The following is a 71859-nucleotide window of genomic DNA, read 5'->3' as shown; positions in this document are numbered from 1 at the left end:
TTGTGTTATTTGTTTTGTATGTTTGGGGTTTTTAGGTAGGTTTTGACCCCTTTGAGCATATACTTGGGTATATGCAAGTTGAGGGAGTGAAGTGTTTGAGGTTGAGAGGGTTTTGGTGCTTTTGGCGAGAGGCAGAGCAAGTTTCTACCTTGCGGATGAACTCAGGTTCGGCTGCCGAAGGTACATTCGGCCGCCGAACCCATGAGGAGGTGGCTTCGGCTGCCCAAGCTTGCCCCCGAGCTTTTGGACTTTCGGCTCTGGAGGGGAGTTCGGCCGCCGAAGGTGCCGCCGAAGGTTAGAGACTTTCATCTCTGGAGTGCCTTTCAGCCTCCGAAACTTGCCCCCGAAAGGGTTCGGCTGCCGAAAGTAGAGCTTCGGCCGCCGAAGGTGCATGAGTTTCGTCTCTGGAGAGGACTTTCGGCCGCCGAACCTGCCGCCGAAAGTGTCCTGTCCAGCTTTCCTTTGCATGCTTTGCATGGATGTTAGAGTGAGTTTAAGGGGATTCTTGGGGAGTTTAATAGAGTTGTTCTTGCGTGAATTTGGTCCCTCATTTGAGTTTATCTGTGCTTACACAGACCAGAGGAACCAAAGAGAGCAGCAGTGAGTACTGCTCCAGAGTTTTCAGAGCCTGCAGAGTCAGTCCAGATAGCCAGAGGTGAGTGGAACTAAACTTAACTCTTGTAATTGAAAAATGGAATGTTTTTAGCATATATCATGCATCATGGTTATCCAGTAGGTTGATTACATTAGAATCCACGAATATGTTGCATTGCATAGTTATTTGTTGATGTGGGTGAATGCTGAATGATCCAATAGTCTCTGAGAGAAGTCCAGGAGCCTTTGACTACGCCCTGGCAGGTATATAGTAAAGTCTAGGAGCCTTTGACTACGCCTTGGCAATGGTAAGTACAGAGGTGTTATATACACATATACATATATGACAGGAAGACCAGGTGCTCGATTCTACGCCCTGGCACGACAGAGTTACCGGGACTATGTGGTGACAGGTTTACCCTTGATGTGGATTGTCTGTGATATGGTGCATTCCATGAGATCATATTTTAATGAGATGTTTTACTGTTCTACTCACTGGGCTATAGAGCTCATCCCACTCCTTTAACCCCAGTTTTGCAGGTTCAATATACAGTATACAGAGGAGATCCACAGAGTACAGAAAGAGTAAAGAGCTTTGTAATAGCTTAGAGTGGACATGTAATATTAAAGAGATGTAATAGTTGTGTATAAAGGTAGCAATGTGCTTGACTTAGTGATGTTTGTTATGTACATGATCTGTATATGTATATATGTTTTCCTGTATGTGAAAAACCAGGCTTAACAAGTATGAGTTAACCCATCTAGAGCAAGCTCTAGTCAGGGGTATAGTGTAACGACCCGAAAATCGGACCGCTACCGGCGCTAGGATCCAGGTCGGCTTAAGGCCGCCGGGACCCGTAGCAAGCCTGTAACACCCGGCTAGACTCCGATACCGGAATTCCTACCGTCCGGTGGGATCTCTGATGTCGGAGACCTCTAGAAGGGGTAAAATCATGTTTTTGTAAAATGTTTTCATGTTTTTAATGGTTTTAAGTATGAAATTAAATGAGTTTTTGCACGAAAATAGCATTTGAGGAAAACTCAGGTTCGGCCGCCAAAACTCAAGTTCGGCCGCCGAACATGCATGCGTTTCGGGTGTGCTTTAGGCCCCCGAAAGCATAAGTGAGGGAAGTCCAGGTTCGGCCGCCGAACCTCAAGTTTGGCCGCCGAACATGGCATGCATGCGGAGGCACATTCGGCCCCCGAACGTGGTCTGGCCAGCCACTATAAAAGGGTCCCTTAGCCGAAAACGGGCGAGCTTTTCCCCATTTTCGGCCAAGGTGAGCTCTCCGCCGTCCCTCACCCATTTTTGATGTTCTTCCTCTAAATCTTTCAAGATTTTCACTTGTTTTAACTTGGTTTTGAAGATTTAAGCTTTTGAGCAAAGTTTTGGAGCTTTGGGAACTCGGGAGCTCATTTTCGTGGATTTCCAAGTTTAGGTCGTCTCCCTCTCGATCTTCAAGAGGTAAGAGCCGATCTTAAGCTCCTTATGTGTTTTAAATAAGTTTTATGCAAGATCTATGGGTTAGAATGCATGCTTAGGTTATGGTCATGTTTATGGGTATAAATGTGTGTTATTGAATAATGTGAGTTTCTTGATGTGTTGTAGATGGGGTTTATGATGGTTTGAGACCCCTAGGAACATGTATGCTTGTGTTTGTGTGTTATAGAATAGGTTTGATGCATGTTTGATAAGTTTGGAGGCGAAATGTGCATTGGGAGCCAAGTTTCTGCCCTTTGGCAGAAACCAGGTTCGGCAGCCGAAGGACTTTCGGCCGCCGAACATGGCTGGGAAGGCAGCCTTTTGGCTGCCGAAGCTTGCCCCCGAAAGGGAGACTTTCGTCTCTGTCGGGCAGTTTCGGCCGCCGAAAGTGCCGCCGAACATGCATGAGTTTCGTCTCTGTCTGGGAGTTTCGGCCGCCGAACCTGCCTGACTTTCGGCTCTGGAGGGACTTTTGGCCGCCGAACCTGCCGCCGAAAGTGCCCTGTTCAGCCATTTCTTGCATGTTTTTATGTGATGTTTCATGATGTTTTAGGGGGTTTTTGGGGAATAGTTTAGAGTTATGTTCTAGCATGTTTGGTCCCTCATTTGAGTCCACCTGTGTAGGTTCGGACCCGAGGAACCGAGGACCCCAGCAGTGAGTTCAGCTGCTTCGGTGTTGTCAGAGTCAGCCAGAGGTGAGTGGAACTAAACTTAATCTTTTAAATTAAATGTTTTATCATGTTTCATGCATCATGATTATGCAATAGGGTGATTGCATTAGTTTCACGAATATGCCGCATTGCATCATGTGTTGTTGATGTGGGTGAATGTTGGATGATCCAATTAGTCCATGACAGGAAGACCAGGACCCCATTCTACGGCCTGGCACGGAAATGAAAGACCAGGACCCCATTCTACGGCCTGGCACGATTGTGGACTCGAAGACCAGGAGCCCAGAGGAGGCCCTGGAGTAATGGTAAGAAATGTATGTATGACAGGAAGACCAGGACCCCATGCTACGGCCTGGCACCATGTTAGCTTGGACTAATTGGTGACAAGTTCACCCAACCCTTATGTGAATTGTCTGTGTTATGATGCATTTCATAGAGCATAGTGTTAATGTGTTTTAATAGCTCTACTCACTGGGCTTTTAGCTCACCCCTCTCCCTTTACCCCCAGGCTTGCAGGTACAGTATAGTGCGGGAGTCCGGATAGAGTAAAGAAGTCATGTTTATGTAATAGCTAGCACTGGACATGATCAAATTGTAATGTAATGTCTTAATCAGTACAGTTATGTAATGAGATGATGTATATGGATGTTAGAGGTGTGCTTGACCGTAGATTGTTGTTATCCCTTGTTAATTACATGATCCTAGAGATTTTTATGATGTTTATGTAAACCAACTCAACGTATGTTATGTCACCCTTTTTGGGGGCACTGATGAGATTCCACAGAGGGATCAATGTTATGCTAATGTCTATGCACATGTTGAGTTTGGTTGATGAGTATGGAAGGAAAAGTGTTAATTTTTATGTATGTTGTTGATCATGTATGGGATTATACAGGTTTACAGATTTTATGTCAGGCTTGCTACGGGTCCCGGCGGCCTTAAGCCGACCTGGATCCTAGCGCCGGTAGCGGTCTGATTTTCGGGTCTTTACAGAATGGTATCAGAGCCCTAGGTTCATATGGTCGGACCTAGAGTGTCGGGCTCATAGATGTATAGAAGGTCAAGCACAATAGGAAAGATCATGTCCACTAGGATAGGATGTGGAGTCCTGTCTTGTATGATGATGTGAAATACCATGATAATAAGCATGTGCATTAATGATATGCTATGATATGTGATGTATGTGATGCGGGTTCATGTGTGCCCACATGAACCATATGATGCTAATGTTTATGTGTTGTGCACTGTTTTTCAGAAAACAGGATGAGAGGAACTCGTCGATCAGCAAGATTGACTGGAGTACCACCTGAGGATGAGGGCATGAGCGCCCGTCCTCCAGCATTGCCTAGGGCAATGTCTAGTAGGTCTAACAGAGAAAGAGCAGCAAGAGACCCTAGAAGGTCTTTGGATCTGGGTAGAAGCAGATCAGTCAGAGGAACAGTTCAGGGAGGAATGTCTGAGAGCATGGGGGATGATATGGATGTAGAGCAGAGGAGGGATGGCAGTCTGGGAGTTAGCATATCAGAGGAAGGTATGGGAGAGTCCCAAGGAGGCATTCAGGCCTCGGGATTTGTACAGCCACCTCACTACCCACATTTCTCACAACATCCCGGGTATTCGATGGGAGGTACATCGGATTACCCTAGTTTCACCCCTTATCCCACACAGATGCCATATCCACCTTACTACCCACCATACTCTCAGTACCCAATGTATCCACCTCCACCCTACTATCCAAATCCAGCAAACCCTACCTCAGAAAATGTTGCACCACCTTCACCACCTGCAGAACCAGCAGCCCCAGTTGTTCAGCCACCTAGACCTAGCTCAGCCAGTGGGAGCAAGGTTAAGATGACCGACTACATGAAATTGGGTGCTCCTCAGTATGAAAAAGGGGATGACCCATTTGTGTATCTTGAAAGGGTTAAAGTAATCACTAATGAGATTGGGGCTGATGACAGTAGAGCCATTCAGATGGCCGGGTTCACGCTTAAGTGCAAGAAGGCACGGGAGTGGTTCAAGAATTATGTGAACCCGAGAGTGGACAGCATGACTTGGGAAGAGTTTGCAAACGAGTTTGCAGGATGGGCTTTTCCCGATAGTTCAAGGGAGCTGAAGATGATAGAGTTTGAACAGTTGAGGCAGACGGATGAAATGGGTGTGGAGGAGTTCACCGACAGATTTTTGGAGCTGTTGCCTTTTTCTGGGCAGAGTCTAGATACAGATTCGAAGAGGTCAAGGAGGTATGTTATGAAACTCCATTCCAGGTATTCCTCCTTGATTCAGTCAGTGGACAGGGAGAGCTTCCATGCCATAGTAGATATGGCCAGGAAAATGGAGGCCAGTGCCATCGTTCAGGGGACAGTTAAGCAGTCAGTGGCACAGTCTTCCGGTCCTAAAACTCCGGGTGGGGGAAGATTAGATCCCTCTACCCTGAGTGCAGCAGCTTCAGGCAGTAAAAGATGGGGTAAGCCCAAGGGTAAGAAGAACAAGTTCTGGAATAAAGTCAAGTCCAGTCTGGGATTTGGGAGTGGCTCAAGCTCTGGTGCGGATAATGCAGTTTGTGCGAGGTGTGGTAAGCCACACAGGGGAGTATGTCGGTTTGGGACGAACGCCTGTTTCAGATGTGGTCAGGAGGGGCATATGGCTCGAGATTGTCCAAGAGCAGTCCCGATGGCTCAGTCCCAGCAGACAGCTTCAGGCAGTGTAGCGCAGCCAGTAGCTCCAGCCATGACTCAGGCCAGTGGCAGAGGCAAAGGGAGAGGGACAACCTCTAGGGGTGAGCAGTATTCGATTTAAACCGAAATAACCGACCGAACCGATTAATTTTGGAAATTTGGTTCGGTTTTATTTTTTATTCGGTTCGGTTCGGGTTGAAAATTTTGAAAAATCGGTGATTTCGGTTCGGTTCGGTTTTAGATTCAAAAATTTCGATTAAACCGAACCGAACCGAAATCATCAATACTACGTCGTTTTTAATAGTTCACTTAGTTGCCCTAAATCTAAAAGTCATCTCGTCTCCCACAATTCTCATTCACGCTCTGTCGCTCTCCATTTCAGATTCCACGCCGCCTGCCCTCACCTCACACTCACAGTGCATGTGCCTCCATCCACTCCATCTACCACTTCCAGCGGCGCTTCCACCGTCCAACCTCCACTTTCCTCCCGGCGACATCGACTGATTGACCATCGTCGGGTACCTCGGCTTGTACGTTGCGGCTGTGTGACCCGTCGCCGCAATCGTCGGTGCCGCGTCACCCATCGCCACTGTCATGTGCTGTTGTGTCGTACATATGCATCGCTGTCGTGCACTGCCGCGTGTTGTTGTGTCGTACATCTCTCTCTCACGCCTCCAGCCCTCAGTTCAGTGGGTTGTGTCGTCTGCCGCGTGCTGTTGTGTCGTACATCTCTCTCACGCCTCCAACCCTCAGTTCAGTCGGTTGTGTCGTCTGTAAAAGGTAAATAAATATTTTGAAAACAAATTCCATTAGATCTGCTTTTCTGTGATGTTGTATCCTGATTTATATATATTAAAAATTAGATGTTGTGTTGAGGCAACTATTTTTTCAAATTCTTTGAATAGCATAATAAAATTAATGAAAACCCAGAACTTTTGAGGCTTCATGTGTCAAAGGTAAAAGATGGAATTGCCATTTAAAACGCTATTGCTGGCAGATCGTTTAGCATTAAGTTTAAACGAATTGCTCCAAAAATCGGTTTAACCGATCAAACCGACCGAATTGAACCGAACTGAATTGGTTCGGTTCGATTCGGTTATCCTTCTTATTCGGTTCGGTTCGGTTTTTGTAAAGTTCTTCAATTCGGTTTTCGGTTATTTCGGTTCGGTTCGGTTTTGAACCGAACCGACCGAATGCTCACCCCTAACAGCCTCTTCTTCAGCGGGTTTCAGAGGTGAAGGTCCATCAGCTCCAGCACGGATCTTCACAATGACACAGCAGGAGGCAGATGCATCTAACACCGTAGTGGCAGGTAACTTAATTATTGGTTGTTTAGATGTATATGCCTTGATGGACCCTGGTGCATCTCATTCTTTTATCGCCCCGAGAGCCGTGGGGAGGTTAGGTCTGATGACTTCTGGGTTAGAGTGTCCTCTCTGGGTCAGTGGACCCAAGTGTGATCCATCTGTGGCAGAGTCAGTCTGCCAGTGTAGTCCTGTGTTTGTTGAGGGAAGATGCTTGTCCGCCGACCTAGTGGTTCTAGATTTGACAGATTTTGACGTCATTCTAGGGATGGACTGGTTATCTACCCATGGTGCTACCTTGGACTGCAGGGACAAGGTAGTCAGATTCAGAGGTCAGGATGGGTCTGAGGTTGTCTTCAGAGGAGACAGGAGGGGTACACCTAGAGGTCTGATATCAGCTCTTCAGGCTCGTAGGTTGCTCAGGAGGGGATGTCAGGGGTATTTGGCTCATGTGAGAGAGCTTAGCAGTCAGGTTAGAGAGCCCGCCTCGGTGCCAGTGGTTAGAGAGTTCTTAGATGTGTTCCCAGACGAGCTGCCAGGTTTACCACCTGCTAGGGAGATAGAGTTCGAGATAGAACTGATGCCTGAAACCCGACCGATCTCTATCCCTCCCTACAGGATGGCGCCAGCAGAATTGAAAGAGTTGAAGGAGCAGTTGCAGGAGCTGGTAGACAAGGGCTTCATCCGACCGAGTACCTCACCCTGGGGTGCTCCAGTTTTGTTTGTGAGAAAGAAGGATGGATCCCTTAGACTTTGTATCGACTACAGGCAGTTGAACAAAGTCACTACCAAGAACAAGTACCCATTGCCAAGGATCGACGATCTATTCGACCAGCTAGCAGGAGCGGGTTGTTTCTCCAAAATAGATCTGAGGTCCGGGTATCATCAGTTGAGGATCAGGGAAGAGGACGTGCCAAAGACAGCTTTCAGGACCAGATATGGGCACTTTGAGTTCCTTGTGATGCCCCCTGCAGCATTCATGGATCTCATGAACAGAGTGTTTAGCCAGTACCTGGATCACTTCGTTATTGTCTTCATAGATGATATCTTGGTGTATTCCAGGAATGCAGAGGAGCATGCCCATCATCTGCGGTTGGTTTTGCAGACCTTGAGGGAGCATGGCTTGTATGCCAAGTTCTCCAAGTGTGAGTTCTGGCTGAGGAGCATTTCCTTCTTAGGGCATGTGGTATCAAAAAATGGAATAGAGGTAGACCCCAAGAAGGTAGAAGCTGTGGCTAACTGGCCTAGACCCACTTCAGTGACAGAGATTAGAAGTTTCTTGGGTTTGGCAGGTTACTACAGGAGGTTCGTTCAGGACTTCTCGAAAATAGCAGCTCCTCTGACCAGACTGACCAGGAAGAATCAGAAATTTCTGTGGACCGACCAGTGCGAAGAGAGTTTTGAAGAGCTTAAGAAGAGGTTGACTTCAGCACCAGTGTTAGCTCTGCCATCTAGTGATGCAGACTTTACAGTCTTTTGTGATGCGTCCCGTGTGGGACTGGGTTGTGTGCTTATGCAGAATGAGAGGGTGATTGCTTATGCTTCTAGGCAGCTAAAGAAGCATGAGTTGAATTACCCCACACATGACCTTGAGATGGCAGCAGTAATCTTTGCACTCAAGATGTGGAGGCACTACCTCTATGGGGTAAAATGTGAGATCTTCACCGATCATAAAAGCCTGCAGTACATCCTGAGTCAAAGAGATTTGAACTTGAGACAGAGGAGATGGGTAGAGCTGCTGAGTGACTATGATTGCAAGATTCAGTATCATCCGGGTAAGGCGAATGTCGTGGCAGACGCCCTAAGCCGGAAGTCACTAGGCAGTCTATCCCACATCACGGCAGAGAGGAGACCAGTGGTGAAGGAGTTTTACAAGCTCATTGAGGAAGGTCTACAGTTGGAGTTGTCTGGTACAGGTGCCTTGGTCGCTCAGATGAAAGTGACACCCGTGTTTCTAGAGCAGGTGGCTCAGAAACAGCATGAGGACCCAGAGTTAGTGAAGATTGCCAGGACTGTTCAGTCAGGCAATGGTAGTGAGTTCAGATTCGACAATAAGGGGATCCTCCGCTATGGGAGTCGTTTATGTGTACCAGATGACATAGGGCTAAAGGGAGACATTATGAGAGAGGCTCATAATGCAAGATACAGCATTCACCCCGGGGCCACCAAGATGTATCAAGATCTGAAGAAAGTTTATTGGTGGCCAGCTATGAAGAAAGAAGTGGCACAGTTTGTGTCAGCCTGCGAAGTGTGTCAGAGGGTGAAGCTGGAACATCAGAAGCCGGCTGGAATGCTTAACCCGCTACCTATTCCAGAGTGGAAATGGGAGAATATAGCTATGGACTTCGTAGTGGGGTTACCGGCAACGTCCAACAGATTGGACTCCATATGGGTGATTGTGGACAGACTCACCAAATCTGCTCACTTCATCCCTGTTAGGAGTGGCTATTCTGTGGATAAGTTGGCGCAGGTGTATGTTGATGAGATAGTCAGACTGCATGGGGTTCCTGTTTCTATAGTGTCAGATAGAGGGCCCCAGTTCACCTCCAGGTTTTGGCGGAGTCTGCAGGATGCCATGGGTACCAGGTTAGATTTTAGCACTGCCTTCCATCCACAGACAGACGGACAGTCAGAGAGGACCATCCAGACCATAGAAGATATGCTAAGAATGTGTGTGCTGGACTTTGGCGGTTCTTGGAGGCAGCATCTACCTTTGGTGGAGTTTGCCTACAATAACAGCCATCATGCTAGCATCGGGATGGCTCCATATGAAGCTTTATATGGGAGGAAGTGCAGGTCACCTGTTTGCTGGAAGGAAGTTGGAGAAAAGGCCTTGGCAGGGCCTGAGCTAGTAAAGATCACCAGCAGGGTGGTACCCTTAATCAGAGAAAGAATCAAGACTGCTGCAAGCAGACAGAAGAGTTATGCAGACATCCGCAGAAGGCAAGTAGAGTTTCAGGAGGGGGATCTGGTATTGCTTAAGGTGTCTCCAATGAAAGGAGTGGTTCGGTTCGGGAAGAAAGGTAAGCTGGCTCCGCGGTACATCGGACCCTTTGAAGTCTTGCAAAAGATTGGTAATGTATCGTACAAGCTGGATTTACCTGCTTCAATGGAGAGAATCCATCCGGTTTTCCATGTTTCTATGTTGAGAAAATTCGTGTCAGATCCGGGCAAGGTTCTTAGTGAGCCTGATGTGGAGATCCAAGAGGATCTCACCTATATTGAGCAGCCAGTACGGATCCTAGACACCCAGATCAGGAAGCTGAGAAATAAGAAAATCCCGATGGTGAAAGTCCTGTGGAACCACCACAATATGGAAGAATGCACCTAGGAGACACGGGAGCCCATGCTCCAGCAGTACCCTTATCTTTTCTAAGGTTAGTTTATTGTGAGTTTATGTGTTTTTGTAAGTATGTTATGTTGTATGCCTTGCATGTGCTGGTTGAGGAACATTCGGGGACGAATGTTCTTAAGGGGGAGAGAATGTAACACCCGGCTAGACTCCGATACCGGAATTCCTACCGTCCGGTGGGATCTCTGATGTCGGAGACCTCTAGAAGGGGTAAAATCATGTTTTTGTAAAATGTTTTCATGTTTTTAATGGTTTTAAGTATGAAATTAAATGAGTTTTTGCACGAAAATAGCATTTGAGGAAAACTCAGGTTCGGCCGCCAAAACTCAAGTTCGGCCGCCGAACATGCATGCGTTTCGGGTGTGCTTTAGGCCCTCGAAAGCATAAGTGAGGGAAGTCCAGGTTCGGCCGCCGAACCTCAAGTTCGGCCGCCGAACATGGCATGCATGCGGAGGCACATTCGGCCCCCGAACGTGGTCTGGCCAGCCACTATAAAAGGGTCCCTTAGCCGAAAACGGGCGAGCTTTTCCCCATTTTCGGCCAAGGTGAGCTCTCCGCCGTCCCTCACCCATACATCATTACTTACCATTATTCCAGGGCCTCCTCTGGGCTCCTGGTCTTTGAGTCCACAATCGTGCCTGTAATACCCGGCTCGAGTCCGGCATCGGAATTCCTGTAGTCCGGTGGAATCTCGGGTGTCGGAACCCTCGAGAAGGGTAATACATATGTTTTTAAGGTATTTTTCACTTGTTTTCATGGTTTGAAGGGTTAAAAGACTTGAGTTTTGAAAGAAAAGCAACAAGGGAGAAATGCAAAGGTTCGGCCGCCGAAGGTCACTTTCGGCCGCCGAACATTGCATGGTTGCGGCTTCACGTTCGGCTGCCGAAGGTGGTCTGGCCAGCCACCTATAAAAGGGCCAAGGGTCGGTGGAAGGAGGTTATTTCTCCTCCACTTGCAGCCAGAGGTGAGTTTCAGCCTCTCCTACGTTGACTTTCATGTTTTCCATGATTTTCATCAAATCTTTCAAGAGTTTTAAGAGTTTTGGTGCTTTATGAAGGTTTTGAGCAAAAGAAGTAAGTTTTGAAGCTTGGAGCTTTGGAAGAGCTTTTCTTCATATCTCCACGTTGGGATCCTTCATCCTCAAGTTTGTTAAGAGGTAAGTGAAGATCCTGAGCTTCTTTGATGATTTTGAAAGGTTTTATGAAGTTTGTATGGGTAGTTTGCATGTTTAGGTTTAGGTGAGGTTTTTGGTGATTTGTGGTGTTCAAACATGTTTAAGTGTTATGTGCTATGTTTGTTTGGGGTTTTAGGATAGTTTTAGACCCCTTTGTGCATATATATGTGTATATGCTAGTTGGGAGTAGTTGTTATGCATGTTTGTAGGTTTTTGGGCAAAGTTTGCATGAAACAGAGCAGGGTTCTGCCCTTCGGGCAAAACCAGGTTCGGCCGCCGAAGGAAGGTTCGGCCGCCGAACCCTTTGTGGAGGCAGTTCGGCTGCCAAAGGTTGCCCCCGAAAGCTAGGCTTTCGGTATAGAAAGGGACTTTCGGCCGCCGAAAGAGGGAGTTCGGCCGCCGAAAGTGTGTGAGTTTCGTCTCTGGACGAGACCTTCGGCCGCCGAAGGTGCCGCCGAACATGCATGAGTTTCGTCTCTGGAGTGGGGTTTCGGCCGCCGAACCTGCCGCCGAAAGTGCCCTGTCCAGCTGTCTTTTGCATGTCTTATGTGATGGTTTGAGGATTGTTTAGAGGGGTTTTGGGGAGTTTCTTAGAGATGCTCTTGAGTGAGTTTAGTCCCTCATTTGAGTCCACCTGTGTAGGTACGGACCAGAGGAATCAGGGACATCAGCAGTGAGTCCAGAGTCAGAACCTGCAGAGTCAGTTCAAAGAGAACTACAGGTGAGTGGAATTTAACTTAATGTTTTAATATGAGAACTGAATATTTTATCATGCTTCATGCATCATGAATATGCTATAGGGTGAGTGCATTAGTGTACACAAAGATGATGCATTGCATTTATCCTTGTACTTGGCACTGCTCCTTGTACATTGCTTATGTGAGACGGCACGGACTTCGTGAGGATTCATTAGCCCTCAGAGGAAAGACCTGGAACAGCCTTACGAGGACCAGGCATAAAGACCTGGAACAGCCCTACGGGGACCAGGCAAATGGTACTTAGGTACCCCAGATGAGATAGAGGGAGTTTTGATCCGTCCGGCCGAGGTGATGTGCTTATGTGTTGCATTCCATGAGAGCATGTTTTATCACTTGTATTTGCCTATTCTACTCACTGGGCTAGTGTAGCTCATCCCTCTCCCCTAACTTCAGTTGTGCAGGTTCAGAGGTCAGAGAGAACTCAGCAGGGTACAGGAAGAGTACAGAGTTTTGTAATAGCTAGTGTGGACATGTAAATGTATAAAGATAATGTATATGTATAGTGTATAGAATGGTGCTTGATTTATAAGACTTGTAATCCCTTTGTGGAGTCACATGATCAGTTTCTGTATGCTTCTTTATTGTTGTATGTTTATGAGCAAAACCAGGCTTAACATTATGAGATTGATCCGCCTAGAGCCATGAGGAGCTCTAGTAGGGATTGGTAGAGCACAGAGAGAGTGCATGCACAGGTTAAGCCTTGGAATGAAGAAAAGTTTTATGTTTTTACAGCAAATGTATGATCATGTATGGGATTTCACAGGTATACAGACAGGATAGCAGGCTTACTACGGGTCCCGGCGACCTTAAGTCGATCTGGATCCTAGTGCCGGTGGCAGTTCGGTTTCCGGGCTGTTACAGTGCCAGGCCGTAGAATGGGGTCCTGGTCTTTCATTTCCGTGCCAGGCCGTAGAATGGGGTCCTGGTCTTCCTGTCATGGACTAATTGGGTCATCCAACATTCACCCACATCAACAACACATGATGCAATGCGGCATATTCGTGAAACTAATGCAATCACCCTATTGCATAATCATGATGCATGAAACATGATAAAACATTTAATTTAAAAGATTAAGTTTAGTTCCACTCACCTCTGGCTAACTCTGACAACACCGAAGCAGCTGAACTCACTGCTGGGGTCCTCGGTTCCTCGGGTCTGAACCTACACAGGTGGACTCAAATGAGGGACCAAACACACCTGAACATAACTATAAACTACTCCCCAAAAACCCCCTAAAACATCATGAAAACATCACATAAAAACATGCAAGAAATGGCTAAAAATGGCACTTTCGGCAGCAGGTTCGGCGGCCGAAAGCCCCTCCAGAGCCGAAAGTCAGGCAGGTTCGGCGGCACCTTCGGCGGCCGAAACTCCCAGACAGAGACGAAACTCATGCATGTTCAGCGGCCGAAACTGCCCGACAGAGACGAAAGTCTCCCTTTCGGGGGCAAGCTTCGGCAGCCGAAAAGCTGCCTTCCCAGCCATGTTCGGCGGCCGAAAGTCCTTCGGCTGCCGAACCTGGTTTCTGCCGAAGGGCAGAAACTTGGCTTCCAATGCACATTTCGCCTCCAAACTTGTCAAACATGCATCAAATCTATTCTACAACACACAAACACAAGCATACATGTTCCTAGGGGTCTCAAACAATCATAAACCCCATCTACAACACATCAAGCAACTCACATCAACACACATTGTTCATCAAAACATCAAAACCCATAAACTCATCAACAAGCCTAAGCATGCATCTCTACCCATAAAACAACTTAATGCTTGCTTAAAACACATATCAAGGGTGGATCCGAGCTTACCTCTTGAAGAAACGAGAGGAAAGGCGATCCTAGCTTGGAGATGGAGAGATTGAGCTCTTTGAACCTCCAAGTACCCAAAACTTGCTCTTTACTTACAGATCTTCAAAACAGAAGTTAAAACCCGTGAAAATCATGGAAGATCTAAGGAAAACACTCGAGATCGAGGGAGGGGTGGCGGAGACTCACCTTGGCCGACAACGGGGGAGAAAAAGCTCGCCCGTGCGGACCTAAGTGACCCTTTTATAGGTGGCTGGCCAGGCCACGTTCGGGGGCCGAATGTGCCTCCGCATGCATGCCATGTTCGGCGGCCGAACTTGAGTTTCGGCGGCCAAACCTGAACTTCCCTCACTCATGCTTTCGGGGGCCTAACGTGCCTCCAAAGCGCATGCATGTTCGGCGGCCGAACTTGACTTTCGGCTGCCGAACCTGGGTTTTCCTCCAAGGACTTTTCATGCAAAAACTTATTTAATTTCATACTTAAAACCATTAAAAAACATGAAAACATTTTACAAAAACATGATTTTACCCTTCTAGAGGTCTCCGACATCCGAGATCCCACCGGACGGTAGGAATTCCGATACCGGAGTCTAGCCGGGTATTACAGCTACGGCCTGGCACCATGTTAGCTTGGACTAATTGGTGACAAGTTCACCCAATCCTTATGTGAATTGTCTGTGTTATGATGCATTTCATAGAGCATAGTGTTAATGTGTTTTAATAGCTCTACTCACTGGGCTTTTAGCTCACCCCTCTCCCTTTACCCCCAGGCTTGCAGGTACAGTATAGTGCGGGAGTCCGGATAGAGTAAAGAAGTCATGTTTATGTAATAGCTAGCACTGGACATGATCAAATTGTAATGTAATTTCTTAATCAGTACAGTTATGTAATGAGATGATGTATATGGATGTTAGAGGTGTGCTTGACCGTAGATTGTTGTTATCCCTTGTTAATTACATGATCCTAGAGATTTTTGTGATGTTTATGTAAACCAACTCAACGTATGTTATGTCACCCCTTTTGGGGGCACTGATGAGATTCCACAGAGGGATCAATGTTATGTTAATGTCTATGCACAGGTTGAGTTTGGTTGATGAGTATGGAAGGAAAAGTGTTAATTTTTATGTATGTTGTTGATCATGTATGGGATTATACAAGTTTACAGATTTTATGTCAGGCTTGCTACGGGTCCCGGCGGCCTTAAGCCGACCTAGATCCTAGCGCCGGTAGCGATCCGATTTTCGGGTCGTTACAAAGCCTAACATGCATCCTGTGAACCTGGTAAATCCCATACATGATCAACAACATACAGAAACATTTAAAACTTTCCTTTCATACATTCTATCATACACCAAACTCAACCTGTGCATGTACTGAACATAGTCATAATCATAAACTTGACGCCTCAGTGGGATCTCATCAATGCCCCCAATGGGTGGCATAACATGTGTTGAGTTGGCTAAACATAGTCATCCATAAACATTAAGATCATGTATCAAAAAGGGATTACAATATACTATGGTCAAGCACACTTCTAACCTCAATATTATAACATTACATATCTATACATCATTATACAATTTGTCATGTCCACACTCTAACTATTACATACATAAGACTTCATTACTCTTCTTGACTTCTCTGTCTAGCCCGTACCCGCAATCCTGGGGGATTAGGGAAAAGGGGTGAGCTACTAGAGCCCAGTGAGCAGAATAATAGAAATCAACATTTAAAATCTCATGCCATCATGTAATGCAACACATCACAACAAATCACATCTCGGATGGTATTGTCACCAATAGTCCTCTACATTCCAAAGTGCCGGGACGTAGAATGGGTACAACCGGTCTTTCTCTTAACATAACATATCATACATACCAATGTGCCAGGGACGTAGAATGGGTACAACCTGGACTTTCTCTTACATAGTGCCAGGGACGTAGAATGGGTACAACCTGGACTTCCATACTATATCATGCCGTAACATCATCATACCATATGAGGACTAAAAGGTCATTCAATAACCAATCCACATCAACATCATAAATGCAATGCATCATATTCGTGAATTCTAATGCAAACAACCTAATTCATCACATGGCATTCATGATGCATGAACATGCTCGACTGTATAATTCATTTGCTTTAAAAACATAAAGGTTTATTCTACTCACCTCTTGGCTAACTCTGACAAAAACTGAAGCAGCTAACTCACTGCTAGAGTCCTCGGTTCCTCGGGTTCGAACCTACACAGGTGGACTCAAATGAGGGACCAAACAACTAGAACATAACTCTAAAAAATCCCCCGAAAACCCCCTAAAACACCTCAAAACAATCATGCAAAAACATGCAAAGGAAGGCTGGACAGGGCACTTTTGGCGGCAGGTTCGGTGGCCGAAAGTCCCTCCAGAGCCGAAAGTCAGGCAGGTTCGGCGGATTCTTCGGCGGCCGAAACTCCCAGACAGAGGCGAAACTCGTGCATGTTAGGCGGCACTTTCGGCGGCCGAAACTCCCAGACAGAGATGAAAGTCTCCTTTCGGGGGCAAGCTTCGGCAGCCGAAGGCTGCTTCCATAAGAGGGTTCGGCGGCCGAAAGTCCTTTCGGCTGCCGAACCTGGTTTCTCCCAAAGGGCAGAAACATGGTTCAAACATGCACAAATGCCTCCAACTCATACCATCATGCATTTAGCTCAACCAAAACATGCATACAAGTTCCTAGGGGTCTCAAACTACCTTAAACCCCAACTACAACACATCAAGCAACACAAATCCAACATACATTGTCCAAAAACCAACATAAACCCAAAAACTCATAAAACCCTACACATGCATTTCTAGTTCAAGAATCAACTTAAAACTTGTTAAAAATATGTAGTGAGCTCAAGATCGGCCCTTACCTCTTATAGATCGAGAGGAAGACAACCCTAGCTCGGAGATGGGAGAGATTTGAGTTCTTGAACCTCAAAGCTCCAAAACTCGCTTTAAACTCGAAAATCTTCAAAATAAAGTGAAAACTAGTGAAAATGGTGAAAGATTTGAAGGAAAGAACTCAAAGTTAGTGAGGAACGGCGGAAGGGCTCACCTTGGTTGAAAATGGGGAGAAAGCTCGCCCATTTCGGCTAAGGGGCTCTTTTATAGTGGCTGGCCAGGCCACATTCGGGAGCCAAACGTGCCTCCGCATGCATGCCATGTTCGGCGGCCGAACTTGAGGTTCGGCGGCCGAACCTGGGCTTCCCTCACTTATGCCTTCGGGGGCCTAAGGCTCACCCGAAATGCATGCATGTTCGGCGGCCGAACTTTGAGTTTCGGCGGCCGAACCTGAGTTTCCTCCAAGGGTGTTTTTATTCAAAAACTCATTTCCTCTTTACTTAAAATCATCAAAACATTAAAACATTTCATGAAAACATGGTTTTACCCTTCTAGAGGTCTCCGACATCCGAGATTCCACCGGACGGTAGGAATTCCGATACCGGAGTCTAGTCGGGTATTACATTCTCCCCCCTTAAGAACATTCGTCCCCGAATGTTCCTCAACTAGCACATAGCATGGCATACAACATAACATACACATAAAACACATGAAACATATAAGAAACTAACCTTAGAAAAGATAAGGGTATTGCTGGAGCATGGACTCCCGTGTCTCCCAAGTGCATTCTTCCATATTGTGGTGGTTCCACAGGACTTTTACCATCGGGATTTCCTTGTTTCTCAGCTTTCTGATCTGGGTGTCTATGATCCGCACTAGCTGCTCAACATAGGTGAGATCCTCTTGGATCTCCACATCAGGCTCACTAAGAACCTTGCCCGGATCTGACACAAACTTCCTCAACATTGAAACATGGAAAACCGGATGGATTCTTTCCATTGAAGCAGGCAATTCTAGCTTGTACGACACATTCCCAATCTTCTGCAAGATTTCAAAGGGTCCGATGTATCGTGGGGCTAGTTTACCTTTCCTCCCAAAGCGAACCACTCCTTTCATTGGAGACACCTTGAGCAATACCAGATCCCCCTCCTGAAACTCTACTTGCCGTCTGCGGATGTCTGCATAACTCTTCTGTCTGCTTGCAGCAGTCTTGATCCTCTCTCGGATTACGGGTACCACCCTGCTGGTAATCTCTACTAACTCAGGCCCTGCCAAGGCCTTTTCTCCAACTTCTTCCCAGCAAACAGGTGACCTGCACTTCCTTCCATATAGAGCTTCATATGGAGCCATCCCGATGCTAGCATGATGGCTGTTATTGTAGGCAAACTCCACCAAAGGTAGGTGCTGCCTCCAAGAACCGCCAAAGTCCAGCACACACATTCTAAGCATATCCTCGATAGTCTGGATGGTCCTTTCGGACTGTCCGTCCGTCTGGGGGTGGAAGGCAGTACTGAAATCCAATCTAGTACCCATGGCATTCTGCAGACTCCGCCAAAACCTGGAGGTGAACTGGGGCCCTCTATCAGACACTACTGAAACAGGAACCCCATGCAGCCTGACGATCTCATCCACATATACCTGCGCCAACTTGTCCACAGAGTAGCCACTTCTGACAGGGATGAAGTGAGCAGATTTGGTGAGTCTGTCCACAATCACCCATATGGAGTCCAATCTGTTGGACGTCGCCGGTAACCCCACTACGAAGTCCATAGCTATATTCTCCCATTTCCACTCTGGAATAGGTAGTGGGTTAAGCATTACAGCCGGCTTCTGATGTTCCAGCTTCACCCTCTGACACACTTCGCAGGCTGACACAAACTGTGCCACTTCTTTCTTCATCGCTGGCCACCAATAAACTTTCTTCAAATCTTGATACATCTTGGTGGCTCCGGGGTGAACGCTGTATCTTGCATTATGAGCCTCCCTCATAATGTCTCCCTTTAGCCCTATGTCATCTGGTACACAAAGTCTTCTCCCACAGCGGAGGATCCCCTTACTGTCAAATCTGAACTCACTGTCCTTGCCTAACTGAACAGTCCTGGCAATCTTTACTAACTCTGGGTCCTCATGCTGTTTCTGAGCCACTTGCTCCAGAAACACAGGTGTCACTCTCATCTGGGCCACTAAAGCACCTGTACCAGACAACTCCAACTGTAGACCTTCATCAATAAGCTTGTAAAACTCCTTCACCACTGGTCTCCTCTCTGCCGTAATGTGGGATAGACTGCCTAGTGACTTCCGACTTAGGGCGTCTGCCACGACATTCGCCTTACCCGGATGATACTGAATCTTGCAATCATAGTCACTCAGCAGCTCTACCCACCTTCTCTGTCTCAAGTTCAAATCTCTTTGACTCAGGATGTACTGCAGGCTTTTATGATCTGTAAAGATCTCACATTTTACCCCATAGAGGTAGTGCCTCCACATCTTGAGTGCAAAGATTACTGCTGCCATCTCTAGGTCATGCGTGGGGTAATTCAACTCATGCTTCTTTAGCTGCCTAGAAGCATAAGCGATCACCCTCTCATTCTGCATTAGTACACAACCCAGTCCCACACGGGACGCATCACAAAAGACTGTAAAGTCTTCATCACTAGATGGCAGAGCTAACACTGGTGCTGAAGTCAACCTCTTCTTAAGCTCTTCAAAACTCTCTTCACACTGGTCGGTCCACACAAACTTCTGATTCTTCCTGGTCAGTCTGGTCAGAGGAGCTGCTATTTTCGAGAAGTCCTGAACGAACCTCCTGTAGTAACCTGCCAAGCCCAAGAAACTCCTGATTTCTGTCACTGAAGTGGGTCTAGGCTAGTTAGCCACAGTTTCTGTCTTCTTGGGGTCCACTTCTATCCCATTTTCTGACACCACATGCCCCAAGAAAGAGATGCTCCTTAGCCAGAACTCACACTTAGAGAACTTGGCATACAAGCCATGTTCCCTCAAGGTCTGTAGAACCAACCTCAGATGATGGGCATGCTCCTCTGCATTCCTGGAATACACTAAGATATCATCTATGAAGACAATAACGAAGTGATCCAGGTATTGGCTAAACACTCTGTTCATTAGATCCATGAATGCTGCAGGGGCGTTGGTTAACCCGAACGGTATTACAAGGAACTCAAAATGCCCATATCTGGTCCTGAAGGCTGTCTTCGGCATATCCTCTTCCCTTATCCTTAGCTGATGGTACCCCGATCTCAGATCTATTTTGGAGAAACAACCTGCTCCGGCTAGCTGGTCAAATAGATCGTTGATCCTAGGCAACGGGTACTTATTCTTGGTAGTGACTTTGTTCAACTGCCTGTAGTCAATACAAAGTCTAAGGGATCCATCCTTCTTTCTGACAAACAAGACTGGTGCACCCCAAGTTGAGGTGCTCGGTCGGATGAAGCCCTTTTCTACTAGCTCTTGCAACTGTTCTTTCAATTCCTTCAACTCAGCTGGAGCCATCTTGTAGGGAGGAATAGAGATCGGTCGGGTTCCAGGCATCAATTCTATCTCGAACTCTATCTCCCTAGCAGGTGGTAAACCTGGCAGCTCGTCTGGGAAGACGTCTGGAAACTCTCTAACCACTGGCACTGAGGCGGGCTCTCTAACCTGATGCTAAGCTCTCTCACATGAGCCAAATACCCCTGACATCCCTTCCTAAGCAACCTATGAGCCTGAAGAGCTGATATCAGACCTCTAGGTGTACCCCTCCTGTCTCCCCTGAAGACAACCTCTGACCCATCCTGACCTCTGAACCTGACTACCTTGTCCCTGCAGTCCAAGGTAGCACCATGGGTAGATAACCAGTCCATCCCTAGAATGACGTCAAAATCTGTCAAGTCTAGAACCACTAGGTCGGTGGAAAGGCATCTTCCCTCAACAAACACAGGACTACACTGGCAGACTGACTCTGCCACCGATGGATCACACTTGGGTCCACTGACCCAGAGAGGACACTCTAACTCAGAGATCATCAACCCCAACCTCTGGACGGCTCTCGGAGCAATAAAAGAATGAGATGCACCAGGGTCCATCAAGGCGTACACATCTAAACAACCAATGACTAAATTACCTGCCACCACGGTGTTAGATGCATCTGCCTCCTATTGAGTCATCGTGAAGATCCGTGCTGGAGCTGATGGACCTTCACCTCTGAAACCCACTGAAGAAGAGGCTGCCCCTCTCCCTCTACCTCTACCACTGGCCTGAGTCACGGCTGGAGCTGTTGGCTGAGCCACACTACCGGAAGCTGTCTGCTGAGACTGTGCTCCAAAAGCTGCCCTAGGACATTCCCGAGCCATGTGTCCCTCTTGTCCGCATCTAAAGCAGGCTGCTGTCCCAGCCCGGCAAACTCTCCTGTGTGGCCTACCACACTTTGCACAAACTGCATTATCCGCACCAGAGCTTGAGCCACCCCCTAGTCCCAGACTAGACTTGACCTTGTTCCAAAACTTGTTCTTCTTGGGCTTCCTAGTGGTATTACTCCACTTTTTGCTACCTGAAGCTGCTGCACTCAGAGAAGAAGAGCCTGGGGTCTTGGAACCAGAAGGCTGTGCCACTGACTGTCTGACTGTTCCCTGAACGATGGCATTGGCCTCCATTTTCCGGGCCATATCCACTATGGCATGGAAGCTCTCCCTATCTGCTGACTGGATCAAGGAGGAATATCTGGAGTGGAGTTTCATGATATACCTCCTTGACCTTTTCTGGTCTGAGTCAAGATTTTGCCCCGCAAATGGCAACAGTTCCAAGAATCTGTCTGTGAACTCCTCTACACCCATCTCATCAGTCTGCCTCAACTGCTCAAACTCTATCATCTTCAGCTCCCTTGAACTATCTGGGAAAGCCCATCCTGCAAACTCGTTTGCAAACTCCTCCCAAGACATGCTGTCTACTCTCGGGTTCACATAATTCTTGAACCACTCTTGTGCCTTCTTGCACTTAAGTGTGAACCCAGCCATCTGAATGGCTCTACTATCATCAGCCCCAATCTCATCTGTGATCACCTTAACCCTTTCAAGATACACAAATGGGTCATCCCCTTTTTCATACTGGGGAGCACCCAACTTCATGTAGTCGGTCATCTTGACCTTGCTCCCACTGGCTGAGCTAGGTCTAGGAGGTTGAGTAACTGGGGCTGCTGGTTCTGTAGGTGGTGGAGGTGGTGCAACATTTTCTGAGGTAGGGTTTGCTAGCTTTGGATAGTAAGGTGGGGGTGGATACATTGGGTATTGTGAATATGGCGGGTAGTAGGGTGGGTATGGCATCTGTGTGGGATAAGGGGTAAAGCTATGGTAATCCAATGTGCCTCCCATCGAATACCCAGGGTTTTGTGAGAAGGGTGGGTAGTAAGGTGGCTGAACAAATCCCGAGGCCTGAGTGCCTCCTTGGGATTCTCCCATCCCTTCTTCTGACATGCTAACTCCCAGACTGCCATCCCTCCTCTGCTCTACATCCATATCATCCCCCATGTCTTCTGACATTCCTCCCTGAACTGTTCCCCTCACTGATTTGCTCCTACCCAGATCCAGAGACCTTCTAGGGTCTCTTACTGCTCTTTCTCTGTTAGACCTATTAGACATTGCCCTAGGCAATGTAGGAGGACGGGCACTCGTGCCCTCATCCTCAGGTGGTACTCCAGTCAATCTTGTTGATCGACGAGTTCCTCTCATCCTGTTTTCTGAAAGGCAGCACATAACAAGCAAACATTAGCATCATATGGTTCATGTGGGCACACATGAACCCTCATCACATACATCACATAGCATTAATGCACATGCATATAATCATGGCATTTCACATCATCATGCAAGACAGGACTCCACATCCTATCCTAGTGGACATGATCTTCCTATTGTGCTTGACCTTCTATAACCTCTATGAGCCCGACACTCTAGGTCCGACCATATGAACCTAGGGCTCTGATACCATTCTGGAACGACCCGAAAATCGGACCGCTACCGGCGCTAGGATCCAGGTCGGCTTAAGGCCGCCGGGACCCGTAGCAAGCCTAACATGCATCCTGTGAACCTGGTAAATCCCATACATGATCAACAACATACATAAAAATTTAAAACTTTCCTTTCATACATTCTATCATACACCAAACTCAACATGTGCATGCACTGAACATAGTCATAATCATAAACTTGACCCCTCAGTGGGATCTCATCAATGCCCCCAATGGGTGGCATAACATGTGTTGAGTTGGCTAAACATAGTCATCTATAAACATTAAGATCATGTATTAAAAAGGGATTACAATATACTATGGTCAAGCACACTTCTAACCTCAATATTATAACATTACATATCTATACATCATTATACAATTTGTCATGTCCACACTCTAACTATTACATACTTAAGACTTCATTACTCTTCTTGACTTCTCTGTCTAGCCCGTACCTGCAATCCTGGGGGATTAGGGAAAAGGGGTGAGCTACTAGAGCCCAGTGAGCAGAATAATAGAAATCAACATTTAAAATCTCATGCCATCATGTAATGCAACACATCACAACAAATCACATCTCGGATGGTATTGTCACCAATAGTCCTCTACATTCCAAAGTGCCGGGACATAGAATGGGTACAACCGGTCTTTCTCTTAACATAACATATCATACATACCAATGTGCCAGGGACGTAGAATGGGTACAACCTGGACTTTCTCTTACATAGTGCTAGGGACGTAGAATGGGTACAACCTGGACTTCCATACTATATCATGCCGTAACATCATCATACCATATGAGGACTAAAGGGTCATTCAATAACCAATCCACATCGACATCATAAATGCAATGCATCATATTCGTGAATTCTAATGCAAACAACCTAATTCATCACATGGCATTCATGATGCATGAACATGCTCGACTGTATAATTCATTTGCTTTAAAAACATAAAGGTTTATTCTACTCACCTCTTGGCTAGCTCTGAAAAAAATTGAAGCAGCTAACTCACTGCTGGGGTCCTCGGTTCCTCGGGTCTGAACCTACACAGGTGGACTCAAATGAGGGACCAAACAACTAGAACATAACTCTAAAAACATCCCCCGAAAACCCCCTAAAACACCTCAAAACAATCATGCAAAAACATGCAAAGGAAGGCTGGACAGGGCACTTTCGGCGGCAGGTTCGGTGGCCGAAAGTCCCTCCAGAGCTGAAAGTCAGGCAGGTTCGGTGGCACCTTCGGCGGCCGAAACTCCCAGACAGAGGCGAAACTCGTGCATGTTCAACGGCACTTTCGGCGGCCGAAACTCCTAGACAGAGACGAAAGTCTCCTTTCGGGGGCAAGCTTCGGCAGCCGAAGGCTGCTTCCACAAGAGGGTTCGGCGGCCGAAAGTCCTTTCGGCTGCCGAACCTGGTTTCTCCCAAAGGGCAGAAACTTGGTTCAAACATGCACAAATGCCTCCAACTCATACCATCATGCATTTAGCTCAACCAAAACATGCATACAAGTTCCTAGGGGTCTCAAACTACCTTAAACCCCAACTACAACACATCAAGCAACACAAATCCAACATACATTGTCCATAAACCAACATAAACCCAAAAACTCATAAAACCCTACACATGCATTTCTACTTTAAGAATCAACTTAAAACTTGTTAAAAACATGTAGTGAGCTCAAGATCGGCCCTTACCTCTTGTAGATCGAGAGGAAGACGACCCTAGCTCGGAGATGGGAGAGATTTGAGTTCTTGAACCTCAAAGCTCCAAAACTCTCTTTAAACTCGAAAATCTTCAAAATAAAGTGAAAACTAGTGAAAATGGTGAAAGATTTGAAGGAAAGAACTCAAAGTTGGTGAGGAACGGCGGAAGGGCTCACCTTGGCCGAAAATGGGGAGAAAGCTCGCCCATTTCGGCTAAGGGGCTCTTTTATAGTGGTTGGCCAGGCCACATTCGGGAGCCGAACGTGCCTCCGCATGCATGCCATGTTCGGCGACCGAACTTGAGGTTCGGCGGCCGAACCTGGGCTTCCCTCACTTATGCCTTCGGGGGCCTAAGGCTCACCCGAAATGCATGCATGTTTGGCGGCCGAACTTTGAGTTTCGGCGGCCGAACCTGAGTTTCCTCCAAGGGTGTTTTTATTCAAAAACTCATTTCCTCTTTACTTAAAATCATCAAAACATTAAAACATTTCATGAAAACATGGTTTTACCCTTCTAGAGGTCTCCGACATTCGAGATTCCACCGGACGGTAGGAATTCCGATACCAGAGTCTAGCCGGGTATTACATACAGAGTACAGAGTACAGAGTACAGAGATAGTGCATGCACAGGTTAAGCCTTGGTTCAGAAAAGAGTTTTATTTTCACAGAAAATGTATGATCATGTATGAGTTTTACAGGTACACAGAGAGTATAGCAGGCTTACTACGGGTTCTGGCGGCCTTAAGCCGACCTGAATCCTAGCACCGGTGACGGTCCATTTTGGGGTCGTTACACACTTCGCAGGCTGTCACGAACTGTGCCACTTCTCTCTTCATAGCTGGCCACCAATAGACCTTCTTCAAATCTTGATACATTTTGGTGGCTCCGGGGTGAACGCTGTATCTTGCATTATGAGCCTCTCTCATAATGTCTCCCTTTAGCCCTATGTCATCTGGTACACATAGTCTGCTCCCATAGCGGAGGATCCCCTTGCTGTCGAATCTGAACTCACTATCTTTGCCTGACTGAACAGTCCTGGCAATCTTCACTAACTCTAGGTCCTCATGCTGTTTCTGAGCCACCTGCTCCAGAAACACGGGTGCCACTCTCATCTAGGCAATCAAAGCACCTGTACCAAACAACTCCAACTGTAGACCTTCGTTAATGAGCTTGTAAAACTCCTTCACCACCGGCCTCCTCTCTGCTGATATGTGGGATAAACTGCCAAGTGATTTCCGGCTTAAGGCATCCGCCACAACGTTCACCTTACCCGGATGGTACTGTATTTTGCAATCATAGTCACTAAGCAGTTCTACCCATCTTCTCTGTCTCAAATTCAGCTCCCTCTGACTCAGGATGTACTGCAGGCTCTTATGATCTGTGAAGATCTCACATTTTACCCCATAAAGGTAATGCCTCCACATCTTGAGTGCAAAGATTACCGCTGCCATCTCTAGGTCATGTGTAGGGTAATTAAACTCGTGCTTCTTCAGCTGCCTAGAAGCATAAGCAATCACCCTTTCATTCTGCATTAGCACACAACCCAGTCCCACACGGGACGCATTACAATACACTGAGAAGTCTTCATTACTAGATGGCAGGGCTAACACTGGTGCTGAAGTCAACCTCTTCTTGAGCTCCTCAAAGCTCTCTTCACACTGGTCGGTCCACACGAACCTCTGGTTCTTCTTAGTCAATCTGGTCATAGGAGCTGCTATCTTGGAGAAGTCCTGAACGAACCTCCTGTAGTAACCTGCCAAACCCAAGAAGCTCTTGATCTCTGTTACTGTGGTGGGTCTAGGCCAGTTAGCTACAGCTTTCACTTTCTTGGGGTCCACCTCTATTCCGTTTTCTGACACCACATGCCCTAAGAAAGAGATGCTCCTCAGCCAGAACTCACACTTGGAGAACTTGGCATACAAGCCATGTTCCCTCAAGGTCTGTAGAACTAACCTCAGATGATGGGCATGCTCCTCTGCATTCCTGGAATACACTAAGATATCATCTATGAAGACAATAATAAAGTGATCCAGGTATTGGCTAAATACTATGTTCATGAGACCCATGAATGCTGCAGGGGCATTAGTTAACCCGAACGGCATCACAAGGAACTCATAATGCCCATATCTGGTCCTGAAAGCTGTCTTTGGCACATCTTCCTCTCTTATCCTTAGCTGATGGTACCCCGATCTCAGATTTATTTTGGAGAAACAACCTGCTCTGGCTAGCTGGTCAAATAGATCGTCGATCCTTGGCAATGGGTACTTATTCTTAGTAGTGACCTTGTTCAACTGCCTGTAGTCGATACAAAGTCTGAGGGATCCATCCTTCTTTTTCACAAAAAGCCCTGGAGCACCTCAAGGTGAGGTACTCGGTCGGATGAAGCCCTTATCTACCAGATCTTGCAACTGCTCCTTAAGCTCCTTCAATTCTGCTGGTGCCATCCTGTAGGGAGAAATAGAGATCGGTCTAGTTCCAGGCATCAATTCGATTTCAAACTCTATCTCCCTAGCAGGTGGTAGTCCTGGAAGCTCCTCTGGAAAAACATCATGAAATTCTCTGACAACTGGCACTGAGGCTGGCTCCCTGACTTGACTATCTAGCTCTCTCACATGAGCCAAATACCCCTGACATCCCTTCCTAAGCAACCTACGAGCCTGAAGAGCTGATATCAGACCTCTAGGTGTACCCCTCTTGTCTCCTCTGAAGACGACCTCTGACCCGTTCTGATCTCTGAACCTGACTACCTTGTCTCTGCAGTCCAAGGTAGCACCATGGGTAGATAGCCAATCCATCCCTAGAATGATGTCAAAATCTGTCAAATCTAGAACCACAAGGTCGGCAGAAAGGCATCTTCCCTCAACAAAAACTGGACTGTACTGACAGACTGACTCTGCCACTGACGGGTCACACTTGGGTCCACTGACCCATAGGGGACACTCTAACCCAGAGACCATCAGACCCAACCTCTCAACGGCTCTCGGAGCAATAAAAGAATGAGATGCACCCGGGTCCATTAATGCATACACATCAGAACACCCAATGATGAGATTACCTGACACCACGGTGTTGGATGTGTTAGCCTCCTGCTGTGTCATGGAGAAGATCCTGGCTGGAGCTAATGGACCTTCACCTCGGGAACCAGAAGAAGAGGCTGCCCCTCTCCCTCTACCTCTGCCACCGCCCTGAGTTGTGGCTGGAGCTGCTGGCTGTGCCACACTACCAGAAGCTGTCTGCTGGGGCTAGCCTATAAAAGGTGCTCTAGGACACTCTCGAGCCATGTGTCCCTCTTGTCCACATCTGAAGCATGCATTAGTCCCAGCCCGACACACTCCCTTGTGTGGCTTCCCACACCTTAGGCATTCTGTACCATCTGAGCCTGAGCTTGAGCCACCGCCTAATCCCAGACCAGATTTCAACTTACTCCAGAACTTGTTCTTCTTCGGCTTCTTGGTGGTGTTACTCCACTTCTTGCTACCTGAGCTCTGAGAAGAGGGACCTGGCCCTCCTCTGCCTGGGGTCTTAACTCCTGAAGACTGGGTCACTGACTCCTTCACTGACCCCTCAATTATAGCACTAGCCTCCATCCTTCGAGCCATATCCACCACAGTGTGGAAACTTTCCCTCTCAACTGACTGAATCAAAGAGGAGTACCTAGAATGCAGTTTCATAACATATCTCTTAGCTTTCTTCGAATCTGTATCTAGAGCTTGCCCTGAAAAAGGCAATAGCTCCAAGAATTTATCCGTGTACTCTTCTACACTCATGTGTTCTGTCTGCCTCAGCTGTTCAAACTCAATCATCTTCAGTTCTCTGGAACTATCTGGAAAAGCCCATCCAGCAAACTCATTTGCAAATTCCTCCCATGTCATGCCGTCTAGTCTTGGGTCCACATAACACTTGAACCATTCCCGTGCCTTTTTGCACTTTAAAGTGAACCCTGCCATCTGAATGGCCCTGCTGTCATCTGCCCCTAGCTCATCAGTTATCGTCTTCACTACCCTCAGGTACTCAAAGGGATCGTCCCCTGACTTGTATTTGGGAGCATCCAGCTTAAGGTAGTCTGTCATCTTCACCTTGCTCCCACCGGCTGAGCTAGGTCTAGAAGGTTGAGCAACTGGGGCTGCTGGTTCTGTAGGTGGTGGAGGTGGGGGTGCAGCATTCCCCGAAGTGGGGTTTGCTGGGTTAGGATAGAAGGGTGAGGGTGGATAAGCTGGGTACTGTGGGTAAGGTGGATAGAAAGGTGGATAAGGCATGTAGGTAGGGTAGGGGTTAAAGCTGGAGTAATCCGATGTGCCTCCCATCGGATACCCTGAACCCTATGGGAAGGGTGGATAATGGGGTGGAAAACCATACCCCGAGGCCTGAGTGCCTCCCTGTGACTCCCCTGTCCCTTCTTCTGACATGCTAACATCCAGATTCCCATCCCTCCTCTGATCCTCTTCCATAACCTCCCTCACATCTGAAGAACTTCCTCCTCTATCTGTCCCCCTTCTGCTAGCATCAAAAGACCTTCTAGGGTCCCTTGACACTCTTTCTCTGCTTGATCTACATGACATTGCCTTAGGCAATGCAGGAGGACGGGCATCAGTGCCTTCATCCTGGGGTGGTACTCCAGTCAATCGTGCAGATCGACGAGTTTCTCTCATCCTGTTTTCTGAAAAACAGTACACAACACTAAAAACATCAACATCATATGGTTCATGTGGAAACACATGAACCTAGGGCTCTGATACCACTCTGTAACGACCCGGAAATCGGACCGCTACCGGCGCTAGGGTCCAGATCGACTTAAGGCCGCCGGGACCCGTAGCAAGCCTAACATACATCCTGTGAACCTGTTTAATCCCATACATGATCAACAACATACATAAAAATTTTAAACTTTTCTTTTTCATCCATCAACCAAACTCAACCTGTGCATGCACTATACATAATCATGAACATTAACCCACCTTGAAGTCCTCATCAATGCTCCAATGGGGTGACATAACATGCATCAAGTTTGGTTAAACATAACTATCAATAAGAAGATCATGTACTCATGAAGGGATTACAACATACTATGGTCAAGCACCACTCTATCCTTAAGAACATCATTACATTACATTTCTATACTGTACTAATACATTACATCATATTCATGTCCACTTCTAACTAATACAATAACATAACTCTACTCCTGCTGACTTCCTGGTCTACCCTGTACCTGCAAACCTGGGGGTCAAGGGAGAGGGGTGAGCTATAAAGCCCAGTGAACAGAATAATAAAAAATATTATATTAAGATTTCATGTTTTCATGGAATGCATCACATCACAAACATATCACATCAAGGATGAACTTGTCACTAATAGCCCTCTACATATCCAATAGTGCCAGAACGTAGAATGGGTCCTAGTCTTTCTCTTACATAGCATAACATAACATTCCAATGTACCAGAACGTAGAATGGGTCCTGGTCTTTCTCTTACATAGTGCCAGCGGACGTAGAATGGGTCCCACTGGTCTTTTATTCCATAACGTCACATCATAGGTCGAGGGCTATGGATCATCCAACATTCATCCACATCAACAACAAAATATGCAATGCAATATATTCGTGAATTCTAATGCAGGCAACCTAGTATATCTCATGGCATTAATGATGCATGAATCATGCTAAAATGTCCATTATTTGCTTTAAAACGTAATGAGTTATTCCACTCACCTCTGGATAGCTCTGACCAGACACTGGAGCAGCTGACTCACTGCTGGGGTCCTCGGTTCCTCGGGTCCGAACCTACACAGGTGGACTCAAATGAGGGACCAAACATACATGAATATAACTCTAAACTACTCTCCAAAACCCCCTAGAACATCATGAAACAATCATAGAAAAACATGCAAAGGAGGGCTGGACAGGGCACTTTCGGCAGTAGGTTCGGCGGCCGAAAGTCCCTCCAGAGCAGAAAGTCAGGCAGGTTCGGCGGCACCTTCGACGGCCGAAACTCCCAGACAGAGACGAAACTCATGCATGTTCGGTGGCACTTTCGGCGGCCGAAACTGCCCTCCAGAGACGAAAGTGCTCTTTCGGGGACAGGCTTCGGCAGCCGAAGGCTGCCTCCACAAGCGGGTTCGGCGACCGAAAGTTCCTTCGGCGGCCGAACCTGAGTTTCTCCAAAGTGGCAGAAACTCAGCTCCAACATACACAAACGCCTCCCAAACCTTTCAAACATGCATAAACCTATTCTACAACACTCCCAATCATACACAATCAAGCATACAAGTTCATAGGGGTCTCAAACTAGCCTAAACCCCAACTACAACACATCAAACATACCCACATTACTCATAAACACACATTAAACCCATAAACTCAAAACAACCTAAACATGCATTTCTACTCCATAAACTTGCATAAAACTTGTTTAAAACACATCATAAGCTAGAGATCGACTCTTACCTCTTGAAGATCGAGAGTAGAGGCGATCTAACTTGGAGTTGGGAGATATTTAACTCCTTGGGTCTCCAAGCTCAAAAACTTGTTCTTTTGCTCAAATACCTTCAAATCGACATAAAACTTGTTAAAACATGAAAGATCGGAAGGAAAAGCATTGGAAACAACCTTAGGAGAGCATGAACTCACCGTGGCCGAAAATGGGGAGAAAACCTCACCCGTTTCGGCCATGGAGCTCTTATATAGGGGCTGCCAGACTACCTTTCAGCAGCCGAACGTGCCTCCACATCTCATGCATGTTCGGCGGCCGAATCTTTGAAATTTTTGGAAGCCTAACTTGCCCTCCAAAACCATCCAATGTTCGGCGGCCGAACTTGGAAATGTCTCCTTGGTCTTTTTCATACAAAACTCAAAATCCTTTTTACTTAAAACCATTAAAATACATGAAAACATTTTATGAAAACATGCTTTTACCCTTCTAGAGGTTTCCGACATCTAAATTCCACCGGACGGTAGGAATTCCGATACCGGAGTCTAGCCGGGTATTACATTGGCCAACAGCTGGGGCTGGGCCCAGTTGGCTACCGTAGGCCTACGGATATCCTGAGTTGTGCCTTCACTCCTTGTAGACCATCCCCTGTCTATAAGGGAGGTGAGAATTATTGTAACAAGTGCGTTGATGATAATGTATAATTACTATTTTGCCCCTAGAATAAAATAAGTAGCCTGTTTGTGAATTTCTATATTCAGTTCTTATCTTTTGTGCCTACTGTGAGACTTCTGATGGAATGCTGTCTGTTGGTTTCGTTGTTCGTTTATATAACCTTGACTAATCAGGGTATTCATGTTCACAGGATATTGGGTGATTCGTAAGGCTGACTTGTTCAAGTCAAGTGCCGCACGGTTCCAGACGATTGCTAAAATCTGAAACCGTGACAAAATACATTAAAATTTTAGCAATTTTAATGATAATAATTTGTATAAAAAAAATATAAATTTAAAATAATTGACAAATAAGAGCGAGCTATGCTACCTATCAAGTCAATAAAACTTTAGACCAAAAAAAAACAAAAAGTCAATAAAACTATAAATATAGAGAAAGTAAACCCAATAATTGGATGGTCAATTATTAGAATTACATTCCAACTGTCCACTCGGAGGCCACAGCCACAGCCACTCTTTTCGTTTGCCATCCTAAGCCTTCGCCTAATATATGGCTGGAGCATCCTACGCCGCATTTTATCCTCTCTTCCCCTTCCGTCGCATTCCTCTCTCGTCCCACCTGATTCCCGCCGCCCACAACGGCGCTGCCACCATCCAAATGGCCGACGACAAAACTCCACATCCTTCACTCGACGTCATTGGCGGTGGAAGTGTCGCTTTTCTTCCGGCCTTGAAGACTTTAAACCGTCCCTACAATCCCTTCCCTCTCGTCGGCCAAAACCCCCACTTCGAGACCATTTTCGCCTCGTTCCTACGAGTCACCCCCTACGTACGTTACAAGCGAGAGTGTATCCGTACCAAGGACTCTGGCTCCATTGCTCTCGATTGGGTAGTTGGAGACAGCCGGCGGTTGCCGCCTGATTCTCCTGTTCTCATTTTGCTGGTTCGTACGCTTTTTATGCACTTGTGATAGCAATACTAATGTACTTATTTGGAGAATTCTGAAAATTAGTTTAATTTGGTGCTTGAATTTCCAGCCAGGTTTAACCGGAGGGAGCGAGGATTCATATGTCAAGCATTTGTTAGTTAAAGCCAGAAGCAAAGGATGGCGCGTCGTCGTTTTTAATAGCAGAGGCTGTGGAGATAGCCCAGTCACCACTCCCCAGGTACATTCATCATAATTTACTTAATTTGATATTTGCAGATTACCATTAAAAACCGAAATGTGTGAATTGTGATCGTTTTAAACTGGTTTCATAAACTGATAATGCAGTTCTATTCGGCTTCGTTTCTAGGAGATATGCGTGAAGTAGTGGCAGTTGTTACCTCTAGATATCCAAATGCTCATATCTATGCTGTTGGTTGGTCTCTTGGTGCCAACATTCTTGTCAATTATTTGGGCGAGGTATGATATAATCCTTAATATCCACTTCTTTATTTGGTTCTTTTTATGGTTTCTTCCATGTTGTGAGGATACTGAATATGTAAACATCTTTTTTCCTCCTTATTTCCGGTTTAACGTTGAACCCATGAACCTCACTTGCAATTACTTGCAGGTTCACGTATGAAAATCTTAATTTTTGTTCTATATTGATTCATGCTAAAGTATACGGTGTATACCATTTGCCAAAGCATTTTGTTAATTTCTGTTCAACTGTTTAACCCACGGATACAATTGCTTGCTAAACCTGTCCAACAATCCATTATTAGAATGATTTTCTTCTCTTATTTATGCATAAGTTCAAGCATCTGACGCCAAGCGAAGATCTAAGCTTGAGGTTGTTGAACTGGATTGACTGGTCTTATATTTAACAGAAATTCATTTTCCATTTTAATCTATGAAGAAATTTTAATCGAAAGGGCCAAGAATGGTGGAGTAGTGTCTTAGATTGTATATTTGGTATAATTGGACTATTGAGGTTGAGTTCAATTTTAAATACCTTAATTTCTTTTTCTAGTGGTACTTAAAATTAAACACTTGTGTATTAGATCTCTTTTCCATTCATTTTAGCTGCACTTCTCTCTGTTTGATACAACTGTATTGTTTATTTCAGGAATCTCTAGCGTGTCCCCTAGCAGGTGCCGTGTCCTTGTGTAATCCCTTCGATTTGGTCATTGCAGATAAGGATTTCCGTAAGGGCTTTAACATTGTTTATGACAAAGCTCTTACAAGGGCTCTCTGTAGAATTTTCCAGAAGTAATCCTTTGATAAATTTCTTTAGTTTCAGTTTTTTTTTTTAAGAGGGAGAGAGAATAACATAATCTATTGCTTGTATAGGCATGCACTTCTTTTTGAAGAGTTGGATGGTGAGTATGACATCCCATCGGTTGCCAACGCCAAATCTGTTAGGGATTTTGATCAAGGATTAACGCGTGGTACGTGGTTGGGAACCGATATCCTTCTTTTTTATTTTTCTCTTTTACGGTGAGTTTCGTATTTATACGCCATCAAACTAAGCACTCTTTTATGAGAATTGGCAGTTTCATTTGGATTCAAGTCGGTGGATGACTACTATTCTAATTCAAGCAGTTCACATGCTATAAGTGATGTTTGCAGACCCTTGCTCTGTATCCAGGTAGACATCTTCCTGAGCCTCAAACTGATTTTTTTTTTTTGCATAAGAATTATTGCTGATTAAACTGCTTTGTCATCTCATGGTGAATTTTTTTTTTCTGAGGGGCTTATTAAGCTACCTCGTATTAGGAAAATGTATTGATTTTCTCCCCCAAATTTCTTGAAGTGTCCTGGGAATGATTTTAATTTACTTTCTAGAGAGAACTTTTCTAATTGTCCTTATAAACTGTCTCTATGTAAAGGATTGATGTGATTGATAATTTAATACATTGTTTCTCCTACACAAACTTTGATAGAAAACCTGGCTGTATAAAATATTTAAAGATAATAGGGTTGGTGAACCACCTTTAAGTCTGGTAGTGTTCCTCAGGTTGAAGCTTTATCATCTGGAGGGAATGATTAATCTGCTTAATAATATAGTAGCCTTGTCTCTATATCAATTACTTTGAGAATGGATGTGCATTGGTCCAATGTTAGAACTGCCTTTTCTCCAAATAGGTGGTCCAAGATATTGAAATTCATCAAATGTTCTGGCTTCAAGATGCTGTTCATTCAAAATACGAGTATTCTGAAATATCATAATAAATTAGAAAATATGATTTAAAAATAAAATACAAGTGATAATTTTGAGATTAAGTGAAGCTCAAGTAAATGTTCATTTCATGATTTGATATATATTAACTACTTTTGTCTTTGAAAGTGAGAATTTTCATTCTTGTGAAATATTTTTATGTGGTTTATGGTTAGCATATATATTGTATCAGTTGGGCTAACTAAAGACATCTCATTCTCTTGTAGGCTGCCAATGATCCAATTGCTCCTGCTAGTGGAATTCCTCGTGACGCTATCAAGGTACATGCAGGGTGCTTTCTATTCTCAAGTCGTGAAACACATATTTGCTTATCCTGTATCATTATATTACCTTCTGAATAGCTTATTTTTCCCATATTTGTCACTGTGGTGGCAATCTAAAGTTCCTTTCATATGGCTCTTTCCTAATTAATTGGACATTCCCCTATAGAATGGATTGAAATAAGTACATCATGCACTCTCTTTATCCATTTTGATGAAGTGTATTGCTTGTCCCAGGTAAATCCGAATTGTTTGCTGATAGTGACGCCCAAGGGTGGCCATCTAGGGTGGGTTGCAGGTAGTGAAGCTCCGCTTGGTGCTCCTTGGACCGATCCTGTAGTGATGGATTTCCTTGAATATCTGGAGGGAGTTGCCCCTAAATCCTCCCGTTCAGTTTCCCCAGCAGGAAGTGTGCATGATGTGAAAGAAGTATAACAAGCAAGTAGTGCAAGACATGCTGATATTGCTTGTATTTATTGGCCTTGTGATCTCATTGCGATTCACAGTCCCTTATTTGTAAAAATTACAAAAGAATAACACAACTGTAGGCCATGGAGGAAAGGTTTACAGAAAAGAAAAAAGAAATTGTAAACAAAAAGAGATGGGAAAAGTGTGATTGTGCGTACCAAAGGCAAAACTTCCAAATTATTTTGGAGCAATTGATTTCTCTAAATAAAGAATCTTTAGACTCTGGTTATGTAATTCGCGCTACGAACGTTATACTGATACTAGAAAATAAATAAACTCATAATTGTATATATGAACATGTATTAGAGTGTATGTGTTACTATTTTCTTCAATTATCAAGACGATAATTTTGTTAAAATTATGTACCCAGTACTACACGTGATAAAAAAATTAGCTTGAAGATCATCTTAACCTTTTTACTAATTTCTAATCTGTCAAATTGAAATTCCTGACGTTTTCTCTCTTGCACTTATGTGGAATGACATGTAAGCAAAGTGAAATCTTAAAATTTAAGTTTTTTTGGGAAATTAATCCTCTATTAATAATAGGATAAACTACAGTTTAGTCCCTCTAGTTTAATGAAATGTTTACTTTAATCCCTATGTTTTTAAAAACCTACAATTTAATCTTTCACATTTAAAAAAACTGCAAAATAGTCTCTACCGTCAAATTTTCGGTTAACCTTTCATTTATTTTAATGAAAATGACTAAATTACCCTTTAAATAAAAAAAAATCAATCAAACACTATTTTTCACTTCCAAATCAGCCCATCTCACTATCTCTCCTTCCCGATCCTCTTCTTCCTTTCTCCTTCTTTTCCCGATCCTCTTCTTCCTTCTCTCCTCATCCTTATTCTTCTTCTGTGTTTGATTTCATGCAATTGGGCGAGATGGTAGTGGTGATTATACGAATATGGGTAAATCTGAAGAGCTTCTTCCTTCTCTCCTCATCCTTCTTCTTCTTCTTCTGTGTTTGATTTTATGCAATTGGGCGAGATGGTAGTGGTGATTATACGAATATGGGTAAATCTGAAAAGTTTCTTCCTTCTCTCCTCATCCTTCTTCTTCTTCTGTGTTTGATTTCATTCAATTGGGCGAGATGGTAGTGGTGATTATACGAATATGGATAAATCTGAAGAGAGAAGAAGAACAATGATGAGAATAAAATAGAGCAGATAAGCGAGTAAGAGCAGCCGCAACTAAGAAGAAGAAGGATGAGGAGAAGAAGAAGGAGAAGGAGAGGATTGGGAAGGGGAGGTAGTGGGATGGAGTGAATACTGTTTGGTTGAGTTTTTTTACTTAAAGGGTAGTTTAGTAATTTTCATTAAAATAAATAGAAGGTTAACTGAAAATTTGACGGTAGGGACTATTTGGTAGTTTTTTTAAATGTGAAAGATTAAATTGTAGGTTTTTAAAAATACAGGGACTAAAGTAAACATTTCATTAAACTAGAGGGACTAAACTGTAGTTTACCCTATAAGGGCAGCTTGTTGTTAATTTTTGGTTGACTGAAGTTTTTCTTTTACTATAATGCCCATATGAGATAGGAAAGTTTATTTCTTCTCCTCTATTTCTACTTTTCTCCTCCATTATGACTAGGTTCATCTACCTCTGGTTCAATTCAATCCAAAATTCCTCATTTTCCACATCCATCTTTCAAGATTCCCCTCTTTTGAAATTTGTGCTAAACTCGACGGCACCTATCTAAACGCGATAACAGCGGAGATAGTGCCAAACTCTAGGCTAACTTATGGCTGAGTTAAAATCCAGGGCTCACTCAAGTGAAAATGAACACTACAAGTGTTAAGATTGAGACTCTTGTCAAGGTTAATTGATGATGGGATGGTGTCCAGTCTCAAGACTCAGTCTAATAAATAAAAAAAAAGACTGCAGGCAAAAATACCGGTATGAATATTGTCACGATTTTTTCCATTTCTCTCAAAAATCTAAAACAATCTTGAGAAGAAAAAACTGTGGCAATAACCCAGTGGAGAGCTTATGAGTGTTGGTAGCAGCAACTACGGAAGGGCCTGTGCTATACGTCGCAGGAGTGTTGTGGAGCGCGCAAGGCATACGCGCAGAGCTAGCGCGTAGGGAGCACAAGTGGGCGCACGAGGGAAGCTGCGGGGCAAACGCTGGTTGGCTTGTGAAGCTGCGCCAGACGAGGTTCGAGTATGCAGACAGGGTGCGTGAAGCTTCCAGAAGCACCTGGGGCACGCGGGAACTCGCCCGAGAAGTCTGGTTGGCCGCTGGAGGTTCCAGAATGGCCCAAAATTGACCAATTTTGCCCAAAATAGCCAGCAAGCAGCCAGATTAGCCCAAAAGCTTCTAGAAACCTGCTGGACAATAGGTTCACTCCAGCCATGTGGGTCCCACGAGCATCTTGACCACCATATCCAAAGTTCTCCCTAGGATGAGAAATTATATTTTAGTCCCTGAAAGTTCTAGATGGAGATTTCTAGCCACACATTAGAGAATGCATCTCCACTGCATATTGAGGAGGTGAGATGCCTATAAATAGCCACCTATGGATTCATTTGTAGACATAAGAAAGAGAGACACAAGAGACACAAAAGAGATAAGAGAGATACTTAGAGAGATAGTGAAGCCTTGTAAAGTACATTCTTAAGCAATACAATTTTCTTCCTTCCATCATAATTCTCCTTTGTGTTTATCCAATAATCCTTTCTCCATAATCAAGCTTTTGTCGCCACAATCACCCAATTGCTTTTGTTTTGAGCTATTGGTAAGGATGAACTTAGTTCGTAGAACTAAGACTGCACGGTAGGAGTAACGTTCGGATATTGACTCACTTACTCCGTGAAAAGTGGTATTAGAGCATTGGTTTACTCTTTGGGTGATAATGTCGGATCCAAGCGAGGTTATTGGTGGAGGCACTGCTCCCATGTTTGAAGAACACAGTGGCGGAAAGAGGAAAGGTAGGGGCAAGTCCAGAGAGCCTACAAGAGCTAGAGAGGAGCTCGGAGACATAAGAACCCATCTTGTGAAGGTGAAGCTAGTGTTGATCGAGGAGGAGGAGAAATTCAAGGAGATTGACACCCGCATTGAGGAACTCGGTTATGGGATGGAAGAGTTAAGTGAGGAGATGCAAGGTACCCTCGATTCTGCCGTCTAGAAGCTAGTGAGTGAGACGGAGTTGCTCAGGCATGTCCACTCCGAAGACAATGCTGCTATAAGGGAGGAGAAACAGTTCCTAAGAGCGGAAATAGACAGGATGATAGGGAAGATAAAGGAGCTCGAGGAGCAAATGGCCTTGATGCTCTCCGTGGTGGTCCAAGGCGGCATGGCAGGGACATCATCCATTTTGGGGGCTCCTACGGCACGTGTGGAGGTGCCTAAGCCAAACGCGTTCAATGGGATGCACAATGCCAATGACATTAATAATTTCCTGTGGAGCTTAGAGCAGTACTTCAAAGGACTGGGGATCATGGAGGATGCCAGGAAAATCAATCATGCTCGACTATTCTTAGCTGATATTGCCATGGTTTGGTGGATAATAAGGCAGGCTGACATCAAGAAGGGCATTTGCAGTTTAGCAACATGGAAAGATTTTAAGAAAGAATTGAAGAAACAGTTCTACCATGTGAATGCTGCTGACGAAGCATGTGCAAGGTTGAGGAGGCTTACTCAACGTGGGACTATTCAAGAGTATGTGAAGGAGTTCACTGAGGTAATTCTCAAAATCCTTGACTATCCTGATAGTGAAGCTCTCTTTGCTTTTATGGATGGGTTGCAGCATTAGGCGAGGCTTGAAATTGGAAGGCGTGGAGCCCAAGATCTTGCCATTGCCATTTTCATTGCCGAGTCCTTGACTAAGTTTCAGAAAAGGGACAAAAGCAGGAGTATAGAGCAAGAGTAGTGGCAACATTCGTGAAAGCAAGGAGGGAAGTTGTAATACCCGGCTCGAGTCCGGCATCGGAATTCTACTTTCCGATGGAGGTTCTGATGTCGAAGGTCTCTCGTAGGGTTTGATTTCTGTTTTTCTCACATGTTTTGAGATGTTCATTACGTTTTAAATATAAGGAAATGAGTTTTTGAGTGAAATGAACCAAGGCAGAAAAGCCAGGTTCGGCCGCCAAAGTTGAGGTTCGGCCGCCGAACATGCATGGCTTTCGGTTTCACGTGTGGCCGCCGAAGGTGGTCTGGCCAGCCACCTATAAATGGCCCTCAGTCGGTTGAAGCGGTAGAGCACCGTTTCTTTCACTTGCTGAGGTGAAACTCTGTCCTTTGTGAGTATTTCTTCATGTTTTCATTAAATCATGCAAAGATTTGATTAGTTTTTATGATCTTTGAAGGTTTTAAGCTAAAAACTCAAAGTTGTGAAGTTTGGAGAGTTTGAAGGAGAGTTGCTCCAAAACTCCATGTGATGATCATTCATCTACTTGTTTTCACAAGGTAAGTGAAGATCCTGAGCTTGTTTGTATGTTTTCTGAAGGTTTTATGGGGTTTAGAGAGAGAGGTGCATGGATAGGGTTTTGTGTAAGGTTTTGATGATTTTGTGCATAGAGCTTGTGTTTGTGTTGTTTGTGTTGTGTTTTTGGGGTTTTAAGGTAGTTTTGACCCCTTTGAGCATATACATGAGTGTATGCAAGTTGAGGAAGTGTGGTGTGAAGTTGGAGGGGAGTTTGGTGCATTTGGCGAGAGGCAGGGCAAGTTTCTGCCCTGCTGATGAACTCAGGTTCGGCAGCCGAAGGTACATTCGGCCGCCAAACCCCTGAAGAGGTGTGAGGAGGTGGCTTCGGCTGCCCAAGCTTGCCCCCGAGCTTTTGGACTTTCGGCTCTGGAGGGAAGTTCGGCCGCCGAAGGTTTGAGACTTTCGTCTCTGGAGTGCCTTTTGGCCTCCGAAGCTTGCCTCCGAAAGGGTTCGGCAGCCGAAAGTGGAAGTTCAGCCTCCGAAGGTGCTTGAGTTTCGTCTCTGGAGAGGACTTTCAGCCGCCGAACCTGCCGCCGAAAGTGTTCTGTCCAGCTTTCCTTTGCATGCTTTGCATGGATGTTAGAGTGAGTTTAAGGGGATTCTTGGGGAGTTTAATAGAAGTGGTCATAAGCTAATTTGGTCCCTCATTTCAGTCTATCTGTATAGGTACAGACCAGAGGAACCAGAGAGAGCAGCAGTGAGTTCTGCTCCAAAGCCTGCAGAGTCAGTCCAGTTAGCCCGAGGTGAGTGGAACTAAACTTAACTCTTTTACTTGCACAATGGAATGTTTTAGCATATCTCATGCATCATGATTATGCCATAGGTTGATTGCATTAGTATCCACGACTATGTTGCATTGCATCGTTATTTGGTGCTGTGAGTAAATGTTGAATGATCCAATAGTCTCAGATAGGAAGTCCAGGAGCCTTTGACTACGCCCTGGCAGGTATAGAGAAGTTCAGAAGCCTTTGACTACGCCCTAGCAGGTATAGCAAAGTCCAGGAGCCTTTGACTACGCCCTGGCAATGGTAAGTACAGAGGTGTTATATACACATATACATATATGACAGGAAGACTAGGTGCTCGATTCTACGCCCTGGCACAGAGTTACTGGGACTATGTGGTGACAGGTTTACTCTTGATGTGGCTTGTTTGTGCTATGGTGCATTTCATGAGATCATATTTTACTGAGATGTTTTACTGTTCTACTCACTGGGCTATAGAGCTCATCCCACTCCCTTAACCCCAGTTTTGCAGGTTCAGTGTACAGTGTACAGGGACAGTCCAGCAGAGTACAGGAAGAGTAAAGAGATTTGTAATAGCTTAGAGTGGACATGTAATATTAAAGAAATGTACGAGTTGTGTATACAGTTAGACATGTGCTTGACCTAGTGATGTATGTTTTATACATGATCTGTGTATGTATATGTTTTCCTGTATGTGAAAACCAAGCTTAACAGGTATGAGTTAACCCATCTAGAGTAAGCTCTAGTCAGGGGTACAGAGTACAGAGTACAGAGTACATGAGTACAGAGTACAGAGATAGTGCATGCACAGGTTAAGCCTTGGTTCAGAAAAGAGTTTTTATTTTCACAGAAAATGTATGATCATGTATGAGTTTTACAGGTACACAGAGAGTATAGCAGGCTTGCTACGGGTTCTGGCGGCCTTAAGCCGACCTGAATCCTAGCGCCGGTGACGGTCCATTTTGGGGTCGTTACAGATTGGTATCAAAGCCCTAGGTTCACATGATCGGACCGATAGAGATAGTGTTGGGCTCATACAGGTTAGAAGTGGTCAAGCACAATAGGAAATCATGTCCACTAGGATAGGGTCTTGAGTCCTATCTGTGATGATCTGCCATGAGTTTTGCATGTGTATTACTGATATGTGCTGTTTATGTGCTAAAGTGCTACATTATATGTTGTGTTTCCAGAGTAAAGATGAGAGGAACTCGTCGATCAGCTCGATTGACTGGAGTCCCACCAGAGAGTGAGAGACCAGCTGCTCGTCCTCCTGCATTGCCCAGGGCAAGGTCTCAGAGATCTAGCAGGGAAGGTACATCAATAGACCCTAGAAGGTCTGTAGACGAGAGCAGAAGAGGTACAGCTAGGGGAGGAAGATCAGAGGAAAGGAGGGAGGCTATGGAGATTGACCAGTCGAGAGATGATAGCATGGGTATAGGCAGATTTGAGGAAGGTATGGGAGAGTCGCAGGGAGGCGCTCAGGCCTCAGGTTTTAGCTATCCAGCCTTTCCGCAGGACCCAGAGTATCCGATGGGAGGTATGTCGGAGTACTCTAGTTTTATCCCATATCCCCCTTACATGCCATATATGCCGTATCCTCCTTATTATCCACCATACCCTATGTATTCAGCTTCCCCTACCCATCCAAGTGCAGCACACCCAGAACCAAATGACCCAGTACCACCACCAGAACCAGTAGCCCCTGTTGTTGACAGACATCAACCTAGCTCATCTGGAGGTAAGGTACAAATGACGGAGTACTTGAAATTGGATGCTCCTAAGTATAACACGGGAGATGATCCATTTGAATACCTCAGATCAGTTAGGATGATAACCAGTGAGTTGGGAGCTGATGATAGTAGAGCCATTGAGATGGCAGGGTTTACACTTAAATGTAAAAAGGCCAGAGAATGGTTCAAGAATTATATGGAACCCAGGATGACCAGTATGTCTTGGGGAGAGTTCGCCAATGAGTTTGCACGGTGGGCTTTTCCTGACAGTTCTAGAGAGATGAAAGTAATAGAGTTCGAACAGTTGCGACAAACAGATGAGATGAGCGTTGATGAATTCACAGATAAGTTCCTGGATTTGCTTCAGTATGTGGGTCAAGCCTATGATACTGATCAGAAGAAGGCAAGGAGATATACTATGAGACTGCATCCTAGGTATTCTTCCTTGATTCTTCCAGCAGAAAAGGAGAGTTTCCATACGATAGTAGACGCAGCCAGGAAAATGGAAGCTAGTGCCAATATTCAGAAACAGTCAAAGGCACAGGCTTCGGGTTCTAAAGCCCCCACTCCAGGCAGTAAGAGATGGGATAGAGCAAAAGGAAAAAAGAGCAAGTTCTGGAGTAAAGTCAAGTCAGGTCTGGGAATAGGTAGTGGCTCAAGCTCTGGCACAGCTCCAGTATGCAGACGATGTGGAAAACCACATGGAGGAGTTTGTCGGTTGGGATCTACAGCTTGTTTTCGATGTGGACAGGAAGGGCATATTGCTCGAGATTGTCCGCAGATGACTTTTGCACCATCCCAGCAGATGAGTTCAGGCAGTGTGGTACAGCCAGTTGTTCGGCCAGCAGCTTCAGTCATGCCTCAGAGCAGTGGCAGAGGTAGAGGGAGAGGGGCAGCCTCTACTTCAGCAGCAGGTTCCCGAGGTGGAAATCCAGTAGCCCCAGCACGGATTTTCACTGTGACACAGGAGGAGGCTAACACGTCGAACACAGTGGTGTCAGGTAATCTCATCATTGGGTGTTCAGATGTGTATGCTTTGATGGACCCCAGTGCTTCTCATTCCTTTATTGCTTCGAGAGCCATAGAGAGATTGGGTTTGATCAGTTTTGAGTTAGAGTATCCTCTCTGGGTCAGTGGACCTAGATGTGACCCATCAGTGGCAGTGTCAGTCTGTCGTTTCAGTCCAGTGTTCATAGAGGGTAGATGCCTTCCAGCTGACCTTGTCGTTCTAGATTTGACAGATTTTGATGTCATTCTAGGGATGGATTGGCTATCTGCATATAGTGCTACTTTGGACTGTAGAGAGAAGATAGTGAGTCTCAGAGACCAGGATGGGTCAGAGTGTGTCTTCAGAGGAGACAGGAGAGGTACACCCAGAGGTATGATTTCAGCCCTTCAGGCTCGTCGTTTGCTTAGGAGGGGTTGTCAGGGGTTTCTAGCTCATGTGAGAGAGCTAGACAGTCAGGTGAGGGAACCAGCTACAGTACCAGTGGTCCGAGAGTTTCTCGATGTGTTTCCAGACGAACTTCCAGGACTACCACCCGGTAGGGAGAGAGAGTTTGAAATTGAATTGCTGCCTGATACCAGACCTATCTCTATTCCTCCCTACAGGATGGCGCCAGCAGAGTTAAAAGAGTTAAAAGAACAGTTGCAGGACTTGGTAGATAAGGGTTTCATCCGCCCCAGTACCTCACCTTGGGGTGCTCCAGTGCTCTTTGTCAGAAAGAAGGATGGATCCCTCAGACTTTGTATCGACTACAGACAGTTGAACAAGGTCACTACCAAGAATAGGTATCCTCTACCTAGGATTGATGATCTATTTGACCAGCTAGCTGGAGCAGGTTGTTTTTCTAAAATAGATCTGCGATCTGGGTATCATCAGTTGAGAGTCAGAGAGGCAGATGTGCCTAAGACAGCTTTCAGGACTAGATATGGGCATTATGAGTTCTTAGTGATGCCGTTCGGGTTGACTAACGCCCCTGCAGCATTTATGGATCTCATGAACAGGGTATTCAGTGAGTTTCTGGATCACTTTGTCATTGTGTTCATCGATGATATCTTAGTGTATTCCAGAGATGCAGAGGAGCATGCCCAGCATCTGAGGATAGTTCTGCAGACACTGAGAGAGCATGGTTTATATGCCAAGTTCTCGAAGTGTGAGTTTTGGTTGAGGAGCATTGCCTTCTTGGGACATGTGGTATCAGCAGAGGGTATTGAGGTAGATCCCAAGAAGATAGAGGCTGTAGCTAGCTGGCCCAGACCCACTACAGTGACTAAGATTAAAAGTTTTCTGGGACTGGCAGGTTATTACAGGAGGTTTGTTCAGAACTTCTCAAAGATAGCGGCTCCTATGACCAAATTGACTCAGAAGAACCAGAAGTTTGTCTGGTTAGACCAGTGTGAAGAGAGCTTTGAAGAGCTCAAGAGACGATTGACCACAGCACCAGTGTTAGCTCTGCCTGTGAGTAATGAGGATTTCACAGTGTTCTGTGATGCGTCTCGAGTGGGATTGGGTTGTGTTTTGATGCAGAGTGATAGGGTAATAGCTTATGCTTCTAGACAGTTGAAGAAGCACGAGTTAAATTACCCCACCCATGACCTCGAGATGGCAGCAGTTATCGTTGCACTTAAGATGTGGCGGCATTACCTCTACGGAGTGAAATGTGAGATCTTCACCGATCACAAGAGTTTACAGTACATCTTAAGTCAGAGAGAGCTGAATTTGCGGCAGAGAAGGTGGGTTGAATTGCTCAGTGATTATGATTGTAAGATCCAGTATCATCCGGGTAAGGCGAATGTTGTGGCAGACGCCCTAAGCCGGAAGTCACTAGGCAGTTTATCCCATATAGCAGCAGAGCGGAGACCAATCGTGATGGAGCTTTATAGGCTCTTAGAAGAAGGATTACAGTTAGAGTTGTCTGGTACAGGTGTATTGATCGCACAGATGAGAGTGACACCTGTATTTCTGGAGCAGATAGCTCAGAGACAGCATGAGGACCCTGAGTTGATGAAAATTGCCAGGACTGTTCAGTCAGGCAATAGTGCATTAGTCCCAGCTCGACACACTCCCCTGTGCGGTCTTCCACATCTCTGGCATTCTGTACCATCTGAGCCTGAGCTCGAGCCACCGCCAAATCCCAGACCGGATTTCAACTTGTTCCAAAACTTATTCTTCTTCGGCTTCCTGGTGGTACTATCCCACCTCTTCTTACCTGAGCTCTGAGAGGAGAAACCTGGTCCTCCTCTGCCTGGGGTCTTAACCCCTGAAGACTGGGTCACTGACTGCTTCACTGACCCCTCAACTATAGCACTTGCTTCCATTCTTTGAGCCATATCCACCACAGTGTGGAAACTTTCTCTCTCAGCTGACTGAACCAACGAGGAGTACCTGGAATGCAGCTTCATAACATATTTCTTGGCTTTCTTCGAGTCTGAGTCTAGAGCTTGCCCTGAAAAAGGCAATAGCTCCAAGAATTTATCTATGAACTCCTCTACACCCATGTGCTCTGACTGCCTCAGTTGCTCAAACTCAATCATCTTCAGTTCTCTAGAACTTTCTGGAAAAGCCCATCCAGCGAACTCATTCGCAAATTCTTCCCATGTCATACCGTCTAGTCTCGGGTCCACATAACACTTGAACCATTCCCGTGCCTTCTTGCACTTTAAAGTGAACCCTGCCATCTGAATGGCCCTGCTGTCACTTGCCCCTAGCTCATCAGTTATTGTCTTCACTACTCTCAGATACTCGAAGGGGTCATCCCCTGACTTGTATTTGGGAGCATCCAGCTTGAGGTAATCTGTCATCTTTACCTTGCTCCCATCTGTTGAGCTAGGTCTAGGAGGTTGAGTAACTGGGGCTGCTGGTTCTGTAGGTGGTGGAGGTGGAGGTGCAGCATTCCCCGAGGTGGGGTTTGCCGGGTTTGGATAGAAGGGTGAGGGTGGATAAGCTGGGTACTGTGTGTAGGGTGGATAGAAAGGTGGATAGGGCATGTAGGTAGGGTAGGGGTTAAAGCTGGAGAAATCCGATGTACCTCCCATCGGATACCCTGAACCCTGTGGGAAGGGTGGATAATGGGGTGGAAAACCATACCCCGAGGCCTGAACGCCTCCCTGAGACTCCCCTGTCCCTTCTTCCTCCATGCTCACATCCAAGTTCCCATCCCTCCTCTGATCCTCTCCTGTAACCTCCCTCACATCTGAAGAACTTCCTCCTCTATCTGTCCCCCTTCTGCTAGCATCAAAAGACCTTCTAGGGTCCCTTGACACTCTCTCTATGTTGGCTCTACAAGACATTGCCCTAGGCAATGTAGGAGGACGGGCGCTCGTGCCCTCATCCTCAGGTGGCACTCCAGTCAATCGCACAGATCGACGAGTTCCTCTCATCCTGTTTTCTGAAAACAGTACACATCATACAAACATTAGCATCATATGGTTCATGTGGGCACACATGAACCCTCATCACATATACATCATTCATATCATAGCATATCATTAATGCACATGCATAAAGTCATGGCATTTCACATCATCATGCAAGACAGGACTCAACATCCTATCCTAGTGGACATGACCTTCCTATTGTGCTTGACCTTCTAGAACATCTATGAGCCCGACACTCTAGGTCCGATCCTATGAACCTAGGGCTCTAATACCATTCTGTAACGACCCGAAAATCGGACCGCTACCGGCGCTAGGATCCAGATCGGCTTAAGGCCGCCGGGACCCGTAGCAAGCCTGACATAACCTGTAAACCTGTATAATCCCATACATGATCAACAACATGCATAAAATTTTAAACTTTTCTATCATCATCCAACTCAACCTGAACATACATGAACATAGTCATGATCATAATCATGATCCCTCTGTGGGATCTCAACAATGCCCTAATGGGCGATACAACATGAGATGAGTTGGCTAACATCTGTATCATCAAATATCTAAGATCATGCATCAACAAGGGATTACAATACTCATAGGGTCAAGCACATCTATAACCTCAATATACCTCATTACATAACATACTGAAATCTCCTACATTACATCATAATACAATTGTCATGTCCACCATCTAACTATTACATAGATATACTTCAAAACTCTGGCTAACCGTCTGGTCTACCCTGTACCTGCACATCTGGGGTTAGGGGAGAGGGGTGAGCTAACAAGCCCAGTGAGCAGAATAGTAGAAAACAATATATTAAAATTTCATGCTTTCGTGGAATGCAACACATCACAACAAATCACATCTCGGATGGTATTGTCACCAATAGTCCTCTACATAGTCCAACTGTGCCGGGACGTAGAATGGGTACAACCGGTCTTTCCCTTAACATAACATATCATACAGTCCAACTGTGCCAGGGACGTAGAATGGGTACAACCTGGACTTTCTCTTACATCGTGCCAGGGACGTAGAATGGGTACAACCTGGACTTCCATACCGTATCATGTCGTAGCATCATCATGCCATATGAGGACTAAAGGGTCATCCAATAACCAATCCACATCAACATCATAAATGCAATGCAACATATTCGTGAATACTAATGCAAACAACCTACTATATCTCATGGCATTCATGATGCATGGATCATGCTCAAAATTCATAATTCATTTAATTTAAAACTTAAGGTTTATTCCACTCACCTCTGGCTAGCTCTGACAAACTCTGTAGCAGCTGGCTCACTGGTGGGGTCCTCGGTTCCTCGGGTCCGAACCTACACAGGTGGACTCCAATGAGGGACCAAACGTACATAAACATAACTTTACATACTCCCCAAAAACCCCCTAAAACATCAAGAAACAATCATAGAAAAACATGCAAGAAATGGCTGAACAGGGCACTTTCGGCGGCAGCTTCGGCGGCCGAAAGTCCCTCCAGAGCCGAAAGTCAGGCAGGTTCGGCGGCACCTTCGGCGGCCGAAACTCCCAGACAGAGACGAAACTCATGCATGTTCGGCGGCACCTTCGGCGGCCGAAAGTCCCAGACAGAGACGAAAGTCTCCTTTCGGGGGCAACTTCGGCAGCCGAAAGGCCTGCCTCACCAACCATGTTCGGCGGCCGAAAGTTCCTTCGGCTGCCGAACCTGGTTTCTGCCAAAGGGCAGAAACTCGGTTCCTTTATGCACATTCACCTCCCAACACTCAAATCATGCATAAACTTAACCAAAACATGCATACAAGTTCCTAGGGGCCTCAAACAAACAAATACCCCAACTACAACACTTCAAGCATACTCAAACATGCCACATTGTTCAAAATCACATAAAACCTAACATTTGCTTAAAAACTCATACAACCATATACATGCCATTCTACCCCATAAAATCACTTAAAACTTACTTAAAATATGCATTGAGCTTAAGATCGGCTCTTACCTCTTGAAGATCGAGAGAGAGACGACCTAAACTTGGAGATCCAAGAAAATGAGCTCCTGAGTTCCCAAAGCTCCAAAACTTGTTTCAAAAGTTCAAAACCTTCAATGCAAGCTTAAAACTCAAGAAAAATGGTGGGGATTTGAAGGAAAAACACTAGATTTGGAAGAGGGAGGTCGGAAGCTAGCTGTGGCCGAAAATGGGAGAAAGCTCGCCCATTTCGGCTAAGTGACCCTTTTATAGGTGGCTGGCCAGGCCACGTTCGGGGGCCGAAAGCGCTTCCGCAAGCATGCCATGTTCGGCGGCCGAACTTGGGTTTTGGCGGCCGAACCTGAACTTCCCTCACTCATGCTTTCGGGGGCCTAACGTGCCTCCAAAACGCATGCATGTTCGGCGGCCGAACTTGACTTTCGGCGGCCGAACCTGGGTTTTCCTCCAAAGACTTTTCATGCAAAAACTCATTTAATTTTTATACTTAAAACCATGAAATACTTTAAAACATTTTATGAAAACATGTTTCTACCCTACTAGAGGCTTCCGACATCCGAGATTCCACCGGACGGTAGGAATTCCGATACCGGAGTCTAGCCGGGTATTACAGCAGAGTTCAGATTTGATAGCAAAGGGATCCTTCGCTATGGGAGTCGACTTTGTGTACCAGATAGGGGCAGTGTGAAGGAAGACATTATGAGGGAAGCTCATAATGCGAGGTATAGTGTTCACCCAGGAGCCACCAAGATGTACCAGGACCTGAAAAAGGTTTATTGGTGGCCAGCCATGAAGAAAGAAGTGGCGCAGTTTGTGACAGCCTGTGAGGTGTGTCAACGGGTGAAACTAGAGCATCAGAAACCAACCGGAATGCTTAACCCATTACCGATTCCAGAGTGGAAATGGGAGAAAATAGCCATGGATTTTGTAGTGGGTTTACCAGCTACGTCCAACAGGATAGACTCTATATGGGTGATTGTGGACAGACTCACGAAATCTGCTCATTTTCTTCCAGTACGGAGTAACTATTCTGTGGATAAGTTGGCACAGGTCTATCTGGATGAGATAGTGAGATTACATGGAGTTCCAGTGTCTATAGTTTCAGACAGAGGACCTCAGTTTACCTCCCGCTTTTGGCGGAGTCTGCAGAGTGCGATGGGCACGAGATTGGATTTTAGCACTGCTTTCCACCCACAGACTGATGGACAGTCAGAAAGGACCATCCAGACCATAGAAGATATGCTTCGACTATGTGTATTAGACTTTGGCGGTTCTTGGAGGCAGCATCTACCTTTGGTAGAGTTTGCTTACAATAACAGCCATCATGCTAGCATTGGGATGGCTCCTTATGAAGCTTTGTATGGGAGGAAGTGCAGATCCCCTGTTTGCTGGGAAGAGATAGGAGAGAGGGCTCTTGCAGGGCCAGAGTTAGTAGAAATTACCAGTAGAGTGGTGCCCATGATCAGAGAGAGAATCAGAACAGCACAGAGTAGACAGAAAAGTTATGCAGACGTTCGCAGAAAGCAGGGGTAATTGGGTATTGCTGAAAGTGTCTCCAATGAAAGGAGTGGTTCGTTTTGGGAAGAAGGGTAAATTAGCTCCACGGTACATTGGACCCTTTGAGGTGTTGCAGAGGATCGGAAATGTGTCGTATAAGCTGGATTTACCTGCTTCTATGGAGAGGATTCACCCGGTCTTTCATGTTTCTGTGCTACGGCAGTTTGTGTCAGATCCGAATCAGGTTCTGAGTGAGCCTGAGGTGGAGATTCATACAGATCTCACCTATATAGAGCAGCCAGTGCGGATTTTGGACACACAGATCAGACAGCTAAGGAACAAGGAGATTCTGATGGTAAAAGTCCTGTGGAACCACCATAATCTAGAAGAGTGCACCTGGGAGACGCGGGAGTCTATGCTCCAGCAGTATCCATATTTGTTTTGAGGTTAGTTTCCTCTTTTTTATGTGTTCATTGTTTGTTTTAGGATCATTCGAGGACGAATGGTCTTAAGGGGGGGAGAATGTAACACCCGGCTCGAGTCCGGCATCGGAATTCTACATTCCGATGGAGGTTCTGATGTCGAAGGTCTCTCGTAGGGTTTGATTTCTGTTTTTCTCACATGTTTTGAGATGTTCATTACGTTTTAAACATAAGGAAATGAGTTTTTGAGTGAAATGAACCAAGGCAGAAAAGCCAGGTTCGGCCGCCGAAGTTGAGGTTCGGCCGCCGAACATGCATGGCTTTCGGTTTCACGTGTGGCCGCCGAAGGTGGTCTGGCCAGCCACCTATAAATGGCCCTCAGTCGGTTCAAGCGGTAGAGCACCGTTTCTTTCACTTGCTGAGGTGAAACTCTGTCCTTTGTGAGTATTTCTTCATGTTTTCATTAAATCATGCAAAGATTTGATTAGTTTTTATGATCTTTTGAAGGTTTTAAGCTAAAAACTCAAAGTTGTGAAGTTTGGAGAGTTTGAAGGAGAGTTGCTCCAAAACTCCACGTGAGGATCATTCATCTACTTGTTTTCACAAGGTAAGTGAAGATCCTGAGCTTGTTTGTATGTTTTCTGAAGGTTTTATGGGGTTTAGAGAGAGAGGTGCATGGATAGGGTTTTGTGTAAGGTTTTGAAGATTTTGTGCATAGAGCTTGTGTTTGTGTTGTTTGTGTTGTGTTTTTGGGGTTTTAAGGTAGTTTTGACCCCTTTGAGCATATACATGAGTGTATGCAAGTTGAGGAAGTGTGGTGTGAAGTTGGAGGGGAGTTTGGTGCATTTGGCGAGAGGCAGGGCAAGTTTCTGCCCTGCTGATGAACTCAGGTTCGGCAGCCGAAGGTACATTCGGCCGCCGAACCCCTGAAGAAGTGTGAGGAGGTGGCTTCGGCTGCCCAAGCTTGCCCCCGAGCTTTTGGACTTTCGGCTCTGGAGGGAAGTTCGGTCGCCGAAGGTGCCGCCGAAGGTTTGAGACTTTCGTCTCTGGAGTGCCTTTTGGCCTCCGAAGCTTGCCCCCGAAAGGGTTCGGCAGCCGAAAGTGGAAGTTCGGCCGCCGAAGGTGCTTGAGTTTCGTCTCTGGAGAGGACTTTCAGCCACCGAACCTGCCGCCGAAAGTGTTCTGTCCAGCTTTCCTTTGCATGCTTTGCATGGATGTTATAGTGAGTTTAAGGGGATTCTTGGGGAGTTTAATAGAAGTGGTCATAAGCTAATTTGGTCCCTCATTTCAGTCTATCTGTATAGGTACAGACCAGAGGAACCAGAGAGAGCAGCAGTGAGTTCTGCTCCAGAGCCTGCAGAGTCAGTCCAGTTAGCCCGAGGTGAGTGGAACTAAACTTAACTCTTTTACTTGCACAATGGAATGTTTTAGCATATCTCATGCATCATGATTATGCCATAGGTTGATTGCATTAGTATCCACGACTATGTTGCATTGCATCGTTATTTGGTGCTGTGAGTAAATGCTGAATGATCCAATAGTCTCAGACAGGGCTGAATGATCCAATAGTCTCAGACAGGAAGTCCAGGAGCCTTTGACTACGCCCTGGCAGGTATAGAGAAGTCCAGGAGCCTTTGACTACGCTCTGGCAGGTATAGCAAAGTCCAGGAGCCTTTGACTACGCCCTGGCAATGGTAAGTACAGAGGTGTTATATACACATATACATATATGACAGGAAGACCAGGTGCTCGATTCTACGCCCTGGCACAGAGTTACTGGGACTATGTGGTGACAGGTTTACTCTTGATGTGGCTTGTTTGTGCTATGGTGCATTTCATGAGATCATATTTTACTGAGATGTTTTACTGTTCTACTCACTGGGCTATAGAGCTCATCCCACTCCCTTAACCCCAGTTTTGCAGGTTCAGTGTACAGTGTACAGGGACAGTCCAGCAGAGTACAGGAAGAGTAAAGAGATTTGTAATAGCTTAGAGTGGACATGTAATATTAAAGAAATGTACGAGTTGTGTATACAGTTAGACATGTGCTTGACCTAGTGATGTATGTTTTATACATGATCTATGTATGTATATGTTTTCCTGTATGTGAAAACCAGGCTTAACAGGTATGAGTTAACCCATCTAGAGTAAGCTCTAGTCAGGGGTACAGAGTACAGAGTACAGAGTACATGAGTACAGAGTACAGAGATAGTGCATGCACAGGTTAAGCCTTGGTTCAGAAAAGAGTTTTTATTTTCACAAAAAATGTATGATCATGTATGAGTTTTACAGGTACATAGAGAGTATAGTAGGCTTGCTACGGGTTCTGGCGGCCTTAAGCCGACCTGAATTCTAGCGCCGGTGACGGTCCATTTTGGGGTTGTTACAGAAGTCCGAGATCATGGAGACCTAAGGAAGGGATGTCCAATGGATGGAAGAAGCCCGAGGGTGAAAAGGAGAAGCCTCTACTGAAGTGCTTCTTGTGCGATGGACCACATTCTGTGAGAGAGTGTCCAAAGCACAAGGCCTTGTCTACTTTGGTAATGGAGAAGGAAGTGAGCATGCAAAAAGGAGAGAGTGCGAGTATGGGTGCCCTACAATTCGCTGCCATTAATGTGAAGCCGAAAGAGGTGGTGAATGAGCACAAGGGATGTTTATTTGCACCTATGAAGGTAAAGGGTCAGTCCATTCATACTTTGGTGGACACTGGAGCTTCGCACAATTTCCTGACGCTCGAAGTGGTCAAGAAGAGTTCCCTTTGTTAGTGAGGAGGGTTGGTTGAAAGCTATCAATTCTCATCCAATCCCGACATATGGAGTTGCGAGAAATGTCTAAGTGAAGATTGGTGAGTGGACTAAAACTTTAGACTTTTACATTATTGATTTGGATGATCACTCATGTGTGCTAGGTATGGATTTTATGGATAAGATAAAGGCAATTCTTCTCTCCTATGCTAATGACATATGCTTAGCTAAAGGAAGTTCTTTGAAGGCCGTAAATTTGGCAAGAGGAAAGGGTGCCACTAGCACACTCTCTCTTCAAGTGATAAGTCCAAAGGAGCTGTCCGAGGAGACAATGCCACCTAGAAGAAGGGTGGAGTGTGTTGAGCTGAGGAAGAAGATGATGGTTTTCAACGCGATGGGTCCAAAGTCTTCCTTGTTGAGGCACATCAAGGAGGCGATGATGCGTGATGTGCAAGCCAAACAATTGGTGAAGCTAGCTCGTGATGGTGTGACAAGGAAGTTTGTGTTTGATGATGGGCTCATTAGAACGAGATATGGCAGCATCTTTGTACCTAGATAGGGCAATCTTCATGAGGAAGTCATGAGTGGTGTCATGACTTCATATATGGTGACCATCCAAGTGTGAGAAAGATGATGGCGATACTTGGACGTGAGTTTTATTGGTATCACATAGTGATGGATGTCAAGTGGTATGTGAAGACTTGCGTGGATAGTCAAAGAGTTATTGCTGATTCTCCAAGGAAGGCAAAGTCTAGGGTACATTCTCCATTTGCACCATGGATGAGTAGACCATGGAGATCGAAAGTGCGACATTGTGTTGGAGACGCGACGAGGGCGTCGCGGGAATAGTTGGGGGAGAATGTCACGGCTCTTCCCATCTCTCCCAAAAATTAAAAAAAGATTTGCAAAGAAATGTGGCAATAGTGGCATGTAGGCAGTTGGCAGGCACTGGTAGGTCTACCGAAAAGGGCTTGTGCCAGCTGGGCCTACGGGATACACAGGAGTGCTGCGGAGGGCACAAGGCATGCGCGCAGGGAGCGCAAGCTGGCGCGTGCGAGGGAAGCTGCGGGGCAAACGCTGGTTGGCCTACAAAGCTGCATCAGACGAGGTTCGAATCTGCGGGCAGGGCGCGCAAAACTTTCAAAAGCGCCTGGGGCACGTGGGAACTCGCCAAAGAAGCCTGATTGGCCGCTGGAGGTTCCAGAATTGGCCAATTTCGCCCAAGATAGCCAGCAAGCAGCTAGACTAGCCCAGAAGCTTCCAAACATCTGTTGGGCAGCAGGTTCACTCCTGCTAAGTGGGTCCCACGGGCATCTTGACACCATATTTGGAATTCTCCTTAGGATGAAAAATTATAATTTAGTCCTTAAAAATTCTAGATGGAGATTTATAGTCATACATTAGATAATGTATCTCCACCACATGTTGAGCAGGTAGAATGCCTATAAATATCTACCTAGGGATTCATTTATAGGCATAAGAAAGAGAGACACAAGAGAGATAAGAGAGATACATAGAGAGATAGTGAAGTCTTGTAGAGCATTTTCTTAAGCAATATTTTTTTTTTCTATCGTCATTTTCTTTTGTATTTATTCAACAATCTTTTTTTCACAATCAAATTTCCGTTGTCACAATCGCTCAACTACTCAAATTTTAAGTTATTAATAAGACAGAACTTAATTCGTGAAATTAAGACTGCATGGTAGAAGTGAAGTTCAAATTTTAAATTATTAATAAGACTCAACTTAATTCGTGAAATTAAAAGCGCATGGTAGAAGTGAAGTTCGACTATTGATTCATTTATTCCGTCCCAATAAGGTGATGGTGAAAGGATTTGAAAGGAGACGGTAGGAGTGGGTGTCATGTGCTATGTAAATAAAAATATTCGTGTTACCATAAAATTAAACTCCATTAAGACAGTTGGGTGGAAATGATAGCACCTGTCTTCTCAATCTCAATTTGGCGATAGGTATGGCATATGATCCATATGTAGTTTTTGAGTTATTAACAAAGTTACCAATTTCTTACATTAAATTAATATTTATAATTTTTTTATTACCAAAACTTTAGTAAAAAACTAAATTGTGAGTTTGGACATCACTTAAGGGCTTACGTGTAAATTATTATTTATATAATATACTAAAAAATAATTATTAATAATTATGACATTATGTGTAAATTATCACTTAAATAATATATTTAATAATAATTATGACATAATTACAGGAGAAAACTAATTATTTTATTACTATTGCCCCCATATATATATATATATATTTTAACTGTGAGAAGTTCTTAAAATTTTAAGAGTCTGTATTCGTATTCATGGAATATGTGACTTTTTAATCTAAATTTTAAAAACTTTTTAAATTTCCATTTTTTTTACTCATAAAATAAAATAGACAAAAAGTTTTTCTTTTTAGATTCTCTAATTAATTTTTAAGAAAATTCCTTCTTTCTGAATAAATTATATATAAAAATTAATTGGGTAATATTCATTTTATTTTTATTTCGTTTTAGATGTTTTTAAATACATAGAATTTGGTGAATTAATAAGAAGAGAAAGTTGGAAGGTTTCCATTTCTTCCAATTCCTTGGACTCCTAATGTCACTTGCGTAATGCGTTTGGCTGCGTATATGGTAAGAAAAATCAATTTCTATTACAGATTTGGCATCCTTATCTTTTTTTTGAAATGGTTGGCATCCTTATCTTTATAACTAAAGTTCAAACACAAATCAAAATCACATTCTATTGATAATTAGACAATATATATCCTTTCATTTAAAAATAATAATTTTATTTATATTTCACGCAATTTAAAATTATAATTTTTTTTATGCATATCTTTATTTTTATTTTTTAACAATACATGTGTTGCATTAAAACGTCCTGTAAACTAAAAGTATATAAAAGTCCAGAATCCGTGAACAAAAACTCCAACTCATAGCTCAGGAAACAAATCCCCAAACCAAAACCACAAACCACCAAGCCCATAGCCCAACCTGAAAGGCAAATGGTGAAACCCACTGACGTTCATCGCAACTGCCGTCTCTTGATCTGTCACTGCAAGCATCAATTGGAGAAAGAGCTATCCTCCACTCCACACTGCAATCACAAGTCAAAGCCCCAGTGAAACAGATCCAACAAACAGTAAATCTCTCACAAAATCGGTCCGAAGAATCTAAAAACACACAAAACAAACAACAGAATAACATACAAAAAAGAAGAAAAAAAAAAAACCGTTAACCTATCCATTCACGACGAAGGATTTCAAAGAGTACGATAACAAATCAAAAACTAACTCTTATCTCCTGAAAAAAAACAAGAAAAGGTCAAAACCAAAAAATAAAATTCAAACAAAAACAGCGAAGACTAAGTCTGAAACCGGTGGTGCTCGACTGTGCTGATTCTTCATCTTCCTGTTCCTTTTTTTCTCTGCTCTCTCTTCACTCTCTCCCCTATATTTTGTGATCCCTGGACGAGAATGGACCCAACATATTTTAAACCCCTTTCGGGACAATGGATCCTACGTATCTGTAAATTTTATACTTCGTAAGTGCCAAAGTCATTCTCTCTTGCCATTAATACGTTCCCATAGTACAACAAGATTCCATGTAGATGGTCCTTACAGAAAATGATAAATAATAATGAAACGCGTGACAAATTTTATTTTATAAATAGATAAATAAATTTAAAAAAATAATATTCTCTTTTATTTTATAATTTTTATTCATATTTTTTTAATTATTTGAAAATTATTATTATTTTTAGATTATAATAATATAAATTAAATATTATAATTTTATTTACTTTTATTTTATTTTTAAGAAATTTTTTAAAATTTTTAATAAAATTTAATATATTTAAAATGAATATAATTAAAAAATTATATATATTTTTTAATATATATAAAAAATAAAATAAATAAAAATAATTAATATTTTTTTAAAAACCTTAATTAAAGCTTTGTTTTTAATCAAATCTGCCGCTTTATATAATTTAAGTAGTTATGTTTTTAAAAAGATATCAATAGCAAACAATTTTTAAAGTTTACACAAAATTTTGAAAAGTAAATCATTTCCCCCATATCAGACCAACAAAGTCTCACTTCCCTTCAGCTACATGATGTAGAACGTTGTATGTGTCCCATTTTAGGACCAAGTTCGTACTAATGCTGTGTACATCTGTCTGTCTGTGCACACGTGTTATACCATAGAGTTCCCTTCTATTTGGAGGTCTTTACCAAATGCAACAAGACTTTTCTAATTTGGACCTCTCTGTTTGGAGCCTTGCATGTGCGTGTATTATAAATAATTTATGATTATTTGGTATATAAATAACTTCATTAAATACTAAATTCATAAAATAGAATAAATTCACCCTATTACCATGATTTTAGGATATTTATTTAGCATAATTATAATAATTATCTTTTATTTTTTCATAATTATAAAAGATTTATTTCACATAATTATAAATTTTTTTATTTTTTCATAATTATATGAGATTTATTTGGCATAACTACAGAATCTCTTATAATCATGCTAACACATCATTAGTGAATTTTCTTATTTAAAGAAATTAATATTAAAATTTTATTAATTAAAATAATTATTTTATTTAAAAATAAATTTTTAATATAAAATGGAGATATATGTAAAGCTATATTAAATACTAACATATAGCTTGAATTCTTATTTTTAAAAATAAATAATTAATAAAAAATTATGTTAAAAATAAAATAAAATAAAATAAATTAAGGTTATAATTATCTATTTACATTTTAACTATTTTGTAACAAAAGATAATATTTTAAGATAGATGAAAAAATGTAATATAATGTTAAATTAGGAAAAATGCATAAGCATAAAAGGGTATCTAGAATATTTAAATCACCAACTCTATTAATGTTGTAATTGTTAAGATAATAAATAAATAAATTATTTAAATTCTAATTAGTTTGAAACTTTGGTAAGATATGGCAGAATGTATAATTAATTTACGTCCAAACTGGAGCCGGGCCGCCGCTGCGAGGACTTGGCGAGAAATCCAAATCGTATTCCGTCATTTTCATTTTCTTCATCCCAATTAAATATGAATACTAAGTGCAGGAAACGTCCAGATTCATTCTACTTTATTTAGCTATTCCAAAAGACATATATATAATTGTCTCTCCTTTGTATATACCCATTCATTCCAGGTTGAGCCCCACCCAATCCCAATCGCCATCTCCATCTCCATCTCCTTCCTTTATTTTACGTTTCTTTCTCATCATTTGCTATTCCTTTCTCTTTTATCATTACATAATCACAATCTTGTTTGTACTTTGCTATGGCTGACAGCAAATCCCATGCTTTTCTTTTAACTGGGAAGAAGAGACCCAGCCAGGATGACTTTGAGGGGGACGACATTTTTCTTGCCAAGAAATCTTCGCACTTGTCTTCTGACGTCCCCTACAGTGATGATCCCCTTGCTGCATTAGCAGCCACACGCCATGAGTTCGGTGAACATGGAGGCGTTAACATGTCTATCGAGGCCTCCGCCACCTTCACTGTCATGGAGCCTGAGACTATGGGCCGCATGTTCTCTGGCGAGCTCGGCCCTGATCGGGATTTCTTCATCTATAGTCGTCACTTTAACCCCACTGTTTTGAATCTTGGCCGCCAGATGGCTGCTCTCGAAGGAACAGAGGCCGCTTATTGCACTGCTAGTGGTAAATTAAACCTCATTAATAATTTCTTTCAGTTTAATTTAGAAGTTATCAGATCATAAGAACTGAAAGGTTGATATTTGGACAGGTATGTCTGCCATATCTTCGGTGTTATTACAACTTTGCAGCAATGGAGGACACGTGGTTGCTCCGAGGAATCTATATGGTGGGACTCACGCACTATTGAGCCATTTCTTACCAAGGACATGCAACATAACGACAACGTTCGTTGAAATTGGAGATATAGATATGGTGAAAAATGCCATAATTGAAGGCAAGACCAAGGTGTTATACTTTGAGTCCATGTCGAACCCTACTCTCATCGTAGCTAACATACCTGAACTCAGCAGAATAGCCCATAAAAAAGGTGTCGTGGTGGTTGTGGACAACACATTTGCACCCGTGGTTCTGTCTCCAGCACGTTTAGGGGCTGATGTGGTTGTGCATAGTATTTCCAAGTTTATCAGTGGTGGAGCTGATATAATTGCAGGTATATATTTGATTTTGATGAAGTGATATCTCAATTACTCTATAAATTACCTTTAATTAGGGAAACTTAAGGACATTGATTTGTGTAATAATATAATAAATACAAGGATAAGAGACACAGCCAGAGCGGAAGTTTTTTGGGTTCATATTGAATGTAGATTGTTGAAATGGGATTTGTGGGTGAACCTTTTCCTTTTGAACTTTGCAAGGTGAAGTTGAGAGCAACGCCCCCACTAATTACCATTATTTTAACTTCACTTGTTTTTAGTTAGGCACAGACGGGTACGAGAATGATGATGGGTCAGGCATTTTAGGTATTCAATTTGATCGAATTTTAATATAAGTTTGAATGTGGGTAAGAGAATGATGATAGATCGAGTATTTCGGATATTCAATTTAATCGAATTTTAATATGAATTTGGATAGTTATAATTGAATTTTAAAAATAATAAATATTAATATTTTAAATTTATTTAAATAAATAATTAGTTTAATATAAAAATATACATTTTATAATAATATTAATAATTTTTTTATATATTTTCTTTTAAAAACTAAAATTTAAATATTTTATAGAAATATTAAATTTTTTAAATAAAAATTATTAATAAAAAATATTTTTTATATAAATTATTAATTAAAATATATAAGACTAAATAAATTTAATTTTTTTTGAATAATATGAAATTTAAAATGAATTTAAATAGTTTAGATTAATTTTTAGTTGGATTTTAAATGAGTTTAGATATTATTAATATAATTTTTAAATTAAACTTAAAATAAATTAAAATATTATTAATATAAATTGAATCGGTAACTTTGACTAATATTTTATCTACTACTCTATCCGTTTTATCTACTACTCTATCCGTTTTATATCCCTAAACGCCTAAACGGATGCACAGTCACTCATGTGGCTTTAGTTTCTTCCACGAGATCTTAGTTTGATGTTTTCTTTTGTTTTTTCTTTAGAGAAATCAGTAATGTGTCCTTGTTTTGTTCTGTGGTGTCCTGTTTTCTTTTGTGCGAGCGTGCAAAATTGATGATTTATTTCATTGATTTTTTTTTACAAAAATGATTGTTTATTAATTAAAATGGAATTGGAAGGTGCTGTTTGTGGGCCGGCCAACCTTGTGAACTCTATGATGGACCTTCATCAAGGGACTTTGATGCTTCTTGGACCTACAATGAATGCCAAGGTGGCTTTTGAGTTATCAGGGAGGATTCCTCATTTGGGTCTCAGAATGAAGGAACATTGCCACCGAGCAATGGAATTTGCAACCAGAATGAAGAAACTAGGCCTCAAAGTCATATATCCAGGTCTTGAAGAGCACCCGCAGCATGAGCTCCTGAAATCTATGGCTAATAAGGAATATGGGTTTGGTGCACTTCTCTGCCTTGACATGGAGAAGGAGGAAAGGGCTAACAAGTTGATGCACCACCTGCAGAACTTCACCCAATTTGGATTCATGGCAGTGAGCTTGGGTTATTATGAGACTTTAATGTCAGTCTCTGGTAGTAGTACCAGTAGCGAAATGAGTGCAAAAGAAAAAGAGTTAGCAGGAATCTCACCTGGCCTCATCAGGATGTCTGTTGGGTACATAGGTAATTTGGAGCAGAAATGGAGCCAGTTTGAGAAGGCACTTTCAAGAATGCAAGACTCGATCTTCACCAACAAGAATTCAGTATCTTCTATTTTGAAATAGCCTTCCCTAATCCTGCATTCTACAATTATAAATCAATGATCTTTGTTAAATATGCATGTACGGTGTCAAACTTGGAATAATTAAAACATGATGTATTTAGAAAATCCGCCTGGTTAGGAATTATATATATTACCACAATTTTACATAAATATATTTGTATATAATGATAAATTAATATAAATGAGAGGATATCCTAGAATATTTAAATCACTAACTTTTAATTTGACAACTGTTAAGATAATATACTAGCTAATTGTTTAAACTTTAATGATTGAATTTATTTTTGTGGCTTAGTTAGACGCTTGATGAAGTGTGTGGAATGAAATGAGATTTTATTTGATTTAAATTGATATATCTTTTTAAGTAATAATTTAATTAAATTAAAAATAAATTATTTCTTCTTTATCAAGATAAAAAAAGCTGAAAGTCTAAAAAAAATATTAAATCAAATAGATACGAATTTAATATTTATCGAATTAAATTATTTTTAATTAAACAAAATCTTAAGAATATGATTTCCGCCTCCACGGAAAGTTGGAGGACCTAGCAAACAAATTGTCTTTCATCTTCTTAATTACCTTCATCTATTAAATATGAATACTAAGGGTATGAAATGTGGAGAATAAACTATTTATGGAGTAAAATTATAATAAAATTTATATAAAACTTATTAATTTAGATTATTTTTGGGGGGTAAAAGTAGCTTTGAATAATGAAAAACAGAAAGCAACATCTTGATCAAAAAATAGAGACACTAATGCTGATGGTGGGCTTGTGATCCAACCATGCAGCAACCCAATGAGCTGATCTATTAGCCACTCTGGGTTGATATTGACATATTGCAAGGTGATTGGAAATGAGTTTTGTCACTGCCGAATATCATGCAATAATACAGCATGGAGTTCCATTGATGTGAAAAAAAAATATTTTTGAGTTAAATATATACCACCATTACGATAAAATTAATAACGGATCAAATATTTTTGAATATTTGATTTAATTAAATTTTAGTAAGAAAAATTTGATTAATTATTAATTAAAATATATGTGATTAATTAAATTCGAATTTTATTCAAGTAATAATAATCGAATTAAGACAAATTCAAATATTTTTAATATAAATCGAGTTTGAATTCGGTTAGTTTAACTGTTTGTATGTACACTATCCATTTATTTTCCAAGCTATGATTGATAGCATTTTTCATTAATTCAAACTTAAATTATTTTATTCGGTTAAATGCATAATTTATTTGTTTTTGTATAGAAACATTAATTAGTTTATACATGGCACCCTTACATCCATAAAACATTAAACTAGTGGACGTCTCTTATAGGACATAGAAATGTAAAGGAATTGTTTGTAGTTTCCTAGCTAGAGTCATTCATTTATATGGATCCCCTTATCCATATGATACTAACTCATCTAGATAACTGTAAATGTTAAAAAGACAAAAGAAGATCATACACAATTTGTATTAGTGCAATATGGACAAAGTTTCTTCCATGTAAGGCAGCTTTCACCAAGTACCATTGCTGTCCTTCTCTCCCGTGCAGTTCATGTGTTCTTGGCTTCTTCTTCCTGTGTCGACTGTTATTTCTTTTTCTTGATCCAGATGCAGATGGGATTAATTAGTTTCAAGACACCTATTGATGATGCATTAAGCGTGAGTGGATGGATGCAAACAATTGTAGCCCACATACTTAACTTTCTTGATCTAAAAATCCCCCACACTTGTATTGCTGTCTTATGCTATGAAAAAGTGAACCTTCAAAAACCATAAAAAAAAAAAAAAGAAAAAAAAACTGATTTTTTCTATAAATTATATATTTTTTTATAAATATTCTCTGTACCCAAATATATATACTCGGCTAATCAAAAATACTATATATGCATTTTTAAATCTTTAAGGTACTAAAGACTTTAGGGTGTTATTGACAAGAATTATTTGAAACTTCAGAAAAGAAAGCAGAATTCATTACTAGTGAACTCTCTTTCTCTCTCTCTATTTATTTAAATCAATCTACCTAATCTGTCTTAATGTCCTCTGTCAATTGCCACATAAATGTTTTTCTCTCTCACTTCTGTATTTATGTATGTTAACAAGAATATATTCACCCACTTTTAGATTCCATGCTTCCAAAGTGCATCATTTTTCATTTGGCATTGGCATATCTTGCTGCTACTGGTTTTTCTGTTGCACAAATTGCTTTGGAAAGATTGTGATATTTGCCTTCTTTTCATAACATGTGATCGTGGGTTTGGGAACAAAAGCCTGCTGGCAGCTACATCTTAGGAAAAATTGAGTTTTGCAAGAATATATTTGAAATAATAAAAAAAAGGTTTTTAAATACTTACATAATTTTGCTGTATAGTGTAGGACTGTTCACCAATTAGTTTTCAAGTTTTTGGTTGGATGTTCCAACTTAAAGCAGCATTCAATTCAACAATATATTTATTTCCATCTTTTCACCACAGCATGTATCTTTCTTCTGTTTGTTCTTGTACCTACAATATTACATTTGACATTTTTTCTTCCGTCCAAACATGTTTTTCAGATAATAGTTCTGGAGAATGGGAAGGTTGTTGAGCAGGGACCCCATGAAGTTCTATTGACCAGGGCAGGAAGATATGCACAGTTATGGGCACAGCAAAATAATACCGTGGATGCCATTGATGCAGCTATTAAATTGGAGGCGTAAGTGTTATCTTCCTCTCTAATCAACCCTTTTACCTCTGTCCTGGTGCCATAAAAAGATAAGTGTTGACTCAGCCTTTTATTTTTGTGCGCAAGCCTAGGCACCGGAAAACTAGATGGGTGCCTTTTAGGGGGTTGCATCCCCAGAACAGAGTCCAAACGGGCAACATTTATCATACCTTGGAAGAAAAGAAGCAACAGAATGCTACATAAGAAGAAATTTGGAACAGAATGGTGAGATGCACATAAGCTCCACAGCTTGATCAATAGCATACGTAAAAAAAACTTCAGATCAAATTTTATGTCCCATGTCTTTTTTCTGGTCCTTTGGTTGGATGCCAATGACGCTGGAGACCGATGAGATGAATTTATTTCTCATCATTGTTATATAGTGTATATCTAATAACTTATAAATTTTGTATCACAAAATGATTTTTAGACGTTCTAGAGTGCGAGTAATTCCAGATATGCTGACTTTAGCTTTTGTGCATGGTACTATATATTGATTTCTTAATAAGAGCAAGTTTCTTTCACAGTATATCATGCTATTATGCTTGGTTGTACATTCCTTAATAATCTTCCATGCATCAAATTAGAAGCAGCTGCCATAAGGGGTTGGTATTTGCTCATTTGGAATGCAGCTGCACTAGCTTTAGCAGTCTGCATACAACGCAATGAGCGTCCATATCATTTTCTCCACTTGTTATTTGCTCTTCGATATCAGCTAAGCATGCACACAGATTTTCACTTCTTTACCAAATTGTCTTAGACTAGTGATTCAACGTAGCCGTTTTGGAAAATGCTTAGTGCTTAACTTGGTAACTTTGTCGTGTCAATAAAGACATTACCTTATGCGTTGGCATTTTGCCAAATGTCTAGACAATTTCATATCGAACCAAATAGGAAGTTACTGGCGCCTGAATCACCGTACAGTTGTCAAATTGATCATTCCACATAACACTTACCATATCACAGACGAGGGTGTGCAGAATCTCAAATTTAAATGCATAACCGTAGTGATGAAGATGATGATGTATTGTAGATATCTTTCCATATTATGATATTAGGTAAAAGGGCTGCATAAGAGGGGAGAAGGAATGGAGATTTTGCCGGTTATGGAAGATAATCCTATCATACCGTCATAGAAGTGTTAGGTTGCATTCACCTTCTTGATCTTGATCTTCTTGTTGGTAAGAGAGTCAATTGGTTAATTGTCTTCATTTGATTTCTTTGAACAAGATTTGTGCCTTTGTTTGTTTACTGCAGACTTTCTTGTGTGTGTTTTTCCCCTATATTCTGTGGTTGCTTTGGCTATCTTCCTCAGATGATGTTTATGTCATGTTTGTTGTATATTTTTGGATGACCAAATCTCTTTGGTCTCATATGCTCTTTTCTAATATATATATATACACACTTTTTTTTAAACCTTTTCTTTAAGATCAAGCTTTGATTTGATTATTTAATATATATATATATATATTTTCTCTTCACAGTCATGCTTCTGTTTGGGAAGGAAATTGTTGCTATCCCCTTTTGTAATTAAGTTTAGTTGGAAAAAGCTCTCTTAACTGTATGGAAAAAAATGGGTACTATTATTTTTTTTTATGACAAAAAATATCTCTGTAAGGTAAAATACCTTGAATTTAAGGTTTAAAAAAAAAAAAATCAGTTTCAAAGGAGAGATTGGCTTCTAGAGATCTTGCAGAACAAATAGATTTTCTTGTCAAATCGGTACTATATAGGACATGATTCTATTAGTTCATCGTTTTTATAAGAAAAGCACAGTGATTTTTTTTACATTTCATGAGGTTTAAGCTTCTCATAAGCCCCATTTGGAGTAGGGCCACTGTTTCTCTCTCTAAGGTGAAAAAAGTGGGGCCCACGGTGTAGCTCATGCATTTGCTTTTCTATTTTTAATTTAAAAATAATAATAATTTTTGTTAATCCTCTAACAATTGTGTTTTATGTTTATTGTTTTGTGTTGTGTGTGTTTATATAGCTTTAGTTAAAGATCAGCTCAAATGAAGTAACAAAACAAAACGTAAGAAACTAATGTTGTAGTTTTTTTCTTAGATTTAAGAGTTCTTGAGTAATTAATATTTGTAATTGATGGAGATTTTAATTTTAAAACTTTATAAAATTTAATTAAATTTCATATATTTAATTCGAATAAAAATTATAATTCAATTCCTATAATTCAATTTTTAGAATTCAATTCTTTAAAATTGATTATAACTAAAACTATTTTTTCTCTTTTAAATTCAATGAAATTTAAAATAAATTCTACAAAACTAATTTTGAATCATTTTTTTATTACATAAGTATTCAAGACATATAAATTTATTTTATATTTATTAATATATTGTTAATGGGTATGTATATGTTTGGCCACTGTTATAAATTTATTAAATACAAATTTTTTTATAAGAACAGAAATTAAAACTTTTTAATTTTAATAAATATAAATTTTTTGAATCCCTCCTCTAAATTTTATTAATTTAAACTATTTAAATTCCTTCTAAATTGAATCATTATTATCCGATAAAATTCAAACAGTTTAGTTTTATATATTTTAATTAATAATTTATATAAAAAATATTTTTATTAATAATTTTTATTTAAAAAATTTAATATTTTTAAAAAATATTTAAATTTTAATTTTTAAATAAAAATATATTAAAAAAATTTATAAAAATTATTATAAAATATATTTTTATATTAAATTAATTATTTATATAAACGAATTTGAATAGTGGATATTCAAATTGATTAAAATCTGGGTATTATTTTTTAAATCTTCTGAACCATTTCAAATCTAATTATAATTATTTAAATTTATCTTATTAGAGTTGGATCGGATTGGGTATCTGCCGATCCTATACACTCCTACAATTTAATAAGAAAATGAAAATCAATGAATTTAAAATGGTAGCAAGTAAGAATTATGTGGAATTTATGTTATATCAAATAATAAAATTGGATCCATAATTTAATTAAATTCCGCATGAGTAGAACAGTAACAGTGAAGCATTTCCAATTCCCAAGCAGTATGGCTTTTAAACAACTTGACTTTGTGTATGCAATGCAATTGCAGTTTTTGAAAAGTAAAAAAATGGTGAAGAAGGAAGAAGCATCAGGAAGTAGAAAGAGTGCTAGACTCTGTGCACTGGACGAGAAATCTCGCATACTCTCTGTCCAAAAACTGACAAAAGCTAGTTCATCATCACCACCACCAGCAGCAGCTGCTAGAAGGAGAGGCCGCAAGCGAAAAAGTCTCCAAGCAGTCGTCACTCATTCTGTTACTGCCTCTCCTCCACAGGTCTTTTCATTTCCTTGTATTATATTTGTTGCTCTTTTTAGCTGCTGACTACGCTAAATAAATTTATGTTTATAGTCATTCTGATGCATAAATAGGAATTAAGCATTACATGTCCCATGCATCATTGCTTTTAATTAAATCAAGCTATATTAGCCACTAACTAATGCTTAAGTTCAATAATGGCTTTTACAACTAATTATCTATAATTATTTTGCTTAAATAGTTCAACCATACTTACATATATTTAGCTGTAAAATAGGAAGGAGAAGAAGTAAAACCTGAAGATAATGCAACAGAAGCTGGTGAGTTGAAAACATAAGCATAATATGATCTTGTTTTATGAGTTGTCAGTTGTAATTTATTTGCTTTGTTGTCCAAGAACAAACTGAAAATTCGCTGTCTCTGTCTCTGCAACGGATGCCAACCAAAGAGGCATTGGAGTTTATCCTTGACATACTCCAGAGGTACTCTATTTTTTTAATACTATTTTGTATATGATGTTAATATAACAAAAAAAAAAAAAAAATAACATAATTTTGTTTTTCTCTCATAGGAGAGACCCCCAAGAAATCTTTGCACAGCCAGTTGATCCTCAAGAGGTTGCCACTGCTTTTACTTGAAACTCCAGGACCATGAAAAAATTTACTTAAACTCATTGTTTTTCTTCCTTGGCTAGGTGGTTGGCTATTATAGCATTATTAAAGAGCCAATGGATTTCGGCACAATGAGGGCTAAACTTCAAGAAGGGCTGTATACAAGTCTGGAACAATTTGAGGTTTATTTCATTTCCTCACCCCTAAATAAATAATAAAAGCATAATGTATGTCTGTATTTATGTCCAAGTCTAAGGATATTATCTTCATTAATTCTGAATCAACATTAGTACAACTCTCATTTCCCTAGAATAATCTTTCAGCTTTAATGTTGTGCAAAAAAGTTCACATTAATGACCTTTAACTTCCTTGAATTATCGTGCAGCGTGATGTGTTTCTCATATGCAGCAATGCAATGAAGTTCAATTCTTCGACAACAGTATATTATACAGCGGTAGGCTGATCATTTGTTTTTCAAGCCTGCTGCTTCATTCAGGAATATATGTCTGTTAACATGAACACTGTTTGTTTCAGGCTAGAGTTATAAATGAAGTGGCTCAGAGGCTTTTCCATGCTTTGAGAACATCACCTGAAAGCTTTCAATTGGAGTACTCGCGAACAAGACGCCGCCCTGGTACTAGGAGACCACTGAAAGCTGCTGGAGGTTTGCACTCTAGGTCTGCTAGAAGTGCTAGATACAAAGCTGGTGTTTCCATTAATGATCCATCTCACAAGAGAACTACCCATTCTTTAACCCAGTTCAAGCCTTATATTGGCAAAACAAGTTTCGGCATTATTCCTGGTAAGATCATAAAATAATCAATCTCTTCCACTATATATAATAATATATTTTAATAAATAATTTCTTTTATGTTTAATACGATTATAATTTTAGCGGTGCATTTTATCAATTGCAAAAAGTAAGTAAACCGTTCTCAAGCCATTGTTATTGAGTTATAGCTTCTCAAGCTACTAGTTCAATGACTTGAAGTGGATGTTGTTTTATTTGTTTTATAATGAAGTAAACTCATAAGACAATGTATTCTTGCTTGATTTCAATAGTGACGGATGATGGGGAATCAAGTGAATCTGCAAGTGAGAGGCGTATGACATATTTGTCTCAGAATTCGTCGCGCACTGAGAGTGAGAAGCTGGTTTCAACCGTTTACAATGCTCCAAAACCTGTGGTCCAAGTAAGTTTTTCATAGAGAGACAAGAATCTGATTATTTTATATCATTATTTATTTTTTCTTTTTTATCCTTAAGCATATGCTGATTTGTTTATGCGGATGAATGCCTAGGTTTCAAATGCAGGTGCTGAATATGTTGATAGTCTAATGAAGTTTGTTGAAGATCTGGGACCAGCAGCTCAAACTGTTGCCAACAAGAAACTAGGAAAACTTCCAATTGAAGCTCCAAATGTTCCTTCCTGGACTTCAACTCCAGTGCCACCTTTTGGCAGTACTGCTGACAGTCTACTTCCTTCACCATCTGCCCACCAGAATCCTGCTTATCTCACTGGTGGTCAAGTGCCTTCCAATGCCATTTCTAACCCTCTTGGCTCCTACAAAGAAAAGACGGCCTCTACTGATGGAAGAGAAGTGGTCCCTTCTTACAACAGTTCAACTGGAGCAAAGCCTCAGACCAATGATGGTGGCCTCATTGATTACAATTTGCTTGGAGGTCAGGGTTCTACCAAAATCACTAACACAGATGCCTGTGCTTCTTCCTCTAGTGACAATATAGACCTCTTATGTGCAACTCTCATGCAAATTGCTGCTATGCAAAATCGAACTAACCATGCTCCATCAGGTACTTATTTTCCTCTTACAGGACATGAAGATGTTCCTCCTGCTCAATCATCTAAACTCAACAATGCTTCTCACTCATGGATGCTAAATAGCCTTTCCCAGCCTACAAGCTTGCCGTATCAAACTAGTACATTTTCAAGTACTAGTAAAGCCGCCAGCTCCAGCTCTTTGAGTGGATTTCCGAATGGAGCAGGGATGAGCACTGCTGCTTCAGCTGCCACTGCATTAGACCTACTGGACTGGAAACAATCAGAAGCAACATGGGGTCTGCCGGCTATATGTGATCTTCCTGTCTTGCCTGCACAGGCTAACAATCAGATGCCAAAAACCCAGAATGTGTTCATGCAGCAGCCAGCACAAGTTCCATCCACAGAGGCTAAGAATCAGATCCCAACAGCCCAGAGTGTGTTCATGCAGCAGCCAACACAAGTTCCATCAACCCAGGTTAGCAATCAGAGCCCAGTAACCCAGAGTGTGTTCTTGCAGCAACCAGCACAAGTTCTACCAACACAGGCTAAGAATCAGATACCAACAACCCGGAGTGTGTTCTTCCAGCAACCAGCACAAGTTCCATCAACCCAGGCTAGCAATCAGATTCCAGCAACCCGGAGTGTGTTCTTGCAGCAAACAGCACAAGTTCCATCAATCCAGCAGGCTAACAATCTGATCCCAACAACCGAGAATGTGTTCATGCAGCAGCCAGCACGAGTTCTATCAACACAGGCTAAGAATCAGATCCCAACAACCCAGAGTGTGTTCTTGCAGCAAACAGCACTAGTTCCATCAACCCAGGCTGGCAATCAGATCCCAACAACCCAGAGTGTGTTCTTGCAGCAAACAGCACCAGTTCCATCAACCCAGGCTGGCGATTATCAGATCCCAACAACCCAGAGTGTGTTCTTTCAGCAAACAGCACCAGTTCCATCAACCCAGGCTAGCAATCAGATTACAAAAGCCCAGGGTGTGTACTTGCAGCAACCAGGACAAGTTCCATTAACCCAGCAGGCAAACAATCTGATCCCAGCAACCCAGAATGTGTTCATGCAAGTTCCACCAACTCAGGAAAAACAAGTGTTCAATGCAACGAACTTTAGTGGAGGAGCAAACCCCCAAGGTCATCAGGCAGAGTCCAGTACTCAAAGCTTTTGGAATGCTTTAAGAGCTTCCTTAATGGATAACAAGAATGTGCCTGATCTGGACCTGCAACTTTGAGCTTAATGCCTCCATGGCAGCATGCCCTGAATAAGAGAAGAGGACATCTTCCTTTGCTTGCTTTTAGCAAGAATTTATCCTTATGGTTATGTTTGAAAAGATTTTGGGAAATGGCCTCTGGCCTGCTTTTAAAACTTGGTGGATGCTAAAGACTATTTTGTTTCCTGAAAATGTTTGAATAATTCTGGAACGTGATTGCCTGCTGCACCCGGCATCAAATCACAAACTGATTTGGTTTTAAGTTTGTATGTTTGGTTTTTTATTGTTTTGTTTTAGTAATATTTATGTTTTTTATTTTCAAAATCATATTATGAAATTTTATGGATTATAAAATTTTTAATTAATTTACTTATATGGAATTATTCAATATTTTAATTATATTAATATGATACAAGAATTTAATAAATTTGACTGGTTAGATTGATTTGTGTTTAATTATTTATTATTTATGTTACTTTATTATATAATTAAATATGATTTAAGTTCCAAACTTTAACAATTCTACTTCATTGTAATTATTGTTATTGAATAAAAGAAATTAAATTGAAGATTATATTTTGAAAAAAGATGATAGTTTATGTGAATCTATTGAAACAATTTTACTTTTTATAAATATATTCATTTCTTTTGAAATAAAAAGTTTTGTAAGAATTTAATTGAATTGAATTCTTTAAAATTTTTATTTGAAATAAAAAAATTTAAAATTTGAAAATTTGAAAATTTTTTATATATGAAGATGAAATCATGAATTCTATTATGTTTTTTTTTTCAATTTAAAATATCTTGAAGCAAGTATATATAAATTCTAATTTAAATTACAATTATAATAATATTAATTAACCAACTCTATATATGAAGTATTATAGTATACAAGTATTATTGAAAATCGATAATATTAATTTATATTTATATCCCATTGTTTTAGTAAACAAAATTTATATAAATATTTAATTAAATACATCATATACTCTACTGCCATTTTTTTCTCAATTTAT

The 71859-nt window shown here is 42.3% G+C and overlaps 3 protein-coding genes and 1 long non-coding RNA gene across 4 annotated transcripts; 3 read left to right on the top strand and 1 right to left on the bottom strand.

Annotated features, from left to right (window-relative positions):
- The first annotated feature begins 31960 nt into the window (after positions 1-31960).
- On the top strand, positions 31961-35623 carry LOC110605410 (embryogenesis-associated protein EMB8). Its single transcript, XM_021743991.2, has 8 exons — positions 31961-32437; positions 32532-32660; positions 32768-32899; positions 33549-33691; positions 33773-33870; positions 33976-34070; positions 34868-34921; positions 35159-35623. Exons 1-8 carry the CDS (start codon positions 32045-32047, stop codon positions 35354-35356), a joined length of 1242 nt encoding a protein of 413 aa, XP_021599683.1. The 5' UTR covers positions 31961-32044; the 3' UTR covers positions 35357-35623.
- Positions 35624-56152: 20529 nt separating this feature from the next.
- On the bottom strand, positions 56153-56947 carry LOC110609788. The gene is made up of 2 exons (XR_002487082.2): positions 56576-56947; positions 56153-56433 (listed from the first exon to the last, which is right to left on the bottom strand). It is a non-coding gene; the product is annotated as an uncharacterized LOC110609788 (long non-coding RNA).
- Positions 56948-58524: 1577 nt separating this feature from the next.
- Positions 58525-61337, top strand: LOC110607553 (methionine gamma-lyase). The gene is made up of 3 exons (XM_021746691.2): positions 58525-59041; positions 59127-59528; positions 60635-61337. Exons 1-3 carry the CDS (start codon positions 58660-58662, stop codon positions 61231-61233), a joined length of 1383 nt encoding a protein of 460 aa, XP_021602383.1. The 5' UTR covers positions 58525-58659; the 3' UTR covers positions 61234-61337.
- Positions 61338-66933: 5596 nt separating this feature from the next.
- LOC110609846 (flocculation protein FLO11) lies at positions 66934-70864 on the top strand. Its single transcript, XM_021749669.1, has 9 exons — positions 66934-67248; positions 67508-67550; positions 67628-67712; positions 67802-67847; positions 67925-68023; positions 68227-68295; positions 68376-68643; positions 68904-69034; positions 69143-70864. Exons 1-9 carry the CDS (start codon positions 66934-66936, stop codon positions 70862-70864), a joined length of 2778 nt encoding a protein of 925 aa, XP_021605361.1.
- Positions 70865-71859: the final 995 nt, after the last annotated feature.

This window comes from Manihot esculenta, chromosome 2, assembly GCF_001659605.2.
Source record: "Manihot esculenta cultivar AM560-2 chromosome 2, M.esculenta_v8, whole genome shotgun sequence".
NCBI classification, from domain to species: domain Eukaryota; kingdom Viridiplantae; phylum Streptophyta; class Magnoliopsida; order Malpighiales; family Euphorbiaceae; genus Manihot; species Manihot esculenta.
The sequence above is the reverse complement of the archived record's forward strand: the minus strand, read 5'-3'. Positions and strand labels throughout refer to the sequence as shown.

What these genes read in the sequence shown, in the direction of transcription:
- LOC110607553 (XM_021746691.2), top strand. Translation starts at nt 58,660, where the DNA reads ATGGCTGACAGCAAATCCCATGCTTTTCTTTTAACTGGGAAGAAGAGA. An exon ending in CGCTTATTGCACTGCTAGTG is followed by an intron (nt 59,042 to 59,126) that starts GTAAATTAAACC and finishes ATATTTGGACAG; the next exon opens with GTATGTCTGCCATATCTTCG. An exon ending in TGGAGCTGATATAATTGCAG is followed by an intron (nt 59,529 to 60,634) that starts GTATATATTTGA and finishes TGGAATTGGAAG; the next exon opens with GTGCTGTTTGTGGGCCGGCC.
- LOC110605410 (XM_021743991.2), top strand. Translation starts at nt 32,045, where the DNA reads ATGGCTGGAGCATCCTACGCCGCATTTTATCCTCTCTTCCCCTTCCGT. An exon ending in GCCCAGTCACCACTCCCCAG is followed by an intron (nt 32,661 to 32,767) that starts GTACATTCATCA and finishes CTGATAATGCAG; the next exon opens with TTCTATTCGGCTTCGTTTCT. An exon ending in TTCCTCGTGACGCTATCAAG is followed by an intron (nt 34,922 to 35,158) that starts GTACATGCAGGG and finishes TGCTTGTCCCAG; the next exon opens with GTAAATCCGAATTGTTTGCT.
- LOC110609846 (XM_021749669.1), top strand. Translation starts at nt 66,934, where the DNA reads ATGAGTAGAACAGTAACAGTGAAGCATTTCCAATTCCCAAGCAGTATG. An exon ending in ATCCTTGACATACTCCAGAG is followed by an intron (nt 67,713 to 67,801) that starts GTACTCTATTTT and finishes TTTCTCTCATAG; the next exon opens with GAGAGACCCCCAAGAAATCT. An exon ending in CAACAGTATATTATACAGCG is followed by an intron (nt 68,296 to 68,375) that starts GTAGGCTGATCA and finishes TGTTTGTTTCAG; the next exon opens with GCTAGAGTTATAAATGAAGT.